The sequence below is a fragment of the Leptodactylus fuscus genome, chromosome 5 (genome assembly GCF_031893055.1).
Source record: "Leptodactylus fuscus isolate aLepFus1 chromosome 5, aLepFus1.hap2, whole genome shotgun sequence".
NCBI classification, from domain to species: Eukaryota; Metazoa; Chordata; class Amphibia; order Anura; family Leptodactylidae; genus Leptodactylus; species Leptodactylus fuscus.
In genome coordinates, this window is record NC_134269.1 from 206,300,098 (window position 1) to 206,367,781 (window position 67,684).

At 42.3% G+C, this 67,684-nt stretch overlaps 1 protein-coding gene across 1 annotated transcript; it reads left to right on the plus strand.

Moving 5' to 3' along the window:
• The first annotated feature begins 6,649 nt into the window (after positions 1–6,649).
• Positions 6,650–41,686, plus strand: CCND2 (cyclin D2). Its single transcript, XM_075275097.1, has 5 exons — positions 6,650–7,077; positions 8,958–9,173; positions 13,103–13,262; positions 25,656–25,804; positions 41,448–41,686. The coding sequence occupies exons 1-5, from the start codon at positions 6,883–6,885 to the stop codon at positions 41,601–41,603; spliced, it is 876 nt and encodes a 291-aa protein (XP_075131198.1). The 5' UTR covers positions 6,650–6,882; the 3' UTR covers positions 41,604–41,686.
• The last annotated feature ends 25,998 nt before the right edge of the window (positions 41,687–67,684 follow it).

Consider the following 67,684-nt stretch of genomic DNA (forward strand, 5'->3'; position numbering starts at 1 on the left):
CTTATGACCTCTGCTCACATTGGGGCCTTATGGAATGGCCACTGAAAGGTTTAAAAGTTTTAATACAAAACATGATTCCATCTCAGTTTTGGTTTTTTTTAAACAAAATACATTCCCCCTCTGCAGAAATGTTCATGCTTTTTAATGTTCTAGATAATAAAAGTACACAAAATAAAATTTACTATCCTATCAGATTTTAAAAGGTTTTTTTTCCCACAAAGTATATCCATAAAATTGACTTACAAAATTTCCTTAGAAATGTCCTTAAAAAGGTGTGACTGATCATATGTTGAACAAATATTTTCAAAATTATTGTGTTCCGGATTTTCTAATTATCCAAAGATATTATTCCATTTTTCAGGACAAAAGGGGTTAATAAAAACTAATTCACAATAAAATTCTTACAAACCATGGAAAGTTGACCGTATTTTTTTTTCCACCTACGTATAATGTTTGTTGGGGTAGATTTTGATGGGAAAAAAAAAGGATCCAAAATACACTCCCCTATATTCAGCAATGCAGCTAGCGTGAGAATAGAAGTCACTTTCTGCTTTACAATGTGTTTTCGTGCCCAAAAAATATTATCGGGCCGTAAAAAAAAATGGATCTTAATTATTTTGTATGATTTTTTTTTCGGTATTCACTACAGAAACCTTCGTAAACCCGCTCTAAAACCTTTTCATTTCTAAAGTTTTTAGCGGATGATTTAATAGTTGGCTTTGTTTCGAAGCAAACCTAGAAAAAAATATCAACTTTTTAGAATCAGGTTTTCTATATTGTATTTACTTAGAATTTTTTTTTTACACCCATTTTGAGCAAACTATAGAAAAATTCTCTAAAAGAGGTTAAAATTGATAAGTCAAACCAAGACTAGGGGAGGGGGGGGGGGAATTCCATCCAGATATTCTCAGTAAATTAACTTATATAATTTTTGATCAAAAGTACATTGTATGCTGAATGAAAAATAAAAAAAGAAAAAGAACATGAAAAACAAAAACAAAAAAAAACCTTTCACCACAAGACAGGAAGTGGAGGGGAGGTAGGTAAGAACCTGGTTTTTCATGTCAATTCAGAAGGAATCTAAAAAATGTTTAAAGGCAGCATTGTTGCAAGCGAGGGAGAGGATAGTGCTGCGGCACACAAGGAGTTAAACCTTGTGGGGGGAAGTTGCACAAAGTGAAAGTTTGCGATTAAAAGGAAGGAAATAAACTTACAGCAGTCTGCTTTAACAGGGCTGAATCTCCTTCAAACAGACCTCATTAAAGTGCCAGTCTCTTTAGGTTTGTTTTTTTTTTTTTTCATTCCCCCCCCCCCTTTTCCCAAGGGTGAACAAGCTATGAAAATTAAGTACCCTTACATCAGACCACCAGGTTTCCAACTTTTTAATTAAGAATTTGCAGGAAAAATGTTAAATTTGAAACAAAAACTAAAAAAAGTTGGTTAGAGATGGTTACCAAAATATTAAAATGATGTTTCGAGGTTCAAAAAATTGTATTTTTTTTTTTATTTTATTTGAATTTAATTTAATTTTTAATTTTTTTTTTTAAAGGGCCATGTTTGGTGTCTTTTTTTTTATTTTTTTTTTTAAAAAAGCTCTTTTTTTGGTGGAGATGCTGAAGGTCTGACTAGAATACAGTGGAATTTGGTTAGTTTAGACTTCAAACACATTTTTAGGTCCTATTGAGTTGCAGAAGATTTAGATTATAATTAAGGCCTTCAGGAGGTTGAGATAAAGGAAGGTAGGTGTGTTTATTCAACCCATGCGTTTAGATAATATGGGATCTGCCTGTTATTCGGGGTCACTAAACATCTTCTTGTTAATTTGGGTTCTGGATATCCGTGAAGAGATCAGACCTTCTTGCCACCCAGAAAGCAGTTGTCTAATCACACCCAGGAAAGGGGAAGCTTGTGAATGTATGTTTTGGGTTTTTTTTTGAATTTTTTTTTTCCCTAGATGAATTTGATGAATTTTTTCCTAGATGAATTTGCCCTTTGTGCTAGAATTCAAAAAGTTTATGAAGTCGAAATCTAAAAACGTAAGTTGATAAAAGTTGTCACAGAATGTGTTCGCCTCAGGGCTGAATTAATTAATTCTATAGAGTTTTTTTTTTTATTGAACATCTGGGGGATGAAGCCCTGGACCAAACTGATAACACATCTGCTGCCTACATTCCTATTAATCATCAGCTATTACCCATAGGGGGCTTATATATCATTTATAACCCATTTGTTGCTCTGTCCGTGACCGTTTAGCTCCTTGTAGGTATCAGCCACTTATAGTTATTGACTCTAGGATATCAACCCCCCCTTCTCTGATTGTATTGTTCACCAAATTGTAACTTTAAAAAATTTAAATTTTTAATTTTTTTTTTTTTTTTTTTTTTTAACTATAGAATTAAGTCATTTGCAACTATTTGGAGTTTCGAAAAGCATGTAAAATACAAAACAAAAAAAAGTCAATACGCACTACACTTAAGATGTTATCCAGTATAATAGTGTTTGTGCCCTGAAGTGTTAAACAACCTACTCCTTGTATATGGGATCAGTGAGGCAATAGGAACAAGGAAATGAATTGGGAACTTGAGAGTGTTTTAGTAAAAGGAGCATGCTGCTTGAGTAGGTCTAAGTTCATTGCATTTCTTCATAAATGGGAAGGGGGGGGGGGCGTGGAGGGGTAGGTGGTGTCTTAATGATGGGAAACATGTCTGACTAGCCAGCTTGGCAAGGGTTAACATCAAATGGTTCTCAGGTATGGTTTTTTGCTGTATATATGTATGTGTTTGTATAAAACACACACATATTATATATCCATATACAATATGTATATGTATTATATATACATTTATATACACACAGTATAAGAGGGGATTTTTTTTATTATTTATTTTTAAAATTTTTATTATTATTATTTATTTTTTTAAGTTAGGGTACTTACATAAACTTTTTTTTATCAAGCAAAATAGGATTATGAAAATGTATTTCTTTTTATAATAAAGTAAGCAGGTGACCCCCCCCTCTAAAAAAAAAAAAAAATTAATTAAAAAAATGTAAAAACCTTTCAAAAGTTCAGAAAACGCTCTTAAGAAAACATAAAACATTAGAATATAAAACTAAAAAATATTGTAAGATTTTTTAATTTTTTTTAAAAAATACAGTAAATGCCCAAGCTGTCAGTTTCCCGACGCTACAATCCTCAAATTTTTTTGGCTTTTCTATTCCCCTAACCTATGAAGAGATTAACTAATGCATTGCCCAACTGATAGTCAGCAAGTTTTTTTTTTTCCGCCTTCTTAGTTACTGATATAGAGAGAAAGCTTTTTCCCAAAAAAAAAAAAAAAAAAAAAAAAAAAAATCTGCCCAGTAACAATCATCGCGCAGTAGCAAGCACACTACAACTATTGGCTATGCAAATACAGCAGGGGGAGTGGAGTCAACTGCAAGCTAAACTCTCACACTTAAAGTGATATTTTCATGTTAAGCTGCTCCTCACGGTATAGGGAGCCAAATACAGCATCGGGGGGGGGGAATATTTTCGCAATTTTTTTGAAAGCGACTGTGGCTTACACGGAGGAAGCGTTCCAGTATGCCAAAGCGTGTAGGTTCAGCTTCACAGGGACGTGTTTAGACCCAACCAAATTTACACACCCGCTGTACAAATATGCGCCGATAATTCAGGGTGTCGCAGGGCTCTCCCAAGGGTATCGGGGATTTTTTTTTTTTTTTTTTTACACTTTGTGCATACCCCTTTATGGTGAAAGCCAAAAAAATGAAGATTTTAAAAAATTTATAAATTTTAAAATAAATGTTATTTTATTTATTCCTTGGTGACACCAATTGAAGTTGAAGTTTACGCAAAGAGTGGCGACCCAGCTCTACCAGGCTCCTGAATGGCACAGGTCTATCCCTGTGTGTCCTTATGGGAATTATAAGGGTCAAAAACAGGTGTCAAATATGTACACATATATTTATTAAAAAAAAATAATTTATGGGCAATTTACAAAACGTTGCTGAATTTTTTTTTAAAGAACTAGATAGAACGGAGGCAAGGACTTGGAATTTTTGGATCGTGTATTGACTATAGGAGGTATATACTTTGATATTTACCCCCCCAGGTACCCGTATACTTACATGAGCAAAGGGTAAAAGGACTTGGGTTTAAAAAAGACCAAAAAAATTTCCTCGAAATCACTATCAGTCCGAACATTTGCTGCAATAGTAGATAGTGGCGGCTGTCACTGCCAAATATTCCAGGAATTATTACTAGCAGCGACCAGGCATAGGCGACATCTCAGGCTCCGTCCAGGCAATTTGTTCCAAAATGGACCTAAATTTTTAGATTTTTTTTTTTTTTTAAAGTAATTTTTCTCAGTTACATTTTAGGAGTCAGAATTGCTCAGAATGAAAATGACTTTCAGTACCGGACATGACCATTGGGCATGAGTGGCGCTGTTGATTGAAAAAAGTGGCTATTATTGTGATCTTGTGCACTAGTTTTGATCATTGGGTCACAGCTAATAGTCAGCTCATAACCTAATAGGTATAGGTAATGAATATCGGAATAGGTTATATCTCCATCCTATACCACAGTGCAGCACACAAGGCAACAGTCGCTCAGAATTATAACAAACTGCCAAAAGTTGTCACCGATGCTGCAATAAACTGCGGCTGTCATGTGACGGTCACATGTTGGGAGTTGTAGTTTTACAACAGTTGGAGAGACAAAGGTTAGGAGTCGCTGCTGTGCGGTTTTCCGTTCCATTTACTTTCGATTTTTGCACCGTGTTGGTTTTACTATTCGTTTGCTGATCCAAAAAACAAAAACTTTATGCTTGTTTGCAATTTAGGGGGGACAATCACAATGTGTTGGTTTGGTTTTAAGAAAAAAAAAGGGTCTGCTTTAGTTTCCGTAACAGCGCCACCCTCGTATATGGGTAGTGTCAGGTATTGCATCTAAAACTCATTTAAGTGAATATGGCAACACCACAACATTTAGGACTATAAAATAGATCCTTCAATATCGTAGCAGTGATGACTGGCCAAAATTTGATGCTTGTTGCCAATTTTTAGAGACCTTTTTGACCAATATTTATCTCTAGGTCTGTGGTCAATTCTGGGGTGGCAGATGCAGGAGGGGGTTGATGATTTGCATGTACCCCTCTGTGGCCATCCATATGGATAAGGACATTCAAATAAAGACTGCCCCCTACCTGCAGTGTGCACACTGTGTATATATCACAGTCTATTACAATTTGTACAGACAATACTGAGGTTGTGATGGGCAAGGCGGCCATTTTTCTTTGCGACTTACTAGACCATTTTGCTCCCCAGTCCTGCCGTTTACAATATTCCCAAAACCTCTACCCTCCATTTTTGTATAATTGATGACGAATCCTTAGGATTGATTAAAGATTGGTGGAGGTCTGACACCCACAGCCCCAGGCGGATCAACTATTCAATATTTGGGAGCGCTACAGCCTCTTCAGAAGAGTGATGTATGTTGTATAATGGTCATGCTTGGTGTTGCAGGCTCAGCCTATTCACTTGAATGGGACTGAGCTGCGACCAGACCATGTGACTAATGAATATGATGTCACATGTCCTGTGACAAACTGCTAGGGTCCTGGGTGCTGAACCCCTACAGATCATGACCTATCCTTAAATATGGTAGCCAATGAAAGATAGTGGCCCTACAGCGGCCAGGCTACCACTGGTCTATATACTCCATATACATATATATACATACATATATACACACACACATTTAATATAAATACGGTATATATGTACATGTATATGTGACACTATAAATACACATATAGATTCATACACGGTATATATACACACACAATAGAATTGTTCATAACATATATACTGTATAATATATCTATACATATGCTTATTATATGTATACCTATAGATCAGTATATTCAAATCTGTATAGTTTGGTATATACTGTATGTAGCCTCCTCCAGCAGAGCATATACATGCACATATATACTGTATATATTTATGTACGTGTCTATATAGCTCAGTATATACTGTATGTAGCCATGTGTCCCTCTAGCATATATATATATATATATATATATATATATATATATGGTACATGTCTGTATAGCTCAGTATATACTGTATTCAGCAAGTGTTCCTCCAGCAGAGCATGCAGCAGTATACATATATGGTACATGTCTGTATAGCTCAGTATATACTGTATGCAGCCATGTGTCCCTCCTCCAGCAGAGCATGCAGCAGTGTGTATATATATATATATATATATATATATATATATATATGTACATGTCTGTATAGCTCTGTGTATACTGTATGCAGCCATGTGTCCCTCCTCCAGCAGAGTATGTATATATTAGTAGTCTATATAGCTCAGTGTCCCTCCTCCAGTATATAGGGGACCCTGCCGCCTGTGCAGTGAGCAGCTGCCCTCACCTCCTCCTTTAGTTACACCCCCTTCCCTTGCACAGGCTTTATATACTTGCACCTCTCCCAAGTAGTTTTCTTTTTGTTGCTTGCACTTGATAACACCTCCAGTGACTTAATTACCTAGATTTTTTCTGAAGCCAGCAGGGGGAGGGCCTGAGAGGAGCTGTCATGTGTGCCCTGAACTAGGGCCTCCTGCTTTCTTGCTAGCTAGGAGTGGGGAGAGGAGGAAAGAAAAAAAAAAAAAGAACTTAAAAAGTCTGGCCAGCTGCTGTTCTACATAATAACACCAAGTGCCTGGGCCAGCCCTAGTGCAAGCTGCGTCACTGTGCAGCAAGGCTGGGAGCCTGGGAACACAGACAGACCCCTGTGCAGTGATCAGGACCCCCAGCTCCTTGCTTGTGCTGCACCCACTGGATATACAACACTGAGACATTGTAACAACACATGGAGCTGCTGTGCTCAGAGCTGGAGACTGTCCGCAGGGCTCAGACTGACCCCACATTGCTTTTTGATGACCGGGTCCTGCAGAACCTTCTGACAGTGGAGGAGAGGTATCTGCCCCAATGCTCCTACTTCAAGTGTGTCCAGAAGGACATCCAGCCCTTCATGAGGAAGATGGTGGCCACCTGGATGCTGGAGGTTGGTGGAGTCACAAAGCAAACTTTGGAATCTTATGTCCCCCCCTCTCCCCTCCTGGTCTATGGCAGGGGGTGCAGATCAGGGAGATCCTCACATGCTCTGTCCTGTATACAGGAGTCACAGCTGCTAGACTCTATAGACCATGATAGCTATTGCACGTTATGTATATACTGTATAGCAGATGTATAGACGTATATAGGTTATATACCGAGACACATGTTGCAGCAGACTTGTGGAAAGTTTTGCAAAGTGTGACCAGCCATGTGGTTTTGGGGGAGCCCTGAACAGCTGGCAGTGCTGCATGTTGGGGAGTCTGCTGGTGCCCACGTATGCAGCACACAGGGCTCCATGCAGACTTTGCGCCATGTTTGTTGTGCCTGTCCTAGCCCCCTGCCCCTGCTCTTTGGTGGTCACCCCCTGCTTGCCTGGGGAGGGGGGTCTGTTTAAGCAAATATAAGGGATTGTGCCATGTCCTCCCTGGAAGGATGGGGTGCTGTTAGGATGCCCATAGTCCCCTGCACCCCAGATTTACTAACCATGCGTTAATCCCCCCCCTTTCCCTTTAGTATGAATGTGGCACTTTGGAACTTGCATGGGGTGCGGTTTATCAATGTGGGGGGTCAGTTTAGTCTATGTGGTTTTGGGGGTGTTTTACTGTGTGTATATATGTATAAATGTCAGCTGTGTTGTATAAAGGGTTAAAGCTCCCAGCTGTGAAATGCATAAATGTGGCACCTGAAGGGTTAATGATTAAACACCCGTGGGGTGTCTACAGAACAATGTGGGGGGCTGCTGTAAAAGTTTCGGGGTGCATTGGTCAATGCAAATGGTTGTGATGTGTCCTGTAAAAGGGAGGAGGTCGCATTGACAAGTTCGGTTTGCTATGTAGATCTGTATTTATGAGTTGGATGATGATTTGGGGGTGACCCCCATGGACCCCCCGACACCCCCATGCCCCCCACATATATCCCCAGCTCCTTTAGTCTTCATTTACAGCCCCAGAAAGATCCCAGCCCCCCCTCCCCTCTCCTCCAGCAGCCATGCTCTCTCAGTCCTGGGACCTCCTGCACCCCTTTCATCGATGGTTTTGCCCCCCAAAACGTGATCGCAGGCTCCCCACAATTGTCGGGAAAGATGCAGTGGGGTCTGCTCTCGGGGTCCCCGCAAAAAGCGGGCGCCTGGGGATTTTTTAAGTATTTTTAAATATTTTTTGAAAAAATGACGAAATCAGAAATTGTCCCAGTGTCTGGGGTGGAGTGTGACCTGAATCTATGGCTCCTCTCTCTGCCTCATGGACAGGGGAGCAGGGGGGGATGTAGAGCCCCCACCCTGAGACACCCCAATATCAGGGTCACCCCCATAGTCAGTCATTTTTAATAAAAATGTTGCATTTTTTGCAAGTGCCATATTTAACCCTGTCCCTCCCTCTCCTCCTCTCTCTCCCCTCCACCTTCCTTATTTCCTCTCTTTTTTTGTTTCTGGACTCTTCTTCTTTTACACCCAAAACCTCAATATTTCTTCTGTCATTTATTACAATCCCCTCATTTCTACTTTCTCCCCCCCCCCTTCCCGGCCCCCTTTAATTTGACTCCATTTTATGCCATCATGTCTCCTCCATGCTGCTTGTCTATTTCCTCTCCCCTTCTAACTTTTTTTATGTTGTATTTTTATCTAATATTTGTAATTTTTTTTGTTCTATTTTTGTTAACCCTTTCTATAACTTTGATTTCCTTTTTTTTTTGCATTTTTCTTCTTTTACTTTTTTTTGTAATCTTCACGCCCTGCTTTTCCCCCCTTCCCCTTACTATCTTTGATCTACCGTTTTCCTTTCTTATCCCCCTTTTTTTGCTTTTCTCTTCCCCCCCATTTTATTCCTGCAGGTTTGTGAAGAGCAGAAGTGCGAGGAGGAAGTATTCCCATTGGCAATGAACTATCTGGACAGGTTTTTAGCTGTTATTCCCACCAGAAAATGCCATCTGCAACTCCTGGGGGCTGTCTGCATGTTCTTAGCCTCCAAACTCAAAGAGACTATTCCATTAACCGCAGAGAAACTTTGCATATACACTGACAATTCCATCAAACCCCAAGAGCTGCTGGTAAGCAGCCCCTGTTTCCTAAACTAAATATTTACAGCCTTTTGTGTTCTTCCATGGGAAAGGTATCTGTATTTTAACTCTGCTGTTTTTTTATTTTTTACTATTTTATTTATTTTTATTTATTTTATTTTTTACTATTTTATTTTTGTTATTTATTTTATTTTTTATTTTTTTTACTATTTATATTATTTCTTTATTTTTTACTATTTTATTTTTTATTATTTGTTTAATTATATTTCTTTATTTTTAATTTCTTTATTATTAATTTTATATTGTTTTATTATTTAGATTTTTTTTTTTACAGTAAAGCCCTGTCTATTTATGTATCGATATTGCCATTTAATAAATTTTTATCATCTATTTTCTAATAATATTTTTCTACTATTTATAGAACAATCCGAATACGTCATGTCGTATCATGCAAATATTAAAAATATATAAAAGGTTTTTTTTTTTTATTTCCTATTTTTTTTTTGGTATACAACATACTTGTGTGGCAGGCATGGCTTATTTTTTCATAGGGTGACTGTACTTTGCTTTCGTGGTATCTGCTGCCACCTAGTGGTGCAAAGAATTATTCTGCGCTTTTTTTTTGTTAAATAAAAGGTCGATTATGACCTCACATGTTTTGGCTATAGATAAATGTAATGATTGTTTTGGTCGGGTTTGAGAACTGTTGGAATAGTTAGATATGAGGTTTTAGTTCCATTGTAATAGTTAGGTTTAATGTCATTTTTTGGAGGGTCACTTTGGTATTTTCTATTTTTTTTTGGTCATTTTTTTCCACTATATCTAAATTCTTATAGGCACAATACTAGATTCCATATTGGTATTTAATATTTTTTGGCTTTTTCTTTAATAAGAAAAACAAACATATTTAGTCTTCTAAAAAGGACGGGCTCCGCTGCCATTGGCTGCCATATTTAAATGGATGGCGAGAATCTCCGACTACATCAGCAACATAAAGATTAAAAAAAAAAACATGGCTGTCTTCCATGGGTCACAGTCAGATGGATATACCCCCAATGGAGTAGAGATGGTTTCAGGATATCCTACACAGTAGGGCCTAGGAGCACAGTGGCCTAGTGAGGCTGCCTATAGGGTTAGTGTTGCCCATGGTCACCATTCAGGTATTCACTTGATCTCCCCACCCAAATAACTGCTGTCTTTTCTACATATGTCATGTGGGAAGTGCCCACTGACCTTGTCAGTGGTAAGATCTGTGGCTTAGGTACTCCCTCGTGTTTACATAGACGGGTTTTTCAATGGCGGACAAGACCCTCCAGTACTGAAGATATGATAAAATTGGATAAGAGAACCTGACCAATTTGCTTTTTCCTGATGGAATTTGGTGAGGGCCTAGCCACCATTGTAGCTTTAACCTAGTACCCCCATAGGCCGACCGTTTATGGGACCTGCCAGTCCTACAGACATGTTGCTGCTCACGGAAAAAAAGAATCGACATGCCTTTTCTTGAGGCGGACGCCACAGCTGACTCAGCCCTGGTGTCCGCCTCGCGGCAGCACCCTCTGGGCTAGGCCCATTCATTTGAGGCTATTCCTGAGGAGGAAGCCGTAACAGTCGTGGCAGGCGCGTTTTGGCCCGAGTATGACGCGGCTCCCCATGTCACTCTCGGGGCCAAAATCCGCCCATCCGCTTCCCAGTTTGAACGTGGCCTTATGGGGACTGCCTGTCCTACAGACATGTTTATGGGGCCGGCCAGGCCTACAGACATGTTTATGGCGACTACCAGTCCACTCCCACTTTCCTATATTATTGACCAGTTTGGACGACTTACAGTGGTTTCCATGACTTCATATGGCTAGCCTATCCTTAACTCTGGCCCATTTCATAACACCCATTTGTGGCCCTGCAAAAATGGATCTGTTGCGAACGATGGGCATGTATACCTTTGGCACAGTTGCTAAAATTGCCAGCTGAGCTGGATGGGTGAAAGGCGCACAGGGCACACCGTAACAATGTTCATGTGAAGCCATGACCCACATCACACATAAAACAACTGCAATCCCGGCAGAGTAGACAAGTATGACCTTAGGCTTTCATGCACATGGCAATGATGGGATCCTCTCCTGTAGGATCAAGGATGGATCAGATCCCATCTCCGGCTCTAGATCTCCGCCTCGTGTATAGGGCTGTCACGTGGCCATAAAAGTGGCCGTATTTCTTCAATACCTATTGGCAGAACGTTTGTTCAACCGAAGGCTATGTCTTCTCCTGTGTAGACACCCCCCCAATCCGTTTCTGCCTCGCAGATAGTCGTTTGACGGTACAAGGGGATTATACCTTAATGGCGGTCCAACCAATAGGACAGAAGGTCCTATTTAAATGGAGCAGCGGCCACAGGTACCATTCATTTATATGGGACTGGCCAAGATGGCAAAGTACAGGGCACCTTAAGACGGCAGCTAGTTCCCGGCTGCTGTAAGCTATACTCATCGAAACAGCTGATTTTTATCTCCTCACCGGTTGCAAAACAGAAAACTTTTTGTGCTTCGTGTGCATTTTCCAAGAGCTTTTATCATTGTACTAGATAACGGCATCGGAAGAGTCAGATCTCTCCCCGGCGAGTCGGTGAATCCCATAGACTATGGAGAGGACTGTATCTGTCGTCTCCGCTGCTTCCTGACTGTTAAGGGCATGTTCACATGTTAAAATTCAACATGATAGTCATAAATCCGAGACGGACCCCACATGCAGAATTACCGCGGATCCGCGTAGGGATTAACCCCATACCCATTCAAATAGGGCTAGTTGTTGGTTATCTGGAGTGGCGCCAAAACTCTGCACGCCAATTTTCCACAGTCTACAAATGGGTTTGCCAAAAATCCCAATCGCATGCATGGGATGCTTATTGTTGTTGGATTTGACATGGATTCCGGCCCAGGAGATGGGATCTAATGCCTGTTAGATGTTTGGGCTTTCCTACTTGACTGGCTAACGTCGCACCACAGTGATAAATCTCCTCAATTGATGTATGGCTGCCATTGACTTTCTAGAAACGTCCCATGGGTCTTAACGGAAACCCGTCCTCCGTTTTGTGTTTTCCTAACCACAGGCCGTATAGGATAAGGGATAATGAGCAGATCAGAGGTCAGATTGCTTAGACCTCCACCAATCCAGAGAAAAGTTTGCTTCCATTTTCACATTTTTGGGGGATATCCATTAGTAGAGTATTAGATGGGCGAGGAGCCACCCATACCTGCTCATCATTGGACGCTTGCAGGTCTGATAAAACCCTATTCTATGGTGGGCCATGGTCTTCACATCAAACAAGTCTTGCACCTTATCACTTAAGGCCACCGTTCACTCCAAGGTTTTCATTCATAGATTGCGAGGGACCCCACTGACTATAATGGGGTCCATTGGATTGCAGCAGTTTTTGCCATCACGTAGCTGGTACAGTGGGACTTTTTTTTTTTTTTTAGCAGCGATTGTGGATGGACTTCAAGTCTTCGATGTAAACATAGCCTTAGGCCATACGAGTCTGCCGCTAAAATGACAGCTACCCGTGGACACCAGCAGACCCATAGACTATAATGGAGTCCGTTGGGTATCCGCCATTTTTATACTGAAATTTTATAGTCCTCCCTGCAGGACTTTTCATTTTGGCGTTTTCTTCGGAAGAATCTCCGATGCGGATGTGAACTTAGCCTTACATTATGAAAACCTATAGATGGTATATTAAGGGTTATGTGGCCCCAATGGGCAGCGATATAGGGACAGGCCTTGGCATTTGTTTTTTACTGACATACGTCCATAAATATTGAGAATTCTGCTGCCTCGGCAGGTGGCACATGGTAAACCTTATAAAAGCCAGAAACTGGGACTCGGTAATGCTTTGTTATACGTCTGCCTTCACCATATACATAGAAAATTGGAAATAAATTTGGGTATTTCTTGGTTTCCAGGAGTGGGAGCTGGTGGTGCTAGGAAAATTGAAGTGGAACCTCGCTGCCGTCACGCCACATGACTTTATTGAACATATATTAAGAAAGCTGCCATTACTTAAAGATAAACTGCTCATGGTCCGGAAGCACGCACAGACTTTTATTGCACTCTGTGCCACAGGTAAGACCGCGATGTTTTTGGAAATTTTTGGTTACCATATCTTTTATCATGGGTTGTCATCTTCTATATTCCGCTATACTTCAGATATTTAAGATCTGTGCTTGTCCTGGCCTGAAAATGTGCATAGTATGTGACCCAAAAGTGGCTCGTTTAGGGGTAGACCTAAAGGAGATGTCCGGGGTTAGAAAATTGTGGCCGATTTCTTTCAGAAATAGCACCACCACTGTCCACAGGGTAGTGTAGCCTAGCTCCATTGACTTGAATGGAGCGGCAATACCACCTACAATCTGTGGACAAGTGTGGCGCTGTTAGCCTTGTTGCTTTAATCTTGGACAACCAACGCTAAGTTGGGATGTTTATTGATAGAATTTGGGAGATCTACGGTTCTACCATCCATAGTGGCCACCACATTCTAAGGGAAGCGATAGGGTGGCAGTAAAGTCTATGGGGAAACAGTTAACGTGAGTATGCCGCAGGTCACCCATACTTGCCTACTCAACCAAAACATCCAGGGTCTCCTAAAATAAGAAGTAAAGCTCTTGGAAGAGTTGCATGGTGGATGTAATCGATGCCCGACATGGGCACGCTATGTGCTAGTCTCATTCCAAAAAGGCGCCCACTTCACAAAAATGGGGATGGTCTTGCCAAAAAAAAAAAGATGCGTGACCATTTCAAAAACTTGCTTCTGCCCAATGTGGAGGGATTGTTTAGCGGCCCAAAACGTGTTGTGTCTGTCCAATAAAGAAGTGTTATCACTATCTCCGGGTGAGTGCCGTTCCTTAGCCGAATCTCTTGAGGAGGCTGGTCCATTTGTTTCACAATTCAAAAACTTGACTATTGGCTCTAAGCGAGGTCCTGACATCCGTATTCCCTAAACGGGCCATGGTTGTACAGCCCCTAAACATCAGTAGCGGTCGCTCTTGTGTACTCCTCTGAATGGCCACCTTGCAGTACCACATTTCCCCAACAGTGGCCGCTGTAGGGAAAAAGTTTACCTGGCTGTGATTGATAGCTGCAGGTCTGGTTTCTGACACCTCCAGCAAAAACAGTCATGGGAACTAGAGTATTGGTCTGCAAGAAAGATGGCCGCCTTTATGTGAAGCAGCGTATTGACTTAGGGCTCTATAGCGAGTAGAAGGTGATTAAAGGCGTCGGAGATGAATTAGCTCGCAGACACTTTATGAGAATGGCTAGGTGTGGCAGAGCGAGTGCATACTTCTGTACCACACCTAGACTTCTTATCCACACATGAAGTTTGCAATTCCTCGCACTTAACCCTTCTGGTGTTGGATTGAGCATTGCACCGATATGGCGGCTCCAGCTTGTATGACCTCACATCTCTGTTTTAGGGTTGACCCTTCCATGGTTGGGAGAGATAAAACGTTCTGGTAAATTTCATGACTGATATGCAAATTTGTCTGACTAATATTCTTATGGTTCATTTGGAGCATTCTGTGGTTACCATCCCAATGAGTCAGGCCCATAAGCCACTAATGACTTTTTTGTTTGTTTTCCAGTAATAGTGCCACTCTTCTCTAGTGGATGTGTCTGGTATTGCGGTTCAACCATATGAGCAAAGGTTGTACGAGGTTAGAAACAGAGTTTGACTTGTCAGGTTGTAAAATCTTAAAGAGAAAAGGTGAAGATCATGCTCAGTCATTTTGGCACAACCTGAAACGGGCGGTATCTATCTACTCGTTTTATGGATATTATAATAGTACTTATGGGTGCTGTATATAACGTGACTGTGTTCATCCGGATTTGGCCTCATACTGTCTGTTCCAACAAGTTTAAGACAATTTTTTTTAATTTTCTTAATAAAAAAGTTGAGTTACTTTGAGTCAATTACAATACTTATAAGAGTTACATCCTGTATTGTACTCCAGAGCTGGACTCACTATTCTGCTGGTGGAGTCACTGGAAGAGATTTATCATGTTTTGTACCTGCTCAGCTCTGGAGTATAATACAGGATGTAACTTAAAGGGATTCTATCACTCAGACACAATATTTTCTGTGTAACACAACGGAATAGCCTTAATAAAGGCTATTCTTCTCCTACCTTCCGTCGTCTTCTCCGCCCTGCCATTTGCCTACAATCCCGGTTCTTGTCGGTATGCAAATTAGCTTAAATAGCACTGGGGGCGTCCCCAATGCTGCGAGAGAACTCTCTCCAGCGCCCCCTCGATCTTCGTCAGCAGCGTCATTTTCAGCCTCTTTTTCCGGCGATGGGTTGTAACATCTAGGCCTTGGGCTGAGCAGACTGCACATGCCCACAATCCATGAGAAAATGGCTGCTTACAATACTGTGCAAGCAGCCATTTTCTCATGGTCTGTGGGCATGCGCAGTCTGCTCTGCCCGAGGCCTAGAAGTTACAAGCCACCACCGGAAGAAGAGGCTGAAGATAACGCTGCTGACGAAGATCGAGGCGGCGCTGGAGAGAGTACTCTCGCAGCATTGGGGACGCCCCCAGTGCTGCAAGAGCTAATTTGCACACTGACAAGAACCGGGATTGTAGGTGAACGGCGGCGCGGAGAAGACAACGAAAGGTAGGAGACAAATAGCCTTTCTTAAGGCTATTCTGACATGGTACCTAGAAAAAAATCATGTCTGAGTGATAGGATCCCTTTAAGATCAGTACAGGATAAGTAATGTAATGTTGGGGCCACACAGTGGCTCAGTGGTTAGCACTGCAGCCTTGCAGCGCTGGGTCCTGGTGTTCAAATCCCGCCAAGGGCATAAAACCATCTGCAAGGAGTTTGTATGTTCTCCCCGTGTTTGCATGGATTTCCATCCCATATTCCAAAAAAAGACATACTGATAGGGAAAAATGTACATTGTGAGCTCCATATGGGGCTCACAATCTACATTAAAAAAAAAAAAAAGTAATGTAATGTATGTACACAGTGACTGCACCAGCAGAATAGTGAGTGCAGCTCTGGAGTATAATACAGGATGTAACTCAGGATCAGTGCAGGATAAGTAATGTATGTACACAGTGAGTGTACCAGCAGAATAGTGAGCGCAGCTCTGGAGTATAATACAGGATAAGTAATGTAATGTATGTACACAGTGACTGCACCAGCAGAATAGTGAGTGCAGCTCTGGAGTATAATACAGGATGTAACTCAGGATCAGTGCAGGATAAGTAATGTATGTACACAGTGAGTGTACCAGCAGAATAGTGAGCGCAGCTCTGGAGTATAATATAGGATGTAACTCGGGATCAGTATAGGATAAGTAATGTATGTAAATAGTGAGTGTACCAGCAGAATAGTGAGTGCAGCTCTGGAGTATAATACAGGATCTGACTCTTCTAGATAAAATTTCTATGTAAACAGGTAGATATATCCTTGGACCTAGAAAAATTCTATACTTCTAGTTAGATAGTAGTCACATACAGTCGACTGATATTACGTATCGGTATATAACGTATATCGGCTATAATATATATTTTCTCAGGTCCCGACTAATCTACATGTATTTTTATCCCGTTATAACGTAATACGGTTCGCATATAACATAGCTCTTTTTCGGACCCCCGCAGCCAATCGCATGCACTTTTCGCCGCATATAACGTAGTACGTTGTGTACAGGCGGGCCCCACCCAGCCAATCGCATGCATTTTCTGCCGCGTATAACGTAGTACGTTATACGTGCGAACCTCTAACGAATCTCTCACCGCAGTGCCCTCTGGGTAGATTAGTTCACTGGAAGCAAGGCATACGTGTGTCGTGTTAAGTGCCGGTTTTCGTTGTTTATTGACGTCGGAATGCCTTTCAAAAAGAGGACGAAGCTTACTGTGCAGCAGAAGGTAAGTATCACATGGAGTTGCACACTGGTAAAGATCGTTTTGTGTCGATTGCATCGCGGTTTGATATTATCGTGAATAACATATTCGGGGTCTGGCACCGTGAAATACGTTATATACATTTAACGTATTCGCCTTATGATGTATTTATTTTCCCGGTCCCGATGATACGTTATATCGAGAGTTGACTGTACTTCTTTTTATGGTAATCTTGTGAGGAACTTGAGTCACATCGATATGTGTAGTGAGGCTGTAAAGACACATTTGTGTGTGTAAAGTGCATGGTGTATGTTAAACTTTGGTTACAGACAAAGTCTAGATATGAGGCTTGAGAGTCAGGTTCACAGAAACACAGACCACATTTGCATGTCTGTGAGAAGAACGTACCACACTGGTCTTTTCAAATGTCACTAATAGACCACCAGAGAACCTGCTATATTTACACAATTACCTTTCGTTTCTCAAATATTTAGAAATGTTCCTTGAAAACTCAGGTGACAATTAATATGGCTTCTATTCACCTTCACAGATGTCATTACCCAACTTTTCTATACATTTTCTACTACTATTCTGATTGGCCAATGATCCTCATAATGTAGTGTAAAATCCCTATACCATTCCAGAACTAAGCGTATGTGCCATTGAGGTGTTTAAAAAGCTGGGTGGTTACCTATGCAGGAGTTGAAATTGAAGTCATATTGGTTCTCAGCAAGCAAAAATGGAACTGCCGTTTAATGCTTGTGCAAAGTCATTGTTGCAGAGCTGAGGTTTTTGCATAAGGTGTTAATGCGTTTCTTCACCTCAGTCAGGAGTTACCCACAAAAGCTGTTGCAAAAAAACAATCTTGCAGGGGCAGAGCCCAAAATGTATGTATGTGTTTGTATGTACAATACGTACCCTTTGCTTCAGAGCTGTGCTCACTATTCTGCAATTACTGTACTATACTCCAGAGCTGCGCTCACTATTCTGCTGGTGCAGTCACTGTGTACATACATTACATTACTTATCCTGTATTATACTCCAGAGCTGTGCTCACTATTCTGCTGGTACAGTCACTGTGTACATACATTACATTACTTATCCTGTATTATACTCCAGAGCTGTGCTCACTATTCTGCTGGTACAGTCACTGTGTACATACATTACATTACTTATCCTGTATTATACTCCAGAGCTGCGCTCACTATTCTGCTGGTACAGTCACTGTGTACATACATTACATTACTTATCCTGTATTATACTCCAGAGCTGCGCTCACTATTCTGCTTTTACAGTCACTGTGTACATACATTACATTACTTATCCTGTATTATACTCCAGATCTGCGCTCACTATTCTGCTTTTACAGTCACTGTGTACATACATTATATTACTTATCCTGTACCGATCCTGAGTTATGTCCTGTATTATACTCCAGAGCTGCGCTCACTATTCTGCTGGTGCAGTCACTGTGTACATGCATTACATTACTTATTCTGTATTATACTCCAGAGCTGCACTCACTATTCTGCTGGTACAGTCACTGTGTACATACATTATATTACTTATCCTGTATTATACTCCAGAGCTGCACTCACTATTCTGCTGGTGTAGTCTGTATACATTCATCACAAACCAAGCTTTTGTGCAAAAATTTGCAATTTGCTCTTTTTTACACCACCCTCTTTTCTTTTCAGAAAGAGGACATGGCATGGGCCATGGGCTTCAGAAATGGCCCTAGGCAGCTGATCTGTGCAGGGGCTGGCTATTGGGACTCACACCTATTAGATATCATATCCTATCGATAGGCCATAAATACAAATTGTGTGGACAACCTCTTTACAAATGGAAGGAGCTTTATTGGGGTCACTGGGCTGACTGAGGGTTTAGACTCAACAGAGGCTAGTCTTGAATTTTTGGTGTTTGTAAATTTGGCTTACTGGCCCTTTAAGGCCACCATCTTCATGGAAGATTGGGTTATAGAGTTGAAGATAATCATCATTTTTTTATTTCTTTTCTGGAATCTGCTTCTCATCGCCAATGCCAATATTAGATCATTAAGTTGTATTACCGACTGGTCAAGGAGTTGCCAAGTATTCTTCTGCCAAGCAGTATCTGGCCTCGACTGCTTCAGGATCTCTTGGCAGTGATATTTTTATAAACTGAAGATTGACACTCGCTGGCTTTTGCTCAGGGGTATTAATATGTAACATGTCATATTACACTAATGCAGTGACCATCGGATGGCGCTAGTTGGAATTTCGAGAATGTCTAAGGAGGGCTAGTGATCACAAGACTGACTGCTGGGACTCTGTCACAAAAATAATGAGGGAGTAGAGAGTCCGAAATGTGCATGTTCCCCAAAATAGAAAGTTGGCCTTCCTTGCCTTTCCTCCCAGCTAGACACGAGATGATCAGCTTTTCAAGAGAGCATGGTTTTGTGATATTATGTCAAGATGTGATAGGTTATATATGTGTACACGTGACACAAAGTTGTTGTGATCTGTAGTGAACCCAGTGTTATTTTGAGAAGAGGACTACATAGACCACTTAGGTCTCCTAGAGAGGCACCCTCTAGAAGACCATTAGGCCTAAATCTGAGGTTTTGGACTGATCCTCAGGCTTCTGTCATAAACTAGGTTGTACATTAACAACCAGAGAACAGTGGGGGATATTTATGAAAACTGTGGTCTTCATAACCCCATTGCTGGTGGAGGGTGCGCCTCCTATAGGTTGAGGCACACACCTCCTCATAAGTGAGGTTCGCCCTCCAAAAACTGGCGTACAAGGCATAATACCTACCCTGTTGACAAATATTGAGAAGACCTCTAAAATGAGGCAGATTTAGTGAAATCCATTTTTCAGAATCTGGTGTCAATTTTGAGTTATGGCCACTTGAAGGCCTAAAGCCTGAGGCTGCACTACTAAAAAAAAAAAAAAATCTGGTTCTGACTTCTATGAGGTGCTGTGTTATCATGGAGATTAAGTACAGATTCGAAAATTTACGTACATCTTTACTGTTAAGTGTGTGAACCTTGAGGTGTTTCTTATTCTGGATCCACACATGGTCTCCATGACCACAATGTACAATCACATATTTTTCTCTTCTGATGGGTCACTTTAAAAGGGGTTGTCCATCCAGGGACTGTTTGGGTTATTGTAGGGGTTCCGGCCATGTCATGACCCCCAGCCCATGTGATCCACATGATCATTCTCCACGGATCTCACAGTCCCATAGGTTCGAGGTTGCTTTGGATCACATGTCAGAGGGTTGGGATGTGGACCTAGTTCCATTGGCTACTGTAAACCGGGGCGGGTAAGTAACTATACAGTCCTCGGAAGACCCCTTTTAAGGCAAGCAAAAACGAGACTAGTTTAGGTTTCTCTAGCCCACGACATCATTTCTTCCTGGTAGCGTGTGCGCCAGTTTTCCATGTTGCCTCCTAGCGGGTGAAGGATCAGTCTCCCGGTTCTCCTGGTTTTTATTGAAACCTTATGAATGCGTCTGATTGATTGGATATCTCAAGTGAGGAACAAGCTGCCATTTTTAAGTCAGCTGATTTATGGTCAACAAGTTATGTTTTTTCCACTTATGGTTTTCGTGGTTTCATAAAACAAATATGGACTGAGAGATTTGTCTTCTACTGGGAAATGTGCCCACTGGAAAGGAGGACTGCCTTCCAGGAGAAGATCTGCTGACAAGGCCTCTATTAAGGTAGCATTAGGGGCGCTCAAAATATTAACCGGTTGAGTACCCGCATGACGTCTGGTCACGTCACTCAGATCGATGGTCTGGTGATCCTAGATTTGCGTACTGAATGTCATCAGTGTATTGCTTGTTTTCTAGAACAGGGCCTCTCTAGAGGTCGGAGAAATTTTTTTTTTTTTTTTGTGGAAAAGTATGCATCCATAGACCGATCAAGATTTCAAGAGCCAAAATGTTATTGACAATCACTTGTCCGAACAGTGTACATTTAAAGGGGTTTTCCACGATTTAGGGTACAACAACATAAAATTCATTCATGTTTGGATTCTGTTGTCTTGTCCCGGTTCCCTTTCTCTCCCATCCCTAAACTCTTCGTTCTGGAAGCCAGGAGGTGATCAGCTTTTCGAAACAACGTTTTTTTTAATATTATGTCACAAAGTGATATGCTATATATCTCGCCACCCATTGATTTTGGGGTTACGGAAAAGGCCCTATCCAGCGAAAGCCTCGCTGTTTCCTGGATTACACCCACCTTGGTCTCCCTTGAGTTTGCCTTAAAATTTGGACAACTTCTTTAAAGCGAAACCTCCATTTTTGGAAGGGGTTTGCACTGCTTGAACTGTACATCATCCTCCAGTCATCTATATTTTTATTAGGGTCTGCGTCACATGAAAATTTGGAATGTAGTCTGTTTCCAATGGCAGTCAGTAGGCGTGATGCTGTGTAAAATTTGAGCACTTTACTTAAAGGGATTGTCCATGGTTCTGTACAGTCTGTAGAGGTCATACTGGGGCACGGTCCCTCAGCTCCAATTGAATTGTAAGGGGTCTGAGCAGCAATAGTTTTGTAAGGCCACTACATAGTGTACAGAGCCATCAACTTTTGGCTCCATACACTGTACAGATGCGGTATCTGCACCAGCTGATTTGTGGGGTCCTGGACATTAGAACCGGACCAGTCTGATATTGATGACCTATCCCATAGATGAGTGATCGGTAATTAAGTTTACGAATCGGGAATTGCGGTGGTATTACTTGTGCATTGTATGGTGGTATTATTTGGGTCAGAGAGAACTACTTGCCCAGATTTCTACATAGACATTGATCCAGCCCTTATGTTTATTAGAAGTCTTTTTGGTTTTCCTATTTATTTATTTTTTATTTTTTTTACTGATCTTGTTATTTGGGAGATTTAATTGGTTTTGGCCTGAAACAAGCGTCTTCCAGTTCCTTTTACGTTAAAGTCACCTCTGTTCCTCCCGCGGTACCGCAGAATGCTAAAAATAGACCTTTTTCTCTATTTTTGTATATGTGACAATTAGACGGTGATGACATTTGGCACTAATTGGGCCTCTTTATGTAATTGTAGATGAGGTCAGTTGGAGTCAACTGGACATGTTTTGTGTGAAGTTACTCGAAGCGCTGTGGGATCTATAAAATGTCACAGGCCTCTCGCCTCTCTGCGCTAACTAAACAAGATTTTTCTATGTATTCTTAGCCAAGAAGCTGAGATATTTTAATCTGGGTATCGTGAGTCACCACTTCATTTATTTAACCACTGGGTTACTTTTGCTGTAGTTGAATAGAATGGCCCACATGTCTATTGGTATAGGTTACAAAATATATATTTATGATGTCATTAATGGTGATGTCACTATGTGGTTTGTTAGGAGGGTGGTGAGGTCACTCCAATAGAACATGTTGAACGGGAGAGTGATGAGGTCATTGCCGTAGAATATGTGGTATATTGGGAGAGTGGTGATGTCACATTATTACATTACGTGGCATATCTAGAGAGTGGCAATTGAATTAAAATCTTGCCTATAAGGGCGGGTCCACACCTGCGCCCGCTCTCCGTTTTAGCCAATCTGGTGGGTTTCAGTCTTCTGCCCCAAGAAACTGGACAGGGGACGGAAACCTAGCGAATGGGTGAATGGGTTTGAAAACTGACCGCTGGGTTTCTGTCCCCTGTCCAGTTTCTTGAGGCAGAAGACGGAAACCCGCCAAAGTGGAGACCATGTCACAGTCACAACCCAAAATCCTGGCATCAATGCCCCCGAAACCCCTGCATGTAACCCATGCTAGTGACTCAAATGTGTTTTATAGCAGGAACACTAGGCCTAGGTCAGTGGCTCACAACAAGGGCATTCTAGAGCCAAGCGTCACAGCCATAATTCAGACCTAAAATGCCCAAATTATGCGCAAAGTCCTTGACGGTTGTGAATCCTTCTTAAGAAACATGACAAAAGAGATGAGATAAATGCAATTTTGTGTCATGTCATTTCTTATAAAGGAAAGGCGTGTTAACCAAACTCGCACCTTGCACGTTCAATGTTAACGCTCGACCTGCTGAGCAAGAAACCTAGATTTACATTAGTCAGGCCTTTTCTTGTTCCTGGAATACTGTGAAATATCACACATAGAAACCGTTAACCAAAATCTGCATTCATTTCGGCTTTGTGCACAGTCATGACATTTACCGGCGATAAATGTTCTCGCAACGTTAAAGAGAGTTTACTCTCTAAATTAAAAAATTTGCCCAACTTTTTGAAATCTTAATAAGAAAAATCTGCTTATCTATTGCATTCCATGTGATGGTAGAAAGAGATATCAAGTCCTCTGCAGTGGCCGTCACCCAGCTTTCCCAGACTGACGTAACGAATACACGGTTCTGGAAAAGTTTTTGGAACCCCCTTATATTGTATAGGCATTCTAGAGCCAGATGCTATCCCCAGTACTTTCCAGTCTCCTTAGATCTCTGCATGAAGTCTACAAGACGTGAAGTTTTAATTTGATGCGTCTACTTAGTAGAAACTTGAACTCTAAGTTGCAAACCGCAAATAAATACCGCCGACTGCCAGTTTTTGTGATCGCAGTAATGCGGGCATACGACTGGAATCACAGTATTGAAATGCATATAAAGAAATTTCCCCTGTAATCCAGAATATTTGATAATACGGCAGACGCCTGTTAATTTTCATCAATACCGGATTAAGCATTTGTAGAGTATTTTGCGTTCATTGTACCTGCTGAATATGTAGGATATTTTGAGACGTGAGTCCGGGGAGAACTGTACACTAAGCAAGTCATGGAAATTTGGGGGGTGATCAGGACCTCGGTCCGCTGGGAGTGTGCCACACCCCCTCGACACTCACAGACACCCGCCACCCCATTTGCAGCAGTTAATTAATATGCTAAAAAAAAAAAAAAATTGAAGCGGCCGATACAAATTGCCGCCTGTTGCCCAACAAAGCCGAGGCATGTGTGAGCTTTTGATGGCCAAGTTTATGGCGCTCGCCTGGAGAGGTTAGCGCGGGGAGAGCGAGGACTTTGTGAATGCTGATCCCCAGTCACTCTGGGCCTCTCGCCATTCGCTCGCTGTCTCATTTGCATTCTGAATGACATTAAGGAGGATAACTAGGTGACTGGACCTTGCCGGAGTCTCTTGTGACCACACGTGGCGAGGGACCTACAGCAGAGCTGGCTGGCTTCGTAGGCATTAGGATTCTTTATGCCAGACGAGAATTACAGCGTACGAGTTACATATCCTATAATGCCTCACATTTGGCAGTTCTCGCACATTCTCCTGTAACGTGAATATTCCTATAAGCAAGAAAAGCTGTAAAGTAGTTTTTTGATATTTTTGAAACGAGCATGGCCAATTTGAAGGGGTTTTTTCTAAGTTCTTGAGAAATTTTTGTGGGCAAATTTCATACATGACTTCTATTTTAAAGGGAGTGTTTCGGTACTCACTTCCTCTGGGGTTCTATTTGTGACGAAGTTTGGGTTTCAGGGTTGGTCCACCTCCTCTCCCGTGTTCGCTTCTAGTACCTGTACTAAGGGGGCTGAATATAGAATAGTAAAACCAGTCCCCATAGTAGAGGTAAGGACCAGTGAAAAGGAGGGAGGTGGAAGGGGGGCAGTTCGTGGGCTGTGTGCTGGTTCTGATCATGCGACCCGAGGTGGCAACCAGTTTGGAAACTCATTTCTGTGGTAGGTTCCCTCTGGTGTGAGATTGAAGCCGATGTCAGGATGGATCCCACAGCTTTCTATGGGATCTGTTTTGGCATTCCACACATCGGTGGTTGCGTCCAATACCATTGGATCAAAAAAATTCGGGTGTTAGTATAAGATCTAGCTTTCCTGTACCATGGCAAGGTAAAACTACGATGGAGAACATGTGTGAAAGCATCTTCAAGGAGGTTTCCTAGATTTTTTCTTATTATTTATGGCCTATTCTTAGGCAGGGACTGCCCGACCACTATACAGAGCCATCTACTTCCAGCTCTTTGTCGCCACCTATCTGCTCCCCCACAATCAGATTTTTATGGCCTGTCCTTTTTTTTGGGAGGGGGGGGGGGTCTGTGTTTGTTTAAGGGCTGTAATCTGTATTCATTTTGGGGTGTGATAAATGTGATTCCAATGCCATAGGTTCAGTGTGCCCTCTATAAACAAGTGGGCAAATTTTTTCGTTCCCTTATGAATTGGCAAGTATGGTTAGAGAACCCCCATAGGCATGGACCACCTCCCCAGGCCCCGAAGTGGTTGTTCTAGACTGGGAGCAATCTGTGGGGCGTCCGGCCAAAGAGGGTACAAATAATACACTGATCTGTCCCCAGCACCCGATGCCCCTTTTGATGCGCATCAGAAGTCCTAAGCCTGGCGTGATCGCGTAGACCAATCAGTGGTCACATGAGGTGCAGGGGACCGTGGAGCACGAGGTACAGATGACCGTATTAGCCGCCCCATAAGTTGCTCCAAACCTCCTGGGCTCTGCTACATCTACAAGTCTAGCTTTGTCCCGAGTATCCCAGGCCGGCTCCACTATGGTTAATCCTCGTGTTGGCACACTGCAATGATTTCCTGCCTTTTCTTGACTGTCTGCCCTGCTCTTTGCAGATTTTAACTTTGCCCTGTACCCACCATCTATGATAGCGACTGGAAGTGTGGGAGCCGCAATCTGTGGGCTGCAGTTGGACGATGCAGAAAGCGACCTCTCCGGTGACAGTCTGACGGAGCACTTGGCTAAGATCACTAACACAGATGTGGTGAGTATCCTCTTTTTTTTTCCCCCCTTGATAATTTCGAGTGTTAACAATGTTCTTGGAAAAATATTAACACAAGCAAAGAAAAAAAAAATATTCTGGAATTCCCCTGAAGTTCTCGTCCTCCATATTGTATCTGCAGCTGGTTTCGGGGGCGTTTTTTTTTTTTTTTTTTTTGCGGAGTCTTACGAGTTTTGTTTAGGTGCGGCGTTTCTTACTGCTGAATCGATGCCCTTAAAAGAGCATTTGTCATTTGGCACGGAGCGGCCGGCTGCTAACCCAGCCTAAGCAGACTGTCTCCAGTGCAAACCGAGGTTTAAAGGGGAACGCCAGCCAAGTTTAGGGGCCCGCGTGCCTAAGACGTCACACCTGAGAGCTCCTGGAGCGAGATGCTTAGGATTTCACACGTGGTCCCAACACCCAAACGCCTTTGGAGGGGTTGTTGCTGTGCACAGCGTAGTTCATAAACAGGAATTTAGGAATGAAATGGTAGGAGTTAGAGATGAGCGAACACTGTTCGGATCAGTCGATCCGAACAGCACGCACCCATAGAAATGAATGGAAGCACCTGTGACGCTGACTCGGCCGGCGTCACAGGTGTTTCCATTCATTTCTATGGGTGCGTGCTGTTCGGATCGGCTGATCCGAACAGTGTTCGCTCATCTGAGTTTCAGTCGTGTACACTAGGCATGGGGTTAAAGGGGTTGTCAGAAAACAGATGGAGAAAGGGTTAAAACACACAAAAAGGCAGTACTTGACTCGGAGATCCCTTGCTATTTCTGTCCTGAGACTTAGGGTAAGTTCACATGGAGGAATTTGCCTCCGAATAAGCGGCACATTCCACTCACTCCCTTTGTTTTCAATGGGGGGGACAAAGATCGCAGCAGGACGCAGAAAAAATAAGCATCCTGCTCTACCTTGCCATGGAGACTTCCCACTGATTGAGGCCCATTCATCTGGGCCACAACAAACAGGAGGACCGGGAAGTAGAGACCAGGAGGGACCTGGGAAGTATCAGATCAGGGGATGGCCACGTTAGGGTCGTCACGGGTGTCAGATTGACGTTCCTTGGGCCAACCAAATAAAGTGATCCTTAGGGCTCCCCCTTCAACAACCCCTAGGAAATAGACCATGGTAGGCTTCACACTTGGGTGTTTTGTGCTGGACCATCATTGAGTTAGAGCCTGAGCCCACTACAGGATCCTCTGCTACTTTGCTGGGCCACTATGATCCTGCCCATCAGCCAACTTTCTTCAATTTAGCAGAATTACCATTCTGGGAATTATTTAGCAATACGATTTTGCCTCATTACAGATGCTGAACAACAATTTTTAACCATTGCCACACAATTTTGTAGTTTTTGGACACCTCCATCTACAGCAGAGGTAAACTCTGCACGGAATTCCGGAGTCCTTTATTACCAAGAATAAAACTTCAACCCCGTAGCGTCCCCTCCTCATCCCCCCCCCCCCGCATCCAGATCCGACCTTTGAACAGTAACCTCTTTATTCCCACAATGCAGTTTGTTTACAGTCGTTCCTAATTTTAGATGACCCGTCCTCTTGGAATTGGCAAACGGCCCCTTTTTTAGAAGGTCAAATAAATGGAAATGGGTCATTAACTTGTAGGCCGAGGGTTTCCGGTCTTTATATCGTGTATATGGCAGAGCGAGGTCTTCACGGAGCGCGGTCACTATCCACGCGCCCCAGGTGGCGTCCTCCTCCTACACTCATGCAAGTTTCGGGGCTTGAACTTTACCACCTGCTATTCATTCTGCAACTCTTGAAGGCTTTTGTATGAATCAGATCAGTTCTGGAAAGTTTTTTTTTTATTTTTTGGTAAGACTTTGTATGATAGAATGAAATTTCGACCGACCGTGAAGCCTGAATGATTCACCCACAGGACATTCCCCACGAGTTAGTGTATATCCTGTGAGCGCCGCCCAAGAGTGACCAGATGCAAATGTCATTTTTTTAATGGTTTTTCTGGGGTCCTGTTATTATGGACGACTACCAAGGTGACTGCTGTTGCAACTCCTACAGAGAGTTGTAAGCTTCCTTAAAGGGAGTGTGTCACCAGAACCCGCAGATAGGTTAGTGTCACCAGAACCAGCATATCACCCCAGTCGTGCAGATAGATAGGTTAGTGTCACCAGAACCAGCATATCACCCCAGCCCTGCAGATAGATAGGTTAGTGTCACCAGAACCAGCATATCACCCCAGCCCTGCAGATAGATAGGTTACTGTCACCAGAACCAGCATATCACCCCAGCCCTGCAGATAGATAGGTTAGTGTCACCAGAACCAGCATATCACCCCAGCCCTGCAGATAGATAGGTTACTGTCACCAGAACCAGCATATCACCCCAGCCCTGCAGATAGATAGGTTACTGTCACCAGAACCAGCATATCACCCCAGCCCTGCAGATAGATAGGTTACTGTCACCAGAACCAGCATATCACTCCAGCCCTGCAGATAGATAGGTTAGTGTCACCAGATCCAGCATATCACCCCAGTCCTGCAGAGAGAACCGGAATTGAATCAATGGTGTTGTCCCCTTGTGAATTGCTGCCTCCATTCCTGAAATAGCGCCTTTTTTGTCCATTTATAAGTGAGCTCTTTGGAGCAACGAGGGCGTTGCTGCTTTCCTCATAGGAGCAAGGATAGCACTCTTGCTGCTCCAAATAGCTAATTTGCATATTGACAAAAACAGCAGTATTTTGGCAACTAAAGCACCGATTCACAAATGAAAAGTACTGTTTGATCCTAACCTGCCTATCTGTGGGTCTGGGGACACTCCCTTTAAATAGTTAAAGGGATAATTTGGTAATTACAGATCATCTTCGGTCCACAGGAAAGGGGATAGTTGTTGAACTGAAGGGGGTGAAACCCAGTCTAACTGTAACCCCCTCTGCTCACGAGAACAGGAGTGCTGTATGCTAGGATATGCCATCACTTGATCTATGGGGTGCAGCCTCTGGGACCCAAATTGATCCTTAAACCTAATCAGCGCTGTGACCTCCTTCATTTTAAGGAGTAGTGGGGATCCCAGATGCTGGCGCCCTACCAATCAAAGGGGTTGACTCATCCGATCAGCTGATCACCATAAGTCTGATAGCTAATTTCCCTGGAGGGGGGGGGGGGGGGTAGCTGTAGGTGGTCACACATCTCCCCCTATACGCCAGATGTAATTTATGGCATCACCTAGAACCACGGTCAATACAAGATCTGTCCTCAAACCTTTTTTTGCGTTTTGTTGACAGTTCCTTTACATTGGGGTATTCCAGGACTTATCTATTGGTGACCGAACCATAGGATAGCTCATCAGTATTTAATCAATAGAGGTCTGACACTGGGGACCCCCACTGATCAGCTGCGGCACTTGCTCATAAGGTACAGCAGAAGCTCAGTCCCATTCAAGTAAATGAGGCTGAGCTGCAATACCAAGCACAGCCACTAAGACATATATGGTGCTGTGCTTGGTATTCAGCAATCCTATATTGTTAACCTACCCTGAGGATAGAAGTCCTCCATATATAAATCCCCTTTAAATCCTAAATAAAGGCATTGTCCGGCGTGGATAAAACAACACTCTGAGGTTTACCTACCCAAGTCATTTCCAGGCAACATTGGCAGTAAGTGGACTGTGCACAATGAGACTGGCATGAAAAAACGCACAGGAAAAAAAACAAGAAGTGACATTAAAGCTATCGGAGCCGCCGAGCGCCGCAACATGTTAAATTCTAATCATTCTTGGAACGCGCCGGCTCTCTAATTGGCAAAATGTTTGTATTCTTTTTTTGAATACTGTATCTGTCATAGGACTGCGAAGACTGCGCGGTTCACGCGAGGTAAATGTCTATATTGGTATAGCGCGGCTGGCAGCCCGGAAAAAAAAAAAAAGCTGTCCCTCGCCTGGCTTTCATTATCAAGGTTCTACTGACTTTGAGAAAGTCCTTCAAAGTTTTTCTCGAGAGCCGGATGACAGCCGAGGTGATGTCGCTGATGGGAGAAGGATCCTGCTCTGTTAAAGGGCCGGAACTAAATATTATTGTTGGGTTGTACACACGGATGTAACCTGTTAAAGGGGTAAGACATTGTTCTGGCTTCTGTAGAGAGTTGGCTTATATGGTGGCAGTATGGTTTTCCCTAAGGGATCGGGGATAAGCGTCCAATCGCCGGGTCCCCCAGTGATCGGAACGATGGGGAATTTAAAGTCCCTTTAAAGCCTCCTTGTGTGACTGGTGCTCCATTAAAAAGGAGTCTTTAGGGGAACTTTTGGTCCTGCTGATCACCTTATTGTGTCCAAAGCGGCACAACCTCTTTAATTTGCCATATTTTCCCCCACCCCTAAGGGAAATTTTCTTGCCCCTACTACAGCTTCAGGTTATTTTACAGGGAGAAATATTTTTGCCCCAGACCCACATCGAAGACCCGAACAATTGGCAAAAACCCTGAATGAGCCAATAGGTGGCAGTAGAGAGGGCCGCCCCCGCCCTTCTTTTACAGAAGAAGACCTACTTTGTGTCCTTTTTTGTCTCTAGTAATCATTACCAGGCCTTTAAGAATCTGTACTCCAATGTGGCGGTCTCCATGAAGGAAACCTTAGCACCCCAGACACCTGAATTTTCGGTGTCAGAAGCACAACAACAATTTCCATTTAGTGGTGGGTCTTAGTATTATGTAGAATTCAGTATAATCAGGAAACCATTATGGCTGGAGTTCCCCTTTAAAGACAACTTTTTACTATCACCACTATCTTCATCCTTGGAATTTTTTCTCTAGCCCCCATTGTTCCTTAGCGATAATTTTTTCTAGTTTCAGAACCCAATTTTCTGATTCTCTTCTCTACCGTCAAATGGGCAGTCCTAGACTATCTGCTCGAGCCCAGGACCGCCCACCTACAGTAGAGAGCCTAATTAGCATAATGGGGTGCAGAAACTAACAATATGGATTGCTCAGGAAGGGTGAGGCTAGAGAAAAAAATTCCAACTGTGCCTGAATCAATCAGGCAGCATCTATTCAAGGTATTATAAATGGTAGAGGTGGCGAAAGGTCTACTTTTAAATGTTTCTGGGAGGGAGGAGTCATCACTACGGGAAAGCATGTCATGTGACACCCATTAGCTTTGGGATTGGCTAAGGTTGTACCCCTAATTTTTACATCATTGCCCAATATGTAGCCAGAAAAAGTTGGGTTGGCCAAGCTAATTTTTTTTTATCCCAGTTGACATAAGGAATCCATATGTTCTTTTGGTTTTGAGTGCTCACGTTATTTGTACTTTTTTTTTTTTTTTTTTATAAATATTTTGGATTTTTTATTTTTTTTTTCTGAAAAAAATTGTCATGTTTCCTTATGCATTACATACGACCAGGCCCTTTTAAATCCTCGGGTAACATCTGTTTAGAGACACTTCTGAAACTGAAGTTTCACCACATAGAGGGGGTTGTCCTGAACTCCTGGAAATTCTGGCCTGTTTCGTCGTACTGCTGTGCTATATAGGGTGTTTTTTTTGTTTTGTTATGTTTTTTTTTTGTACAAAGTAGAGCTGCAGTCGCTGATCAGTGTGTGGGCTGCTTCCTGTCAATGACTCATTGAAAATGGACAACCTAATGTTACCGTCAGCAGTAATACGAACGCTGTGGCGGTTTTAGTGGTTACCCCCACCCCATCCCCTGATTGTTAATAAAGCAATAAAGAGTGGTGAGATCTAGGAATGACTGTGTGAGATAATAGGCCGGAGCCCCCGAGACCCCCCCCCCCCATTTACCTGTGTGTTGCTGGGCCGAGTGTCTCTTGGATATTTCTGTGCAGCGGCTGAGTTTTATTGGAACAGAACGGCATACTGTATTACTGACTCATAGGGGGTTTAAATAAAGTCAGCTGTTGATCTTTCAGAGACTCCTTTCCGCAAGAGAGCGAAGGGGGGGGGGGGGGAGAAGAGAAGGAAGAAACAAATTAACTGTGTCGCTGCCTCACGACCCGGCTGGGTTCTCTGTTAGTGAAAATGACTTCATTGTTATGCAAGTCCCTAAGGCCTAGTGGGCTAAAACTGGCCCCCTCTAGGCCTCTGAACTTGGTCTGACTGCAACAAGAGGTTTAGAAAAACATGGCTGCCGTCCTCCCGAAACGGCGCCTCTCCTGCAGCTCGGCTATATTACGAGGAGTGGGGACGAGCTGCAATACCACATATAACCTTTGGACAGATGTGGTGCTGTTTTTGGAACAAAGCCCTAAGATTGGAACAGAGCATCAGAGTAGTATTATTTGTGGATTATTAGAGAACGATAGAACATTTCTTCTGTAGCGGATTAATAATATGGAATATCTAATAATTCGCCGCCTGACTGTCTCCATCAATGCCAGAGGAAAGAAATCAAATTGCATATGTGTTTGCGGATGATCGTACACTCCGGATGATCAAACTATGCAAAATTCCATCATTTTCTATGGCAATTTCATAATCCGGAATATCTCTTAATCCACAGTATGACTGTTCCCATGGATGAAAGGAATCCAATTGTATACAGTAAAATTCCTTTAATTATTGAAAATCCTCTATAGAAGAGTCCAGACAATTCTTCTAGAAGAGTTTAACAATCCAGACTATAGAATAATCCACCGTCATTCCCTTTAATGCCGGATTAAAGGAATGTTACTGTAACCAATTGAACTCTTTTAATCTGACATTAAAAGGGAATACTGGTGGATTGTTTGGGATTATTAAACCCTTATAGAAGAATTGTCTGGAATTTTCTATAGCTGTCCAATTGCAAATTCCAATTGCAGTCCACACAATTGGAAAGCTATAGAATATTCCCCACAATACTTTGATAATCCAGAATATTATCTATTTCCAGCAATGCCAGATTATAGGAAATCAGTGGCATACATTGATATTCCTTTAATCCCGCAGATTAGCAAATACTCTAGAGGATAGGACTGCTATAGAAAATTCCAAACCGTTCTTCTAAAAGGGTTTGATAATCCAGGATATCAAATAATCTACAGCCTGACTATTCCCATGGATATCAGATTAAAGGAATTCAATCAGATACAGTGATTTTTCTTTACTCCCATACAATCGCAAATCCTTGATCGCCATAGAAAATTCCGTACAATTTTTCTGAAAGGGTTTGACAATCCCAAATATCAAATAATCCTCCACCCCGAGAGGAATTCAATTCTATACGGTGAAGTTCCTTTAATCCCACACGATTGCATATATCCTGGATGATTGGAAACCTATAGAAAATTCCGTACAATTCTTCTAGAAATTTTTGATAATTCCGAATATCAAATTATCAGTCATCTGACTATTCCCATTAACGCCAAATGAGAGGAATTCAATTCTATACTGTGAAGTTCCTTTAATCCCACACAATTGCATATATTCTGGATGATTGGAAACTAGGGTTGAGGGATCGAAAAAGATTGGATTCCGATCATCAATCGAGTAAATTACACAATCGCGATCGGATTTCCAATCCCGATCTTTTCCGGCGGGATTTAAGTCGGAGGTTATCTCAAGATCGGCTCAATCGTATTCATGTATATATCATTAATAGGGTTGAGCGATCGGGAGAGATCGGATCCCAATCAGCGATCGAGCAAATTTCACGATTGGGATCGGCTGGAAAATGATCGGAAATCGGATTTTAAAATCGATCCTGAAATCTCAAGATCGGCTCAACCCTATTGGAAACCTATAGAAAATTCCGTACAATTCTTCTATATATTTTTGAAAATCCGGAATATCAAATTATCCGTCATCTGACTGTTCCATTGATTCCAAATGAAAAGGATATCATGGTGCTGCCTAGAACGGGTTTGTAGATTATCAGATACTTGGAATTATCCGGCTTTAGAAAATTCCATTAAAAAAAAAAATTCAGGAACCTTAAGAAATGAGGTCCTCTGTCCTTATCGGTGGGTGGCATAAGCAAGCTGCCATTTTTAAAAGCCCGTATACTGCCTCTGGTGTCAGGTCGTATTTTGTATGCAAGGAAACATCAGACGGAATGGTCCGGAGAGAAAGGGATAATGAGATAGTTTCCTAAGTTGTTTTTTTGCCTGATTTGGCAGCTGCTCCCAAGTTCATTCAGCTTTTTGTTCCCCCGTGAGTGTTTTGCGTGTGTGGTTACAATGGGGTGATGCAGATACGCTGCAGTCTGATGCTGGAGTTCCGTCGTCCCCATTCATGAGTCCAGAGAAGGGTGCATGGCTTGTGATGAAGCCAACGAGCAGAGGAAGTAAGGGCCCCATCTAATGAGCGGCGGTACACATACTTTTGTTTCCACCCCATGATCTACTAGCGCGCTACAATCATCGGGTTTGATGCTTGTCCCTATGACAAGCACAGCAGATGCCTTCTCTCTGCACTGACAAAGAGCATTTATTACAAGCAGCAGAGATTTCTATCCAGATAAACTTAGTTTTATTTTTAGCATAATTAGCTTTTTGGCAGCAGCTAAATACAAGACCCCAGATGGCTCGGTTCAAGAAACGGAGTGTTTAATTCATCATCTTAAAGATGCATTCAGGTTCCTGGGCCTCAACATCTAGCTCTGTCCTTCATAGAAATATCCGCAGGACATGTGCGGGCGGCTCACTGGCTACTACTCTTACTATTATCCTTCATGGGTGCTGAAGGTGTAGACAGAGAGATATTATCTATCGAAGTAAATTATTATCTATTGGAGAATACAGTAATAGAAAGATTGATCATATTTATAGAATAAGTGATTAGATGGATAATATAGGAGATATATTGATAGATGATAAGCAGAGGTAAATACGATAGATAGATAGATACTGTAAATAGACACTGTAGATAGATGGATGGATATATAGATAGGAGATAGATAGGACATAGATAGATAGATAGATAGATAGATAGATAGATAGATAGATAGATAGATAGATAGATAGATATTAATACCTATATATTCGATCTTCTATTATAAAAGATATTGGGTACGTATAGATATATTCAAATCTACAGATAAGTAGATAGATATTACAGTGCTGAGGTAGGGGATATTGTACTGGATAGATCTGACAGATTTATACCGTTCTATAGGTTTTATAAAGACCAGCGTCACTAATACCAAGTTTTATAGCCCTACACCAGGCCGTTCCCTTGGAAGAGAAATCTGCACCAGCTCATATTTGGTTTACATTTCCCATTTCTGGCATAAATGATGATAAATCTTGTGGGGGTGAAGGCCGTGCCCCGTACTCACCCTTGTGACCCTTTTTGCGGAAGTGATGAAGTAGTTTTGGGGTTTTTTTGCGCACGCTGATCTACAAGGCATAATAAATATGCCCCAGTTTGCTTTAAGCTCCCTCTAGTGGTAGTGGCAGGAGCTCCGTATCAGAAAAACGGAGCCCAGACTCCAATACAAATCTACGGAGAGGCAATGGGATTGAAGTTCGGTGAGATAATGAGCCGTGTTTAGTCTTTTGGGGCGTTTCGAGGTAGTTTTTTTTGGTCGTCTTTATCCCAAGAGTTTGGTTTAATTGGGACAAATCTGTATTTCTTTCATTCTGCGCTGCCGCAGGTAATAAAGCGAGGTGAACAATGTCAGCGGGCACTTCAGAGCTCTGTGATATAGGGAAATAATAGAGCACTTAGCAGTAATGTGAGAATGTCAGGAGAAAGAAAATCACATTCCCCGCTTCACAGCCCGGCCGCATGGTTTCCTTGTGATCTTAGAACAGGATATTGAAGCCTCGTAGCATTTCCCATGCACTTTGTCTAACCCTCTTCGCCTGCCACTGGGGAATACACAGCCATACAGTATGGACTGTTACGGGTGGCATGGGGTGATCATCCACTTAAAATAACCTGACCACGCCCCTAGGTAGTGACCTCATCCACAATACTAGGTTAAAGGGGTTGTTTGACCTATTTCAAGAATAAAAAAAAAAATTGGCCAATCATATCTGATCTATCCGACATCGAACAGCGGTGTCCTAGTACCAAGTGCTGCAGTACCCCGCCCCACCACTATGCTTGAACAGGAGCAGAGATGCCTCCGGAATCGTCCCGATCAGCTGATCAGCGTGAGGTTCGTGTTTTGGACGTCCACCGAGTGGTCATCACTATAGATAACCCCTTTAAAAGGGGTTTCAGAGGAGCTCAAATTACCTTAATTGATCCGGCAAAATTTTTTTTTTTCTTTTTGTAAGCCTCATATAGGGATCACAATGTACATTTTTTTTCCCTATCAGTATGTCTTTGTAGAATGGGAGGAAATCCACGCAAACACGGGGAGAACGTACAAACTCCTTGCAGATGTTGTTCCTGGCGGGATTTGAACCCAGGACTCCACCGCTGCAAGGCTACAGTGCTAACCACTGAGCCACCATGTTGCCCTGATCCGGCAGATTCTTGATGATGAACCTAGTGGATTCCAGTCTAGTCCTGTAATCTGAACCAGCCCCCCAATCCCTAGATCTCTCCACCCCCTCCCAAATCTCATGATCTCCCAGGTAATTTACCTGTACTATAGACAGCCAGCCTCCATAGCACAGGTAATGACCCAAAACTGGGTCAGAACCCCCAGGTCCATTACAAAGAATCTGCAGGATCAATTAAGTTAAATTAACTCAACACACAACCCCTTTAAGTGAATGGGACTGAGCTGCAATACTAGGGACAGTGACTACAAAATGTGTGATCCCTTTAATCAGATGGTTCGTGGGGGGGGGGGGGAGGCAAAGGCTACCCTACTGATCTGATATTTATGGAATAGCCTAAGGAGCAGGTTATAAGTAACAAAGACCTGGAACGTCCCTTTAATAAAGAGCTATGTAGACATCGGTGCAAGTAGACACAGATATTTAGAGGAACTGTTCCAAGTAAACACGACGTGATTTAAAGGGATTGTTTGGCATTTAGCTTCCCTTTTCATTAGAGAAGTCCCCTAAAATAATGATCGCAGGTTGTCCCCACTGCTGGAACCCCTAGCAATGAGCTGTAATCTGTGAGGGAACCTATCAATCAAGTGTTCAATTTTCCTACAGCACCTCCACAGGGAAAATGGAGTATTACACTCCACTCACTCATTAAAAATAATGGGCTGTTCATATAATATATGGATGGGCCCGGTTCTCCAAGGATAGACATTGTAGCAGCTCCTTGCCATTAGTATAGGACCCCCTCTGAAAAGAGCTTCTCTAACCTTGATCACCCCTTTAAGCAGTCTTTAAAAGTGGCTCTAGAAGTAAAAGAACATTTTTTTTAGGCTTGCTTACAGTATCCAGAGTGTGTGAATGTTCTACAATCATATGTTTTTGGCCTGAAAAATGAAGATCATACCACAACCACATAAAACGCGTCAGAAAAACCACTGGCATTTCACAAGGAAATAAGTCAATGAAGAATGGCATTTACGGTATGAGCAAGCGGGCTGTATGTGCTTGCGAGTCAGCTGGTGGGCAAGGCCAAGTCGTAGGAGTACAGTGTGTGTGGTAGGACTGGAGTCCTGATGCCCACAGAGCATACCCAGCGCCAAACTGGTTAACTGGGAACCGTACACAGCAACTATGATAATAACTGTGTACATTGGCAATTAAAAATTCCAATACAGCTCATGGTGACTGTTTCCTGTCCTCCCAAAAGGAAATATTCCTTCTGGAAAGTGAATTTTTTGGTAACCGCAGAAAGAATTTGTCATGCCCTGTACATTTATATTTTATTTTTTTTTATCACAATGATCTTGCAGTCTTTACGCCCAGCAGGGTTATGATTCAACTGACAAAAATTGTGACATGTTTCAAAAATTTTGACTAATTAGTTCAATTATTAACACAAATATAAAAGTTTCTTTAAAATCCCCCCCCAATCTGAAAATTTAAAGAAAATTACCAAAAATTTCAATGAATTCCTAGGAGTTTTTATCCATTAAATCCACTATATTGATTGCTGCGGCCTTTGCACTACTTACCAAGCACAGCGCCGTAAATTGTATAGTGGCTATGCTTGATACTGCAGTTCCTCCCCATTCATTTGAATGGAATTGAGCCACAGCACGGCCATGTGACCAATGGTGGTGATATCACTGCCTTTGATAGGGATGTTTTCAATATCTTTAAGTGTGTTATCGGGCTAATAGTTTGATTGCTGCGGGTCTGGCCTCCGTAAAGAGGTGGCCAACTACTGGAAAAAAACCAGTATTACATGGCTGGTTGGCTGTAGTCCAGCAAAACCTTTATAATGTTCAAATAGGCTGAGATTGTCCTGATGATTTAAAGGGGGTTGGTCATCAACAACCAGATCAGTGGGGGTTACGGGTATTGTAACTTCACCAATCAGTTTAGTTTTTCATAGCATTCATTCGAGAACAGCACCTTACATTGCACAGTGGCTGTGCTTGGTATTCCATCTAAGCCATATTCGTTTGAATAGTGATGTCACCGGCTTGTGACGCTCAACTAAAGATAAGTTCACATGGGGTTTTTTGGACTGGAACCTGAGAGGATGCCGCCTCAGGTTCCGGACCAAAAAACGGGTAGTCGCGACTGGATACCAGTGCACTGCATCGGCATCCAGTCACGCACTCCGTTCCGGATTAGGCCCAATAAATGGGCCTAGTCGGGAGGGAGTGTCTTCAGGCTGAATCGCGAGGCGAATCTGTTTGAAGAATGAGCACCTCGCTTCTGTTTTTACGGCTTCTGGAAAAAACACCTGACCGGCTCCCATTGATTTCAATGGGAGCCGTATTTTTGGTCAGGATTTTGAGGCAGATACGGCCTCAGAATCCTGACCAAAAAACTCCATGTGAACTTACCCTAAGTGCTGCTAATCGATGAAGGTGCTGGGTGACAATATTGTAACCTATGCTAAATAATAATTATGAAAAATAAAAGCAATATCGTAAAAAATTTAAGAAAAAAAAAAGTGTGAACCAACAATTTTTTGTAGATCTAATGTTTTCTTATTAAGTTTAAAATTGACCAGAATTTTTTAATTTTTTTTAAATTTTAGACAATTACCCCCCCCCCCCCCCAGCCCTTTTTTAAATGCTCACATTAGGAAAGTGTTTCTCCTATGTTCAGGAGACAGAGAAGAAAGCAGCAGGTTTTCAGAGTTTTTCCATGCCCTAATCTTTGTTAAACTAGCAGTCTGGGGAGCTGTGCACACAGCACCGTTCCCACGCTAGTTCACAAGATCCATTCTAGTTGCAAATAATGCTGAAGAATCTCTGGAATCTCATTTATCTCGTACCATGAAAGTTGATGCAAAACATGTCAGATGCTTAACTCTTTCAGCTCCGAGCCTATCCTTAAGGCATAGCTAGCGGAACAATGCCTTTGGGGCACCGTTGGAACCCAATGGGTTACAATGAGCAGGTAAACCCCCTAACTCCCCTCCCACCCACCCCAATCGCTCAACCTCAAGGGTGGGGGCAGAGTTTCTGGCCCGTCTAGGAGTGGAAATTTTAAAACAATTGCTTCTTATTGTTAAGAATCTTATTGCAAAAACAGAGGATTGGCAAAGTCAGGTAGTTTTTGTTTTCACATAATTAGTTTCGCAAGGCGCAAAGCGGAATATAATTCGAGTAAAAGGCTGAACATGGCGGACGTGAGGTATATAATGTGTTCTCCTTAGGAAAGATGAGAGGATTCTGCAGGAAGAAACTGATTATACCAAGTCTCAATAGAATATCAAGTATTTTGTCAGGCGCACAATACCTAATCCCCCGTTCTATGGATCTACGATAACTGGACGCTGGAGGGATTATGCGCCATTGTTCCACTTCCCTTCCTAAACGGCCTAATGTATCTTAAATGAACTGATTATTTGCTTTAGATGTTGGAGTGTAGATGGACTTAAAAGCCTCAAATTCAATTTATAGCGAGCAACGTGCGAATGTCGAACAGCTGCATTCAATGTCGCCAGAGGTTTGCGTGAATCGGAGTGGTTAGGATTATATAACGTGTGGCAGACTACAAACATGAGCAAAAATGGGGCTGAGAAATGCATTGGAAGTTGGACAGTGGTGCATCAACATTGAGTCATATGCATTCGCCCTATTGTCTAGACTTAGAAGAAGGGGTATGCGCCCCTCTAGGATGAGCCTGGTATTGCAGTTCCTCCTCATTCAAGTAAATGAAACTGATATGTATAACGGGTTATGAGGGAAAATGGTGGTGTTCGTAATTTTTTCTAAACCTGGACAAATAGGTCTGCGACTATGATCTTGAGCGTCACTTCCTCTGCACAGGTAAGTGACATCACGACCATTGATCACTTGGCCATGCTGGAGCTCAGTCCCGTTCATATGACTAAGGAAGTGAGGCCTTTTAGGGTTAGTGAATGGCCAAGATGAATGAAACGTAAAGCACTTCACACTGCACCACTGACTTGGGCGGTTTCAGAAGGCTCTAATATAACCGTGTACTAGATCATCATCAGAACCAAGTTTCGTTCCGCATAGAGTTCTGTAGAAGTCTGTGTTGGGTTTAGTAGAACAGTTGTGGGTCTTCAAACATGGCCACAACAGAGCCTTCTAAAATGAGCCTTAGACTTGGCATTCGTGAGATTCGTCATACTCTATAGCTGCAGAAGAGTTCCATCTTTTCCACTCCTCCTATCCTCCTCCCTAAACATGCTTGCTCATCTCGACATATGTTCTCTATGGGAAGTATTGAGTGTTGCCGGACACTTCTGGTGGTGGCTTCTCTCTTTTGTCGGACCACTCACCAAAGTATCAGAGGATCCTCTGGTCGGCCCAGACTCTAATGGTCCAGCAGAAGACACCCAAATAGTGTTTTTCCAAAAGGTTGTTGGAGGGCGGCCTAGAGTTATTTTATCTGAGAAGCCTAAGAACCTCAGCCCAAAACTACTGATCTCCCCCGAGAAGCACAGTGATATCCAGCTACCCAATCCTTATCTTACTCAACATCTATTTGTTGGTGGAGAGTTCGGAGGCCTCCTCATAAAGACTAGGTGGTCTTTCAGTACTTTGCGTAATGTCGGTCAACTGTACTGTAGTATCATGCTAACATAAAGTCAACCTTTACCCACCTCCAACTCTTAGGCCCTGTTTAAATGGGGAGCGGAAGGCCGGATTTTGGCAGAGAGAGTGATGCGTCTCCCCGCCAAAATGCATCTGCCGCGAGCGGTCTCCATAGACCACCATTGTGAGGGGGCAGATTATGACATGGATTCCGCGCCATAATCTGCCCCCTCTGTGCGAACTAGCCCTTAGAACCAATAGGTGCCGTTCTAAGGTATTAGGGGCTGTTGAAATTTTTTCTCCAGTTCCTGCCATTCCAGAACGACTGGTGCTAATAGGTTTACCAATGATTATTAGCCTCCCTACTGTCAGGGGGGGCAGATCCAGACTATCAGCTCTAGGCCCGCCCATCTGACAGCCCAATTAGCATGTTGGGTGCTAGGACAGTACTAAATTGCTCAGGAATGGTGGGGTGTAGAGAAAAAAAACACAAAAAAAAACCACACACTTCCAAATGTGCTGGAATCGGTGGAGCACCACTTACTGAAGAATGTAAAAAGTTGGAGTAGGTGGGAAAAAGTTTTTTGTTTCCAAAAAAAAAAAATTGATGAAAAAAGTCTTCTACCCATAGTCTACCATATGAATATTAAATTTTTTAAATGATTATGTTTTTCAGGATTGCCTTAAAGCTTGTCAAGAACAGATCGAGTCCGTGCTAGTCAGCAGCCTTAGACACAACAGACCGCCAACCCAACAAAGGAACGCTGTCAAGTCTGTGGATGAACTGGACCAGGCCAGCACCCCTACAGACGTGCGGGACATCAACCTGTGAGGAGTTCTGCGGCAAAAAAAAAAAAAAAAAAAAAGTCTTTCCCTTGTTCTGTATTTTCTAGAACAAACCTGTTTATATCAGTTCTCCCACTTAGATAAAAAAAAAATATTTAAAAAACTATTTTAAATACAAAAACACAAAAAAATTTTTTGTTTTTGGTGCCTGTGATGTCCTTTTAGAAGGGAATCCCACAATATATTTGATAATTGCTGTTCTTATTATATATTGTTAAATTTAAGTGCTTATGTAAGCATAAACCGTAGAAATTGTAAGCGTGCATCTGTGGGATGAAACGTAGGTAAACTTTTTTTTTTTTTTTTTTTATATTTGTAGTTGCTTACACCTCTCACTAGATGTCAGAGAGGATGTGGGCGCCATATATGTGGTTTTCATATGTAGATTGCAAAGCAAAAGACTAATGGATTCTAGAGGGCAATGGAAAGTGCGATCCCTAGAGAGAGGCTGAAGCTTATTTTTGGATGATTTGGGATCGGATGTAATTTTTGAATTATTATTATTTTTTTTTTAATCTAAAGAGAGGTGCTTTCTGAATCTCCTATTTAGTTCTGTTTACTTTTGCTGTCTATGGTAGCTGCTACCGAAAAAAAAAAAAGATGATGCTTTATTTTTGCAAGCCTGAGGCAGGTGTGTTTTTTTTTCCTAAAATGTTTTTGATTTTCCTTTTTTGTTAGTTTTTTTTTTTTTTTGTCCCATAAAAGTGTTCATTACAAGCATGCCTGGAATTGGGAGGCTGCTTGCTTAGCCAACTGTGGACATATAAAACTACACAAGAATGAATTTTAGATTTTGATTTTTCAAAACAGAATAGTCCCAGTAAGCTAAAAAAGAAAAAAAAAATTAAAAGGTACTTTATTTTTTTTATATGCCCCAAATTTAATGAATTTTTTTTTTTTTAAATTTGCTAAAAATAAGACTATTATAATTTTTTTTTTAAAAAAAAGGTATACTGGGATGTGCAGCCCAGGTTTTTTTTAATTTGGATGAAAAATTTTAAATTAAATATCATAACATTGCGTTAGCAAAATGTTTTTGACCACCCGTAGCCAGTCCGACCATTTAAAAAAAAAAAAAATAAATAAATTTCTGGCTGCTTGCAAATGGACGGACATTTAGCTACTTGTTTTCCGTAGCTATAGCCTATTAAAATAAATTATAGGTAAAAAATAAGCCACATCCCCATACCCATTGGTCTTCGCTATAGATTTATATGGTTGGTCGGCCTTTAGCATTATTGTAAACCATTTCATTCGTAAAAGCACTTTGAAAATTGTTCCTAAGGGATAAATGGGATGGTTTATGAAAACTGCCGACCACGTGGCATCCGTTCAGCCTCCGCGCACACCACTGCCGAATATATGTTACGGTGTTGCTGGATTTTTTCGACACCTGCCTTGGATGACATTCCTAGAACGACATTCCGACATTGTTGTACAATGACCCCGAAGGATGTCCACCCCCTTCGGTTGTCTTTATTGAAAATTCCGTAGGCCCGATGGGGTTCAGTCCACCATGTTACTTTTCTCAAAAAGTTTTTGTTTTTTTGCGACAAAACAGTAGACATCTAGATATTTTGTTGCATGATAAATACATACTTACTTGAATTTTTTTTCCTCCTCTTTATATGTAGTTGCTCCAGCAATTTGGCAAGTTTTTTTTTTTTTTGTTTTTTTTAATGCTGTTGCAACTTTTTTTTTTTTTTTTTTGCACAGTTGTATGACACCGTTGACACATTTGTTGAGCTCTTGCTTAAAAATGTATAATTTTAATTTTTTTTTTAATTAAAAGACAATTAAATGGGTTTTCTTTTTCCATGTGTTGGCGATATGACTAAGTGAATAAATATATATATTTTTTTTGTTTTTTTTTTGTTTTTTTTGCGCTGCTAAGGAGCTATGATTTGTTTCATTCTTATTCACATTAACAGTACTTAGCTGTATTGTTTCACTGAGTGTGCTGCTATTTTATAAACATTTTTATAATATATTATTTTACTGCTTAAAAATTTCCAATCCTGAAGTAAGTAGATGGTTAAGTGGACATATGAGGATTTTTGATTACTGGAAATGCCCTTGTATAGGTTTTTTTTTTTTTTTCTTGTTAGAATAGCGAGTTGATGACTTTTTTTTTTTTTTTAAACTTCTGATCACACCCTCTAAAGATGGTAGACTTACCTCAGGTTTACTGGATACAGAATGGTTCCTGCTCTCATAATACCTCACACTTTACAGTTTTCCTCTGGGAGCCTAGTGCAATGGTGCAAATTCAGCAGGGATCTGTTTTTGCACTTGACGTCTTGCTACTCATTCCCTTTTCAGTTTGTTGGGTTAGCGGAAGACAGTGGGATTACGTAATTCCCATTCCTGGATTACAGAGAATGATAATGGCCATGGTGACCAGTCTTGATAGATGGACATGCTGCAATGATCGTAATGGGGACCCTATATCTGGGTTTAAGGGGTTTTCTGGAAGGTAATTTTTTCATATATATAACGCACAGAGTGGGTTACAGATATTCACTTCGGTGATCTCCAATCTCGAAGCTACCCCAGTCTTCCACCGATCTCTTTTGCCTTGTCCCACTCGAAATGCAAAAAAATTGGCATTTCCTGGCTTCTGGAGAGAGACCAATTGGAAACTTGGGCTTTGCCAAACGGGACAGCAGATGATCAGGGTGGTATTGGCCCTTTAATTTCATTATCCCATTCTGATGTGTTTGAATTTTTTATTTTAAAGTTATTGAACATGTGAAAATTTTTACCCACAGGAAAACCCCTTAAAAAAAATTGTTCCGGCTCCTGATGCTCCAACACATTGTTAGTTCAAGGCTAATGGGAATGAGCCATATGAATCTGCTGCTGCACTTATGGTGGCCCCTCTAAGGGCTGGGCCAATAACTAGTTGTATTGCCGAGCCATGAGGCCTAGATACTGACTCCATCCCCAAAAATGGATGCCAGCCATATAGGGTGAACCGCTTCTTTGCAGCATGTTCCCAATCTATCTAGGTGTTCAATATCTATAGGGCACGTCCCTATTTTGGTGTGTTTGTCATCCTTCAGCTCGTAAGTTAAAAAGGTACTAGATAAGTGGGGTGCCCCTTTAAATCTTCTTGAGGGTTTTTAGCCTTGTGCCCACGTAAAGGTTGCGTTTTAATAGAATCGCGGCCGAAGTCTCTGTCTTCGATCGTAGGGGGAGCAAAAGTAAATGGATTGAGAAGCATCATATGCTTTCCAGAATTATTCAGTTTTTTGTTGTTTTTTTTTTTTTTTACATTTCCTACCATTTTTTCAGGCTCAAACTTCAGTTGAAAATGGTCATTACTCATTATCGTATTTAGGAAGAAAAAAAAAAAATTGACCTGTTTATATTCTAGTTTTAGGAGTTAAGGGAAAGGCATACCATGTATATAAAGGCATGAAGATACTCAAATCTCACGCTCTTATGGATATGTATGGCATTTCACAAACCGCTTTGGTGAACATAGCATCAGTTAGAACTTTTTTACAGTAGTGATTATTTTTTTTATTTTTATTTTTTGTAAAAATGGACAGTTACTTGTGCATTTCTGGATTGGAAGAAGTTTAGTTATATACTTCAAGTATGTAGCTATTAAACAGCTGCTAGACAACCCAGATCCAATATTGCTATGTGAACGCTAGAGGGAGGGCCGAGGCATCGAATAGGGCCGTGGCCTCTGTAGAAAGGAGGGGCAAATCACTTCAGTACATCACCAGTCCCGCTTGGTCTATTGTAACCCAACATGGATCACAATGTTAAAGTCATATAGGGCAAGTAGTGATGAACCATGATCTGGGATTTAGAGGGTGTTTACGTCAAGTGATACGAATGTGTTTCCTCTCTGGATTTATGTTTTGGGGTTTTTTTAGCATAAAAAGAGACTTTATAAAAAGGTATTTTTCATTTGTTCTGTTGATTTCACCAGCACAATAACCTTGTGTATTGGCTTCAGGCCGATAGGAACAAGGGGTTTCTATCACATTTTGTTTTTGTGTCTGTGACCTATTAACCATTAGGTAGCAGAAAAACTGTACTTAGGACACAAGTAGGGAACCCGTGCCTTGTCAGCTGTTGGCGGACGACGAGTCTTGGATCATTAACCATAGTTGGGCGGGCGTCGGGTGGCCATAGCCTAATTTAGGACATTATAAAATGTACTAGACTTTTGTGGTAATTGTGTAAATGCTGAAAACATGTTTAATTTAAAATTGAAAAAAAAAATTTGAATTTCTGAATTATTTTTTTTTTTAAAGTATTTCATGAAATTGTTATCTGTTGTGTACGCACAGTGGTGGGCTAGAGGCTAGCGGTTATGAAGGAACCGCTATCGATTTAGGTTCCCGTTTCATACATTTTTGCTAAAAACAAAATGGCGGCCTCCACTGTGGGTATTTAATGGGTACACTTTAAAGTTTGCCAAAGCCTGACCTCCTGAAATGTGCTGTTCGAGGGCTGATCTAAGACTGCTATTATGTATTGCTGCTTGAAGTGGAAAAGAGTAAAAATAAATAAATTCCAGCAGGCGTCATGTAAATCATATGGTGAAAATGGACAAAGAGAAAAAAAATGGCCGATGGGTTTTTTTTTTGCAAGTGTTTTTTTTTTTTTCTTCATGGCAACTTTGATCTGTAACTGGAGTAATCTAATCTATAGAAATTCCAAAGCTTACTCTATAAAAAAAATGAAAAAAAAAAATGAAAAAAAATACATGAACAGCAGTCAGAGGGGAAAAAAAAAAGAGATCTTCATATGACATCACGCTATTTATTTGGTAACTCGATGGTGGCAAGATGCCAAATTCCAGACTTTCTGGAAAAGTAAAAAGCTGCCAACAACCATTTTAGGTGTATTTACGGGACAGGAATAGGGGGAATTTTTTGTGCACAATTTCCCTTCTGTCTGTTTCCAAAGTTAATGTTTTTGTTAATGTTGACATTGTACGATGTAATGGCACCTACTGTCCAAAGCACATTAAAGACACGTGTCATTTGCCAATAACTATGTGATCCCAGTTTGTGGATTTTTTATTTTTTTTTGGGGGGGGAGGGGGTTAATGTTAATTATTGATATGAGATCGTGGGGGTGATACAAAAAGATCTTTGACAACAAGGAGCTTGTTTTATTTCTAGCCCTTTTGGTCGCAAAAAAAAAAAAAAAAATGATGGCCACGTGGGCTTTTGCAAGAACTTTTTGAAAATATAGTTTAACGCACACAAAATATTAAAAAAAAAAAAACTAGAAATTTCACAAGATACACTCATCTTCTAGTAAATGCCATTAAATGTGTATTCTGTGTACACTATAAACTATATAGTGTTATGGCTAGTGATGGAACGAAGGAGGGAGAAGAATGACACTTTTTTTTGGGGGGGGGGGTTGAATTTGATGTCCACCGACTCCCTCAGGAACTTATCTAGGCCTAGGATCAGTTTTGCCCAGGGGCTTGTCCCAGACTCAAAACTCAACAACTTATCTATGGCGTAAGTGTTTGATCGCTGGGGGTCCACAACTGGGGCACAGACCGATTTCAAAAATTGGAGTCATGGCCCCCAATTGAATGGGACAAAGGTCACTCATGCACATTGCCGCACCTCTCAATCTTCCATAGTCGAGAAGAGCATACAGCATTGTCGACCCTTGCTCCTTTAAAATGAGGGAAGTGTTTTTTGGGTAATCGTGCTTGGTGGAGGTCCTAGCAGTTAGGGTAAGTTCAGATGGAGTTTTTTTTGTACCGGAACCTGAAGCAGAGGCCACCTCAGGTTCCGGTCCAAAAGACGGGTCGCCACGACTGAAAGCCGGTGCACTGCACCGGCATCCAGCCACGTGCTCCACTCCACCTAGTCCGGAGTAGGGAGTGTCTTCAGGCCGAATCGTGAGGCGACTCGGCCTGAAGAATGAGCATCTCACTTCTTTTTTCCGTAAGCCGGAAGAAACGGCTCCCGGAAAAAGCTCCTTAGCGGCTCCCATTGATTTCAATGGGAACCGTCTTTTTCGTCAGGGTTTTGAGGCGAATACGGCCTCAAAACCTTGACCAAAAAAACTCAGCGTGAACTTAACCTTAGATACTTATAACCTTAGGTTGCAATTCTAAGACAACCCTCTACATGACTAGACATTGGGGTTTTTTGTAGGCGTTTTTGTCAACCCCCGTGGCCAATTCCATAATGACCAGTATTGAATATTACCAAATGTTATGATGAAGTTAATGCTGCTGGCCCTGTTTTTTTTCTCCCCTTTATTTCAATACTTGTCCTGAATGCCCTAAACACTCCCCCCTCCCCAACCCACTAGCAAGTGGATGTTTTTGTTTAATTTATTTTCACCAAGTACCTCAATCACTCTGCACAACTGTCTCATTTCCTCGTTGCTTTAATCCAGTGTGATGCCATATCAAGTCAATGTTCTCTCACAATGTACTTTATAAAAATCGAAGAAATCGAAAAAAAAAAAAAAATTGTGACAATTACACGGTCAGGGGACGATAGAAAGTGTAGAATTAAATTAATGAACTTTTAGAACGTACGTGAGATTTCTAATGGTGGAGAAGACTGATCACTGTGTAGTTGGGTCAATTACATATGGGAAAGGTCTTGTCTGTTCAGTGTTAAAGTCGTTGCTTTTTTTTTTTATTATTATTAACATGTTAATTGACTTAGTTTTTCGAGATGGATTCATGAAATGTGTTTTTGAGGGGAATAAGAATGCTGTTTGGGCAATAAATTCACCTTGACCTAAGCTGACTCCTTTTGCTTTTATTCGCGCTGTTTCTATAAAAGGCCCTCGACTTGAGCAAATAAAAGAAATTATCTCAACAAGAGGGATTTGGCAGCCGGAGAGCGATCTTCTGATGGATATCCCGGACGGGAAGATAGATAAATACTTGTGTATGACATCACCTAACAGCTCAGGAATGTGTCCGATGGACTCGGGATACTCAACGTTATACTTTGGGGTCCATCTGAGATAAAACTCCCACTAGTTGTTCAAGGCCAGGGCACACTGACACTACACTCACCCTCTTGGCCATATTTATACATATTTTTGGGTAAACGGCACACATACATTTTTTTACCTACTATGGAAAGAGATGCTTCCGATTTACACTGACTTACACAGTCCAGTCACATTAATGTGACCATCTGTCAAAATCCAGAATAACCGTTGGCAGAGCGGACCGCTGCGAGACGTGCAGGAAGAGAGGGGATGTTGTGATGATGTCACTGGGATGTTGAGCCATGCCGACTCCAGTGCCGTGGCCAGCTGCGCTAGGTTACGTGGTTGAGCATCCATGGCGCCAACAACCCGATCAAGGTGGTCCCTCAGATTCTTGATTGGGTTCAATTTGGGGAATTTGCTGGCCAAGGGAGTACGGTAAACCCATCCTGGTGCTCCTCGAACCACGCACGTACACTGCAAGCTTTATGACACGTCACATTGTCCTGCTGGTAGATGCCATCATCCTGGGGAAAAACAATTCGCATGTAGGGGTGAACATGGTCCACAAGGATAGATGCATACTTGTGTTGATCCATCGTGCCTTCCACAATGATGAGTGCGCCCAGATGGCTGATGACACGTGCCTTCTGTGATTGGTTATTTAACGTTGATGTCAAAAGTAGGCGCTGGTCACATTAATAGGACTGGACTGTGTAAATAGCTAAAGGATATTCTAATAATACATTCCCTATTGGGTGGGTAGGGAGTAATAACTGCAAGAACTATGGGGGGGGGGAATCAAAAAGGTCATGAGAACAGGGCCCCAGTCAAAAAGAGTAGTGGTCAAACGTATGTTGTCCTGCGTCATTTAATTCTATGGGACTTCTCTCTGGCAATGGCGTAGAGATAAATGGAGGGGCAGCGTGCATGTGCCTTCATTCAAAAGGGGGACTCGGGACTTATGTTCTCGTGATCCATAAGAGTCCAAGAGGTCAGTTCTCCAATCTTCACGTAATCCCTTATACTTTTAATTTCTTATTATTTCTTGTTGGATACATGATACGAATATACTTTACACAGCTGTACAAAAATTGCATGCCTAATCTCCCTACCTTAGTTGCCAAAACAAAACTCTGGAAAATTTTGGCAACTCTGGAAAGCTCCTTTAACACACAAGAATGCTACTTTGGGGGTTAATTTACTAAAATCCTGCCCCTTTATGGTTTGCCATGCCCCTTCCCGTGTATATTATTGGCAACTATAATAATGGGGTTAGGCCCGGTTCACATCAGCATTTGGATCATTCGGTTCCTCGCTCCACATGAAAAATGCACAGCACTTTTCTCTGCATTTTTCGTGCGGAAACCACATGAACCCCATTATAGTTTATGGAGTCCATGAGTTTCCTAAGGTAAGCGCTTTTTTACATGGATTAGATTTCTGTGCGGGGGTCCCCAAGTGGACTCCCCAAATGGATACCCATGCGCAGACTTCAACCAGTCCTTATTTCCAATGGACCTATTGGTATATTTCTGAAGTGTGGCGGATACCCAGAAAACTCCAACCAAGGGCAACATCATCATGGAGATAAACCTGGTAAGCCCAGTGCCACGAGGAAACGTTACAAAGCACTGAACCACCTTGCTCATGTGTTACTCTTCCCACATAGGGTACCGGTGACCGATTCTGCCAAGTGGGCCCCAGTACTCAATAAGGGCTCTAAGAAAGTTATACCTAGGGTATTTACATATAACCCAAGGCCAAACTATGTCCACATACACTTAGGAAGAATATGCAAATCTGACTTCCATGATGTAATTAGGAAGCCAGTGCCTCAGGCATGCACACCAATAGATGGCGCTCACTGAGAATGTGCAAGTCTATCTTCCATGATGTAATTAGGAAGACAGAGCCTCAGTCAAGCAAACCAATAGAGGGCGCTCCCTTTAACATCATGCTGACCTTCTCAGAGGCCTTTGTTTGCAATGATGTTGGGATTTTTACTAGGTAGTCCCTCAGCCAAGGACAGCTGTTTCGATGTTCTTGCATCTTGTCAGCTTGGTGCAGAGAGGACTGACCTGGCAGAGGTGAGAGGCTTAGACAGGGTTGAGGGAATATCGTCACTTTATAGGGAGAGACCACCAATTAGGTGTGTGGAGTATTATTAAGCCATGAGTGCGCCACTGTGCAAAGGAAAATGGGAAGAATATGCAAATACACTTAGGCAAATTTAGTGAAAGGGAATGAAGGATCCCTCTTTGTATAACCTTATCTATAAGGTAGAGCAGGCAATGGCTACAAAGTGTTCCTTGCTCTAGAGCAGGGGTCCTCAAACTCCATCCCGTGGGCCACATGCGGCCCGCCAAGCACATCTGTCTGGCCCCGCAGACAACGCTGGCAGGCGTGCATTTATAATGAAGCTCCTGGGGAGCTCGGGCCAGGCCATGGAGCGCACTTCACTTTACCTATTGGAGGGCACCGCTCCCGATGTCAGTACGACCTGCTCTGCCTCTGGCCCACTGTTTAAAAAGTTTGAGGACCCCTGCTCTAGAGGATCCATCAGAATCTTTATCGCGAGGAAAGATGGTCACCAAGTTGATTAGCCATTATGCAATGTTTTGAGTCCCCTCTGCTGGTCAAGCACAGCAGGAAACCCAGTGATGACCATAATGTGAGACCAGTGGAACAAAGAAGGATTGACCAAAGTTGGCCCTTTAAAAGTGCATAGAGATACATGTAGCCAGTACATCATTCTTCATGAAAGCTGTATACATCAAACTATAGGACATTATTCAACTCTTTGCATAATTGTCTCAGTTTTTTGTTCGGGAGATATTGTCACTCCTTAGGGAGAGACCACCATATAGGTGTGTGGAGACTTGTTAAGCCTTTAGCACTCCACTTTGCAAGGAACTATGGGAAGAATATGCAAATCCGCCTTCCATGATGTAATTAGGAAGACAGTTGCTGCCTCATTGTTGCAAACCAATAGAGGGCGCTCACTGGAATGTGCAAGCCTGTCTTAAGACAGGATTCCAGTGAAATAACCCAATAATGACTATAACCTGGTAATAATCCCAGCGTCATTGCTAAACAAAGGCCTCTTGGAAGGTCGGGCATGAGGCTAAAGGGAGCAGCCATTATTGGGTTATTTCACTGGAATCCTGTCTTAAGACAGGCTTGCACATTCCAGTGAGCGCCCTCTATTGGTTTGCAACAATGAGGCAGCAACTGTCTTCCTAATTACATCATGGAAGGCGGATTTGCATATTCTTCCCATAGTTCCTTGCAAAGTGGAGTGCTAAAGGCTTAACAAGTCTCCACACACCTATATGGTGGTCTCTCCCTAAGGAGTGACAATATCCCCCGAACCCTGTCTAAGCCTCTCACCTCTACCAGGTTATAGTCCTCTCTACATCGGGCTGATGAGATCCAACCAGATCGAAACAGCTGTCCTCGATTGAGAGACTACAACCTGGTAATAATCCCAGCGTTATTGCTAAACAAAGGCCTCTTGGAAGGTCGGGCATGAGGCTAAAGGGAGCAGCCATTATTGGGTTATTTCACTGGAATCCTGTCTTAAGACAGGCTTGCACATTCCAGTGAGCGCCCTCTATTGGTTTACAACAATGAGGCAGCAACTGTCTTCCTAATTACATCATGGAAGGCGGATTTGCATATTCTTCCCATAGTTCCTTGCAAAGTGGAGTGCTAAAGGCTTAACAAGTCTCCACACACCTATATGGTGGTCTCTCCCTAAGGAGTGACAATATCCCCCGAACCCTGTCTAAGCCTCTCACCTCTACCAGGTTATAGTCCTCTCTACATCGGGCTGATGAGATCCAACCAGATCGAAACAGCTGTCCTCGATTGAGAGACTATAACCTGGTAATAATCCCAGCGTCATTGCTAAACAAAGGCCTCTTGGAAGGTCGGGCATGAGGCTAAAGGGAGCAGCCATTATTGGGTTATTTCACTGGAATCCTGTCTTAAGACAGGCTTGCACATTCCAGTGAGCACCCTCTATTGGTTTGCAACAATGAGGCAGCAACTGTCTTCCTAATTACATCATGGAAGGCGGATTTGCATCAATTTTTTGTGTAAGGCTATGTTCACATCAGTGCCAGTGTCTTTCCAGTGATGTTGGGAGAGGGGTGAAAACAATCAGGTAACCCAGTGGACCCCATTACAGTCAATAGGACCCTTAGGGATCCGTTGTCATCTTTAGATAGACTAGTTTTACTGTTTATTCTGTTCTGGTCCTACAACGCAGGATCAAACAACGCAGACATGACCACTCCTAAACAAAGTGAAGAAATGTTACTTAGAAGAACATGGTAAGAGCGCTTTTGGAATAGTTCCCTTTACAAGAGGGATCAATAGAAAAGCTCACATATGGGGCATTGAAAAGTGACAAAAGTTTTCTTTATGGGATATATCCTGGTCAACAGAAGTAGAAAAGCAGCATTATGAGAAAGTTAAAGCCTTGCCCCTCACCCAAAGCTCATCCCCCATGTTGAACTTCGGCAGCAATGAAAAGAAATCCCCTTTGAAATCTCCCATTACTCGGCTTTGTCACCAGTGAAGGGATGACTGACAGCTGAATAGCCCATGCTAATCTTTGATGTCCAGTGACGGCTTCAGAGACATTCACACAACTTCTGGCCCATTGCTGAAGTGACGTGTGTGAAGTCCTCACCTTGCTGGGAATTACTATGATACATAAATAAGCCACACATGGAGAGATCCACAACTTGAAGCGACAGTACGTGGGTAATTTAAAGGGGTTCTCCATTGAGTCCATTAATTTGATATAATTAAAACCAGCACCTGACCTTAGAGTTGCTCTGCTCCACTCCTCTCCTATATCATGGGGACTGGCGTTATTATAATGATACACAGTCCAGTCACATTAATGTGACCACCTGTCAAAATCCAAAATAACCACCTTTGGCAGAGCAGACCGCTGCGAGACGTGCAGGAAGAGAGGGGATGTTGTGATGATGTCACTGGGATATTGTGCCATGCCAACTCCAGTGCCGAGGCCAGCTGCGCTAGCTGACGCGGTTGAGCATCCATGGTCCAAACAAACCGATCGAGGTGGTCCCACAGATTCTCGATTGGGTTCAAGTCCGGGGAATTTGCTGGCCAGGGGAGTACGGTAAACTCATCCTGGTGCTCCTCGAACCACGCACGTACAATGCGAGCTTTATGACACGTCGTATTGTCCTGCTGGTAGATGCCATCATCCTGAGGAAAAACAATTCATGTAGGGGTCAACATGGTCCAAAAGGATAGATATATACTTGTGTTGATCCATCGTGCCTTCCACAATGATGAGTGCACCCAGATGGCTGATGACACGTGCCTACTGCCATTGGTTATTTAACGTTGACGTCAAAAATAGGCAGTGGTCACACTAATATGACTAGACTGTGTATAAAGTTCATATGGTCATATGTCCTATGACCATATACACAATCCCTCTATTTTTGAAATAAAGATCCAGTCCCCTTCCACCCCTATTCTCCCAATTCAGGTGGCTGTACATAGTTGGTACTTTAAGCTGTTCTCACCACTCCTGGTTTCTGCGATGAGACTTTTTTGTCAAAAAGTAGGCGGTGGTAACATTAACACGACTGGACTGTGTATATTCAGCCAGCCCCCCCATGATACAGGTTACTAATGGTGAAAACTGGAGAGGACAGAGGAAGTCAGGCATCTCGGGGGCCATAGTCAGAACCAGACTGGAACTCCTGGGTACAGAATCCAGAGGAAGTAAGTGATGATAGACTCCGTGGAGCCCCCTTTAAGAAATAAGTAACTGTTCAGTCTAGTGCAAGTAAGGCCTCATGTGCATCTACGAGTTGGGTACAGGAAACCTGTTTACTATGGCACACGGAGGGCCAAAAGAGATCCACGCTACATTCACTGTACATGAGAACGAGGGTTTTGTCCCCCTTCCCCCCCCCAAAAAAAAAATTAAAACTTCAGTGGAAGGTGGGTCGAGTATGCGTGTGGTCTCTTTGCTCAGCTCTATAGGAGTGCTGGTGGTAGCCAACTTTTTTCTATGGCAGCCCTAAAAAGTGAGTCGCAACGCGCATTCTTGACTGCCACTCCATTCAACAGCTGCATATGGGACCCCCATTCTCATGAACAACGTGGGTTCCGGTGGACAAACCTGTACCAATTTGATACTCGTTACCCAACTGGTGGATAGGTGATAAGTTGTAATCTTGGGACAACCCCTATAATACAGGATGGCTTCTTATGGGCTGGTACATATAGTTAGTGCCGTGATCAGGGGCGCAGATTCGGTGGGTGCAGAGGTAACCGTTGTACCCAATCCATAGTGGGGCAGAGACCACCCTACCACATAAAAAAACAATGGTAATGCTACTTTTGGGCACGATTTCAGATTCTGTGTTAGCTTAGCTTTAAGGGTGCCAATGGTCCCCAAGTTTATCCCTATTCTAAAGGGTAGGTGGGGGCCCCATTACAGAGCTGCCACTGGGGCCCGGGAGCATCAAGTTACACCCCAGGCATTTCACATAAACACGCCAAGAATTGCGCGGTGTGAGTCAGCCAACGACTTCAATTCATACGTAACCCTAAAAACGTTATAGTTTTTGTACTTGCCCCGGGTATTGATATTTTTGTGCTTAAGTAACTTTTTTTTTTTTTATCTTGTGTCTGTTTCTATTATGCACCTTGGACTTGAAAAATGAAACCTACGTTCTGATTGGACAATTGTTTAATTTAATTTTTTAACTAGTCTTCATAAATAATCCCATTAGCGTTCACATGGCTATGCCAACTGGAATGCTTTCACCTGCATAAACCGGGCACAGGACGCGGCTTCTCGACACTGACGACACACAGTGATACACGGCTGCCAATACTTCAAATTGCTCCTTTTGTGTCTTTGGCATTTATAAAAGGCGTCGGTCGCCAAACAGCATTTCAAAGTACATTTCTTATCACGTATCTATGACTACAAAGTCACAGCGCAGAATTATCCGAATTGTTTCAGCTTCAAGCAGTAAGAACAACAAAGATTTACCCAATAACCGGGGCACAAAAAACCTCCCTCTAACAGACGCGATTAACAAAAATAACACTTTTGTTTAGGTGTAAAATGTTGGTTCTGGGCCTTGTGACCCTCTGCAGACAGGAGAGACGGAATTTTAGCAGCAATTTTTTTTTTTTTTTTTTATACTTAAGTCTCCAAATCCTAAATAAAAGTGAGAATTTATTCATTTGAAACTGAAATTTTTGAAACGTAAAACTAATCGAAACTTTTTTTGTGCAAAATATTTGCAACTTTTTATGCCTTATACGCCACAAAATTCTGTCTGATCGCACATCGGTTTTCGAGAAACTCACCTCAATTATGGGCAGTAACGGCGATGCCAGCATGCTATCATGTTTACGATATTTGCTGGGAATCGTATGGTGGCATCAGATAGGCCAGGAGTGGCAGAGATCAGAAGGTGTAGACTCTTTTTCACTTCCCAAAGTAAAACCATGTAAAATCAGTGAGGAAATGGACGTGTTATATATGGATTTTGGCGCAAGTGTGCTTCACCCACTTGTAAGTTTCCTGACCATAAAATAAATACAGTTCCCCTATATCAGTGTTGGCGAACCTTTTAGAGATCGAGAGCCCAAATTGCAACCCAAAACCCAGTAATTTATCACAAAGTGCCAACACGGCAATTTAACCTATTAAGGTTAAATTGCCGTGTTGGCACTTTGTGATAAATTACTGGGTTTTGGGTTGTGCGGATCCACAATTATGACAATTACGGACCTGCAAAATATGGTCATACGAATGGGGCTTTCTAGTGCTTTCTGCTCCACTATCACCCCCACACAGTCCAATCTGCTGCACAGTGACTCACACAGTATAATCTGCTGCACAGTGGTCCCCACACAGTACAATCTGCTGCACAGTGACTCCCACACAGTATAATCTGCTGCAGTGACCCACACACAGTACAATCTGCTTCACAGTGACCCCCACACAGTATAATCTACTGCACAGTGACCCCCACACAGTATAATCTCCTGCACAGTGACCCCCACACAGTATAATCTACTGCACAGTGACCCCCCACATAGTATAATCTGCTGCACAGTGGTCCCCACACAGTACAATTTGCTACATTGTGGCCCCCACACAGAATAATCTGTTCCATGGATGGGTGCCAAAGAGAGGGCTCTGAGTATTTTAAATCAAAGGGGTTTTCCAGATCGATGGGGGTCTGACATCCACGACCACTGCTAATTGGCGCCTCACACTGTACAGCGTCTATGCTTGGCAATCCAATCAAGCAAATGGGGCTGAGCTACGAATAGCTCATGCGACTGATGAACATGACCTCACGTGGCCTGTGAAATGGAGTGCTGTGGAGAGCAAAGAAGATGTAGAGCAAGCATACGGGTGTAATTTGCTGAGGTGAGGCTTTTGAGCCCCATCGCTAGATTCTATTTGGTATATCGATTTTACATGAAAATCAGCCAACGTCTTTGAAAACAAGGGCACAGCCAGGTACTAAAGCATATTTCTAATGAAGGATTCATTGTTTAGGCATTGGACCCCTTAAAAGAGACTCTCTTTTATGGGAACTCTTCACCCAGGCCAATACTTACAGGATTGTCTTAGGGCTCTCCATACACAGATTAGAGACTGAACCACCTTAACTACTGAAATTTATGAATGAGGACATCCTTCCTAAAACCACCTCCACCATAAAAAATATAACAACCACAGTTTACCTATGGGAAGTATACTTACCTGGTGACGTCCATTAGTACTGCCATGTCCCTGTTCCATGGATTGGCTCTTTTGGTCCTCTTTTACTTGTCTGCTAAACTCATCGGGTCACAAACGTCACTAGACAGTCAGCCCAACAATCTTCTAGTAAAGTCTGTGAGGTACAGACAGCTTACCTGGAGATGCCAGTGGATGTTTTGAGAAGAACGACTAGAACAGCCAATCTATGTAATCGGGAAATGGCAGCTGGAGGAGAGGGCACCAGATAAGGGTAATACTCGGGGTGGTTAAATTTTGTTTTTAGAGTAGAGGGTCTCCTTTGGACCATATGTCCATTGTATAATACATCTACCACTATGATGCTATGTCTACTCTGTCTACAATCTTACAACCACTACAACCCCTAATGGCTACTAAAGGAGTTGGATATAATGTTAGAAATCAGCTGCCCTAATTAACCAGGCTGCTGACTCTGCAGCAAGGACGTCCAAAGTCTCGGGCATAACTGGAGCTATTGCACCCTTTCACTGCTATGAACGCTGATGTCTCTAGGTCCTGCCACATATGCTATCATTTCTCCTCAATGCATTTCTCATGCCCTGTATCGGGCTTGTTCCTCAGGAGGAGTGTATTCAAATGCTTCAGTAGCAAATAAGTGCAGTCAAAACCGCAATTCCCCTGCCCCTGATGGTGCGACAGGGTACTTCTGGTATATGCCGCATTTATTAAAAGTTATGTTTTAGTTACTCTCTCAGTGAACATATAGAGGTGATGTGTAACAAGTAATACACCCCAATCCCTTCCAGCTTCACAATCCAAAAGTTCATTTCAGTTGACTAGTGAGTTTGAAGTTTATAAGCCATCCCATTTTCCTCAAGAGGCACCTAGAAGAACCACCACTAAGGTCCAACCTATCGGAGAGATTTCCATGGACTTCTACGGGTTGACGTCTTCTGTGGCATTGCCCGTTATAAGGCTACTCGAGTCGAATGACTAAATCTTTGGGCGCTACGTTATTTTGTCCACTCTACTTTTGCCTACGGCTGTTTAGTTTTACACCAGCCACTTAGACAATGACCCAATTTTGGAAACTTCTACTGGAAATTCTGCGACCATAATACAGACTTTATCATCTAAAACTAAAGTGATAGGGTTTTTCACAATTTCCTGGCACGAAAAACAGGATATATTGTTTAATAAGCTGGATGCCTTTTCCCGTGTCGATGTTTCAGCTCCTCCACTAATTTAGACACCTTTGTGGCTCCAAATTGGCACCGGGCGAGCTCAGACAGGGCTGGACTGTTATTCATCACAAGACCTGGCTTAATATTTCCTGTCCAACATCTATGGAAATAAATGGCAGATCGAAATGTACTGCCCAAAATACAAGGTATATAACACAATTCTACTTGTGTTTTATTTCACTGGGAGCTATAATGGAGATTCCTGGCTTTCGCTGACTTTTCGAGGAGACAATTTAGCTCAGTACAATTTCTGGTAAATTGAATTAACATTTCGAGTGAACGCTTAAGCCAAGATGATGTGGATTTATATTGTCCCATTGCTATACTTATAATATAGATCTTCAGAATTATTACCCTGGTTTATGGAGGACACATCCTGAGAACCAGGTAGCCAATGTGCCAAGAAAATTGTTGCCGGCACTTAACTTTTTTGGTTATTTGCTAAGTTTTATAGATTGGCGAAATTAAAATTCTACGTGGCTATTACAGTAGTAAAATTGGCTTCCAAGTTCTACTGTACTTTGTCCATTCCATTCTACTTAATGTTTTATATCGATGACAATTGTGTTCCACCTTGCCTTGTTCCAGTGAGCGGCCGCCGTTACTATCGAGGCCCTTGACCCAACTGCTAGGCAATTGGATGCTACTGCCACTGCTTCAGTGCCCAATATTCACCATGGCTCTGCTTTGGGCACTAAAGCAACTGATGTCTAAAGACTATGCCAGGCCTGGCAGGGGAATCATCCTCACAGGTTTTGCTATTGACTGCAGATTTTGATCTTGATCTTGTTCCGGAGCACACTCCTGCCTTGTCCTTTAGATTTTGGTAACGGTTGTTCTACTCATGGCATTCATCGAAGTTTATCATATCTAATGGATCTCCACCTCTAGATTCCTACATCTGCACCTTCCCGTCAGTCTGTGAATATTCTGGGAACTGCAAACTTGGAATTCTTCTGTAGCAAAGTCCAGATCTCCTTTCGAGGCTTTAATGGGTTATCCAGATTGCTGGCCTATCCTGCAGGACGAGAGTAGCTACTGCAGTACTACACCATAGACTCCATTGCTGCACCCCGGCAGATCTAATATGGATGGTCTAACTTAAAGGGGTATTCCCAACTGGCTTGTTCACCAACCTGCATGCTGTATGCTCTGTTCACTTCCTGGTTTTCTTGGTGAATTGGTGGGCAGGGTTTCACTTGCTGTCTCCCAGACAAAGCCAGCTCTACTATCTCTCTTCATACCAGTACATGTTTGCAGTCAGTAGAGGGATGGTTGCAAATAAATTAGCACAGTATCACTGGAACATGCACAATATGAAGCTGATGTAGCAGAGCTGGATTTGATAAGTGATGAGAATCTCAAATTTACATGCTACAGGAACAAGAGTTGGCTTGCAATCAGCTCCGTTTTAGGTCTGTGTTTACGTAAAATACAGAGGTAACGGACTCCCTGTCTCAGCCCTTATCAGCAAAATTCAATTAGCAGATCTGATAACTGGAAGATAAATAGCTCAGAAATACAAGCTCCTCCTGAGAGCAGGGAGCTACATCACTTGTCCTGGGCAAAGAGATAAGATCATCCCCAGGTCCGTGGTTATGGAAATGCGGTGTAAACAATGAAGTGAATAATCTCAGATAATAGCCAAACAAAGGAGTTTTGACTAAGCAATGTATTTAGGAAAAGTCTTAGGGGGCGTTCACACTAGCATCGGTGTCCGACAGCTAGTGTCCACGGAAGATTTTAGCATCGGACACTAGCTGTGTCCATTCACAATTTGCATTGTTTTAAATGGAACACCATGTAGTGCCCTTTAGTGTCCGTGGGTGTCCTTAAGTGTCCGTTTACAAAGGTGTCTGATTTTTCATGCGGACAGCAAAATCCTACATGTGGGAGGAAACCGGAGTACCCGGAGGAAACATGGGGAGAAGGTACAAACTCCTTGCCGATGTTGTCCTTGGCTGGATTTGACCCAGGACTCCACTGCTGCAAGGCAACAGTGCTCAACAGAGCCTAAACTAAAGCACTTGGAGCTACTTTTCTGTTTTATTAGAAAATGTAGGTAAAACAATTACAAAAATAAAATAAAAAAAATGATTGTCTTCAACATACATATATATATATATATATATATATATATATATATATATATATATATATATATATATATACTGTATAACGGAGAAAAAAACTTCCAAAAAGACTGTGTGAGGAATGAAACCTTGCAGTATCCATGATAAGTTCAGGCCGTCTACATTCTGGTCCACCCCTTAAAGAGGATAAAGAGGATCGTTCACCACTTCGACTTCTTTACATCCTTCAATAGGCGCCGCTCTGCTGATTGCAGCACATTTGGAATTGTTCCTCTAGCCCTCACTGTTCCTGAGTAATCATGTTGGTTTGTTTCAGTACAGTTATGCTCTCTACCGTCAAGTGGGCGGTCCTGGGGTTGGAGCAGAAAAACAAGGACCACCCACCTGACAGCACAGAGAATAATGGTACTGAAAGGAACACATATGATTGTTCAGGAAGGGTAGAGGCTAGAGAAAAAATTCCAACTGCGCTGGAATCAGTGGTGTGGTGCCTAATGAAGGATGCAAAGAGGTGGTGAAAGGGCCCCTTTAATTTAAAAGGAAGGAGCCAAGTACATGCCATCAAAAGGGTCTCTCACTGTCTTACACTAGCGTTGTGGTCTCTAGCGGGGAACCTGAACAACAGAGTTAGAGTAAGTTCACACGTTGATTTTTGGTCAGGATTTTAAGGCTGTATCCGCCTCAAAATCCTGACCAAAAAAAAGACAGCTCCCATTGAAATCAATGGGAGCCGCTCAAAAGTTTTTTCCAGGAGTCAGCTTATTCCGACTCCCAGAAAAAGCGAAGTGCTCATTCTTCAGGCCATTTCGGCTCGCGATTTGACCTTAAGAAACATCCTCCTCCCAACTAGGCCCATTCATTTGGGCCTAATCTGGAGTGGAGTACGCGACTGAATGCCGGTGCAATGCAATGGCATTCAGTCGCGGTTACTCGAATTTTGGACCAGAACCTGAGGCAGTCTCCGCCTCAGGTTCCGGTCTAAAAAAACCTGTGTGTACTTACCCTTAGACTGCCGAAATAGTCTAGCATTTGCATACGGACTTTGGCAGACCCCATTGACTATAATGAGGTCCACCAGGCCGATTTCAGTGCAGGGACTATGGGGCTACTACTCTTATACTGGACTCCTTGTAGTTCAAACTCTCCTCCTCATTCCTGCATTTTTATGGTTTCTGATGATGTCATCATGCATACAAACATTGCACAACAGTATATAAAGAAACCATAATGCCTCCTCTCATATATATTAAGTGGGGACCACAACTTTGCAGTACCCAGGCTACCTGCTTTAAAAAGGAGCTTTTCCACAGCTACTCCGTCTACTATATCATTCCTTGTGCCGCTTATGTCATCACCAGAGTAAAAAAAAAAAAAAAGGATTAGAAATAATATAGGGTTGTTTCTGGCTCTCAATGTATCACTAAGCGTCACGCTTACATTTTTCCAGAGATTCTCCATCCATTTTATTATATCAGAGATAGCCGCTTCTTTGTTCTAATCCTTTTGCTGAGTCTCCAGGCAAAATATGGTTTGCGAATTAAGGGACATTGCCAATTCTCCCAGCAAAACAGGAAACCGTTCCAAACTGTCGAGGAAAATCAAGCAGTTGGTATTGTTTCAGCTGGCAGAAGGCAGTCGAATATACTGGAATTAAACAAAAATCATTCTTTAAAGAACGATGACCCCTTCAGTCTGAAAAAACCATCTACATTTGCCTATATCTGGAGAATTCATTTCATGGGAAACTACCATGGAATACAATACCGAGGGAAGACTAAGATCAGGATTCCTAAATCCTAACATTACGTAAGGGAAACTTCTTCAGGCCACAGATACGGTAACTTTTTCGGCAACACAAGGAAAAAAAAAAAAGATTTTGTACTTATTACAACATCCCTCGTGGCCTGGGATAGTATACGGATTAATGCAGAATAGCAACGACATAGGAAAAAAGAACATTTATGTTATTAACTATCCTGAAAAAGTTTTAAAAAATTTGCAAGACCTATGTAATTTGCAACCATCTGTGGAGGTCACACACTAGATGTGATGTCCATGTATCCAGGATGTTGTCACCTTCACTAGCTTTCATGTACAGTCTTTCTCCTGGACCGATTTATCTTCTGCAGCCCATAAGAGTTCACTTTTCCCTTGTACTGGCAGACACTGATGCTGAGGATTGGACGATTTCCTCTCCACATCCTGCCATGGGTGCTCTGATCTCATTCTCTGTTCTAACAGATAGACAACATGAGCAAGATTCACCCCTCCATCTACTGCGTACACTTTCCTCCTCATTTATGGCTTTTGTGATCTTCCCTCCCTGAATACTTGGATGCTTCCTCTTTCCACATTTTGATGTGCCCGCCCTGAATACTTGGATGCTTCCCCTCTCCACATTTTGATCTGCCTGCTCTGAATACTTGGATGCTTCCCCCCCCCTCCACATTTTGATGTGCCCGCCCTGAATACTTGGATGCTTCCCCTCTCCACATTTTGATGTGCCCGCCCTGAATACTTGGATGCTTCCCCTCTCCACATTTTGATCTGCCCGCCCTAAATACTTGGATGCTTTCCCCCTCCACATTTTGATCTGCCCGCCCTATATGCTTGGATGCTTCCCCTCTTCACATTTTGATCTGCCCTCCCTGAATTCTTGGATGCTTCTCCTCTCCACATTCTGATCTGCCTGCCCTGAATACTTGGATGTTTCCCCTCTCCACATTCTGATCTGCCTTGTATGGCCTTCCATGTTGCTGTCTAGAACACAGAGAAAGTAGAGAGAGAGTCCAAACTGTCGGTAGTCCAATCTATATCAGAAGCAGTAGGACAACCGACTAGATGAAGTAGTCATACAGATATCACAACAGTAAAACGATAAAAAATATTTCAAGGGTTTTGGCCATGAAAAGTACCCCCCATTGGTCCTAAGAATGGGGTTGTTTTAGTCCATCGTGAATGGAGATCCTACAAAGAATAGCCTGGCAGGAAGAAATGGGTCTATGACAATCTATACAGTTCTCCCTATGACAGGGCAGAGTAATTTAAAAGCGCTCTGCCCAATCATTAAGCAAATGGTTGGCAGGTCCAGCCCTGTACCCCCATTTTAAGCATTTGAGGTTGTCAGAGTAGAATACAGATTAATATCTATGCCCTGGGTTAGAAAAAAAATGGGGGGGGGCGGTCTTCTGTTTTCGGGCACATTTTATATGGATTGGGCAAAACATATTGATTTGCAAAATACAGAAAATCCTGCAGATATTGGATACGGTATCAAGTCAACTTTAGAAAAGAAAAAAAAGTGGCGCTGCCCACAGTAGCCAATGAAAGGTCAGCTCTCGTGACAAGGCCAACCTACTTATTCCTGTTCCTAGCAGCGTAAGGTCTTGTTCAGCGTCTCCGGGGCTTATATAAATGTTTCTTGTTGTTTTCTCCCCGTGCACAAAGGGCAAACTTTTAATAACAACATTCCGAGTTGCTTAGCGCCTATCCAGGGTATTGCCAACTATGTGACACAAACGTTAAGACGCTTAATTTGCCGCTTTGTCAAATTCTGCATTGGATTCACATAAAACGGGGTCCTTTAAGGACAAGACTTTGATCGGCGTTAACCCTTCGCCTGGCGCCGGGACCAGTCAATGTCGCCTTGTGCTATATGTATACGTTGGTGGTCTTCAGAATGGTTGCTCGGATCTAAACAGCTACTCGTCTTGTTAAACGCAGGCCCATAGTCACCAAAGCTTTACGGCTTCCATGACAGTAGTCCGCTGCTGGCAGGACGCTAGCGGTGGGGAATGTCCCACATTCTTCCCTTTTAAGACTGGAAGGTCTTTCCAATAAGACGTGACCATAAAATGAACCTTTATACCCAAATAAAATGTTCAGTACACCCACACAAAGACAGTGGAAACTATATATATATAGCAGGTTGTACGTCAGATTAGAAGATTACAAGTCGATTATAGAAATTACTGTCGGAAATTGAAAAACAAGTGGTAACGCTGTAAGGGCCCGTAATGGAATAAAAAACATACATTTGTGGCCATAAACCAAAGTGGAGATAATTATCTTCTTATGGAAACGCAAATCAGCCTGCAAGTGCACTGGGGGCGGGCTCTAATTTATCAAATGTGCTACAGACAGAGTTTTCCTCCGCAGATTTTCTGTTACAATTATATCTATGGGCATTTCATCACCGTCGTTTTTACTGCAAAGTGGACATGAGATTCGCTAGAATCCCATCCACTTTGCCCTGACTGTAAAACGTCGTGGTTTTTGCCACAATGATTCCGCCACAGGCAAATTTTCATCTATTCATCTGAATGGCCGCCGTGTAATACTATATTTCTCCTGCAGAGGCCACTGTGGGGAGAAAGCCTGGCTGACGACGACTTCCTACAACAAGTTTGCTGTAGGTGCTGGGAAGCTTTGGCAGTGCATTTTGTTAGGGGCTGTCTTGGACCAGAGATCCCTTTAATTAAATGGAATTTTATCTTGTGTATCCTCATTTTTGGCATAGTATAGCAGGTCCTTAATCTATGGGTGCAGCACAGCATGGCAACCCGGCAGACCAACAGCACCCCTGCTGCCAGGCTAAGCCCCCAGTTTCTGAGTCCAACCACTCCACAGGAACAGTGTCACAGCAATGGCAGCCACCAAGGTTCACCTTACCATATGCCCTCAGTCTGTATGTAAGATCCCCTGCATTTTGGGTTGACATCGGAATCCCTTTTAATACATCCAGTCTCCTCCTTAGCAGCATCTCCCAGACATATGTAGACATTGCAGTAAACTGCTTCAATCTTGAAAGAATTATCCTTTTACAGATAAACTATTTCAAGCATTTCCCCTCGCCTTTTATTCCATGCGGCATTATCGCTGGGGAGATAGGGCGCCCAATGAAGGTGGTTTTGCTTTCATCCTATGCCAGGCCATTGTAAAGCGGGCGTGTTACGATAAGATTTTATAAGTCTTGTCAGCTTCCTTGAAGTTATATAAAGGGTTTAAAGGCTAGTCTTGATCTTATTCTAGTAAAGGTACAGTCCTCAGCTGCAGAAAGCAAGACACCCCCGTGTGACAAGACACTGTAATAACACCAGTGAGAGATTTAAAGGGATTGTCTCATGATCAACACCTATCTTGTATGCATCACCCCCCCCCCCCCACACACACACACACACACACACACACACATACATACATACATGACGATAGCCGAGCATTGTACTTGAATATATAACATTTCAGAGTAAAATGGGGACATAAGACACCTGTTCTCAGGATCAGCGGGGGTCCCAGTAAAGAAGACACTTATCTATCAAGTGTTTGATTTTTTTTTTCCGTATCAGTACATTTTTGTAGAATGGGAGGAAATCCACGCAAACACAGGGAGAACATACAAACTCCTTGCAGATGTTGTCCTTGGCAGGTTTCAAACCCAGGACTCCAGTAAAGCAAGGTTGCAGTGCTAACCACTGAGCCACCGTGTTGCCCCTCAAGTGTTTGATTTTGAGACACACTCTTTAACCCCTTCTAGACTGTCTTGACTTTATATATCCAAACAGTCCACTTTTAACCCTGCAAAGATAAACCTGTATGCCCTGATAGTGTCAAGCACATGCATAAAAAAAAAAAGTTATTTAATATACCAAAAAACCTATTATTATACCTTATTATTATCATCATCATCATTATTATTATTATTACATACACACTTTATTCACCACTACTACATCACAGGTTCTAGACCCACCTCTGGCGTCCCAATAATATAGTAATAAGGAATATTTTTTATATTGTTTTTTTTAAAACTGATACATTTCCCCTTATTTTTCGTGTTTATATTTTTTCCAGACAAAAAAAAACCCCAAAAATAAACATGCAAAATATAAAAATAAACACATACAATAATTCAAACAACTCGAACAAAATGAAAAAAAAAAAAACAACAACAATTTCATGGCCCTCAAATCCGCATGTATGAAAACGAAACACCACCAAAAATATGAGTGGTCCAAAACCAGGGAAAATGGCTCAGGCCGGAAGTGATTAAAGAGCAGATAGTAGATTTCTCCTATGGGTTCTCAGATCCTTATATCTGCCCCTAGGGGGCAGTATTACATTAGTGTTTGTCTACCATGTTCAGCAGAGAGATGAATTGGCTTGAATAGTGACTAATGTAGTTACCTCTGGACCCTCGCTCCTCTTCATGGTGTATTTAATGTTCATTACGCAATAGGGGGCAACACTGAGACCATCCGAAACTCATCTCATAGGCTAGGTTCACACCAGTCATTTTTTTTAATCTTAAGCAACAACATTTCCCAGAAAGAGGTAAGAAGGTCTGAGTAGACACTGAACAAACAGACATAGGCTACCAGGGCAAAAAACTATGTATCACTAACCACCAATCCGTTGCGTGCATGTAACAGGGTGCCACGTCTTCTTTGTTATTTACCTGTTGGTCCCATTTTAGGTGTGGATTCTGGAGTCAGCTCTATTCATTATGGAGGATTTCAGCTCTGAAGCCTGTAGACCTGTGAACACAAGAGGCAAGTCTGGATTAGTAATGAGGTGTACTATGGTGAAGTAAAATCAGCATTTGGGCGAGTGTTGTGACCTATTCCTTAAATAGCGAGCACAGCGCTGTACATATCATAAGGGCTGCGCTTGGTATTGCAGCTCAGCCCCCTACACTTGAATGGGGCAAAGATGCTGCTGTACCATGTGACCAATGAACTTGATTTCATCAGCACATGGGGGTCCTGGGTGTCAGAGCCCATCGATCACATGTTAATGACTTATCCTAAGGACAGGTCATCCATATATAAGACCCCTTTAAATCTGGTCATAAGGAGGAACCTAAACCAGGATAGCTCATCAGTATCTGATCTGTGGCGGTGTGACACCTGGACCCCATACAGATCAGCTGCAGAGCTGCAACCCCATCCACTGTAAAGTGGTGATGCCATGGAACTGCAGCGCTGGGACT

Bases quoted from the DNA above. Each gene is read 5' to 3' on its own strand.
- CCND2 (XM_075275097.1), top strand. From the start codon at position 6,883: ATGGAGCTGCTGTGCTCAGAGCTGGAGACTGTCCGCAGGGCTCAGACT. The intron at 13,263-25,655 runs GTAAGACCGCGA...TGCTCTTTGCAG, and splicing joins TATTGCACTCTGTGCCACAG to ATTTTAACTTTGCCCTGTAC. The intron at 25,805-41,447 runs GTGAGTATCCTC...TATGTTTTTCAG, and splicing joins AGATCACTAACACAGATGTG to GATTGCCTTAAAGCTTGTCA.